The sequence below is a fragment of the Eptatretus burgeri genome, chromosome 6 (genome assembly GCF_056783735.1).
Source record: "Eptatretus burgeri isolate ZD-2024b chromosome 6, Ebu_testis_v1, whole genome shotgun sequence".
In the NCBI taxonomy this organism is placed as follows: domain Eukaryota; kingdom Metazoa; phylum Chordata; class Myxini; order Myxiniformes; family Myxinidae; genus Eptatretus; species Eptatretus burgeri.
The window spans coordinates 102,528,833-102,597,360 of NC_140966.1; the positions used below are offsets into that span (position 1 = coordinate 102,528,833).

A 68,528-nucleotide genomic window follows, 5' to 3' on the forward strand; every position below is an offset into this window, starting at 1 on the left:
TATATTTCATTTTCAAAAATGATATTCACAAAACCTTTAACTCGTATTAGGTTTCTAGATTCTTACAAGTTTATGGGAACACCACTAGCCTACCTCGCATCAAATCTAAGCTCCACGGACTCTTTTCCAAATCTTAATTCATTCTTTCCAAAAGAGGAAATTCTCACTAAAGAGGAAATTCAGATTAAAGAGAGAATTCAAAGTAAAGAGGAAACTCTAATTAATGAAGAAATTCTAACTGAAGATGAAATTCTAATTATAAAGAAAATTCGAACAATGAATGAAATTCTAACTAAAGAGGAAATTCAGATTAAAGATGAAATTCTGATTAAAGAAGGAATTCTTACGAGAGAGGAAATTCAAACAAGGAATGAAATTCAAAGTAAAGAGAAAATTCTTACAAGTAAGGGAATTTATCCTTATGATTATATGGATTCATTTATGAGATTTAAAGAAACACAACTTCCTTCAAAAGAAAGTTTCTATAATAACCTTTATGAAGAAGACATAAGTGATAAGGAATGTAAACACGCACAAGAAATATGGAAAATATTTAAGATAAAGAACCTTGGAGAATATCATGATTTATATCTAAAAACAGATGTTTTATTGTTAGCTGATGTGTTTGAGGCTTTTAGAACACTCTGTCATAATAAAAATTGTTATGGATTAGATCCTGCCCACTATTTCACAGCTCCTGGTTTAGCTTGGAGTGCAATGTTGAAAATGACAAAACAAGATATAGATTTAATCAGTGATGTTGATATGCTTTTGATGATTGAGAAGTCCAAGAGAGGTGGAATATCACAAGTATGTTCAAAAAGATATGCGAAAGCAAATAATAAATATCTCCCAAATTATGATAGTGAAAAAGATAGTAATTATTTGATGTATTTTGATGCTAATAATTTGTATGGATGGGCAATGTCTCAATCTCTGCCTTATGGTAAATTAGAGTGGGTGGAAGAAAAGGATTATGAAAAGGCTTTGATGAATATTGTTATTTCTTCTCAAGAGGAATTGAATGACGAAGAAGAAGGTTATTATTTTGAAGTTGATTTGAGGTACCCGAGTGTTCTTCATAATAAGCATAAAGACCTTCCTTTTGCATGTGAGAAAGAAACCCCAAAGAAAGAATGGTTCAGTGATTATCATAAAAGTTTTAATATTAAAGGCAAATCAACAGAAAAGTTATTAACAACATTCTATGATAAAGAGGGATATGTTTTACATCAGAGAAGCTTAAAACAGTTTTTGAGAGAAGGATTGAGAGTAGCTAAAATTCATAGAGTTTTAAAATTTAAACAAAGTCCTTGGGTGAAAAAGTATATTCAATTCAATACAGATATGAGAGCAAATACAAAAGTAAAATTTGAAGGGGACTTTTATAAATTAATGAATAATGCTGTATTTGGAAAGACTATGGAAAATGTTAGAAACAGGCAAAACATTAGATTCGCAACATCTTGGAAAGAAGCTTCGAGATTGATAAATAAACCAAGTTTTGAGAGAGAAGAGGTTTTTTCAGAGAACTTTTCTGCAATTCATATGAAAAAGGAAAGTATTGTAATGGATAAACCAATTTATATTGGAACAGCAGTTCTTGATTTATCAAAGATATTGATGTATGATTATTTGTATAATGACTTAAAGAAAGAGTATGGTGAAAATGTTTCATTGTTGTATATGGACACTGATAGTTTTATCCTAGATATAAAAACTGATGATGTTTATGAAGATATGAAGAAAAATATTGGAGTATATGATACAAGTAATTTCAGCAAGAAGAGTGAGTTATTTTCCAAAAATAATGAAAAGGTTATTGGTAAGTTTAAGGATGAGTTGGGTGGAAAAGTAATGAGTGAGTTTATTGGATTGAGAGCAAAGGCATATGCTTATAAGTATGGTGAACAGATTGATAAGAGGTTAAAGGGAATAAAGAAATATGTAATAAAGAAATCAATAACTTTTAGAAATTATTATAATTGTTTGATGAATAAGAAAGAAGAATATAGGAAAATGAATACAATAAGAAGTTATAAACATAACATATATAGTGAAGAAGTAAATAAAAAGGCATTAGGAGCCTTTGATGATAAGAGATTTATTTTAGATAATGGAATAGATTGTGTTCCATATGGATATTGTATGATAGAGTAAATAGAATAGATTGTGTTTTAACGATGGGAAGATGGGTTAGGGTTTTTAAGGGCTACCGCCGCGTTTTTTCACAATATATAAATGGTTAAACCAAGTATTAATCAAACTAAAGAGTGGAGAAAATCTCAGTCTTGGTATATAAATGGAAAACATAATGAATGTGAAAAATATCAAATAAGTCTTATTGAAAAAATAACTAAAACAAAGGTAAATAAAACAAATAAGCGAATCAATTTAAAAACTAGTAAGTTAGAGGATGTAAAGAAAAAAATGAATATCCTTGAATGGACTGAAAACTTTGATGGTTATCAATTGAACAATGAAAAAACAATTTACTATAATCTCAAAATGATATGTGGCTCAGGAGGTGGCCAGATGAGAGCATTAAGAGAAGTTTATCATTTCGTTATAGCACAAAAGGGGTATCTTCAAAAATATAAAGATTCAAATGTTTTGTTTGTCAATATTTTATATGGGGATTATTGTGCAAAGAAAATTAAACTATTGAAGGAATTTGAGAATGAACAAATCTTTATAGGTTCAATGAGTGAGCTGTTCAACCCCCAGGTGTTCAATTCAATGAGGTTCAACCTCCAAGTTAAAAGGGGAGACAAATAAATATACCTTGGGATAAAAAGGGGGTTTATTTTTAAGGAAAAAAAAGGGAATCGCTGAAAATCCCCCATTCATTTACATGGGGAAAAGTGAGCCAGAATCAGTATTCTTACCCTACTCACATTCATCTCACCCAGTGGTGTGGTGAGGGTGTGTGGTACCCGGGGCAAAGGGTTTTGAGTGGCAGAGCGACGAGGGACGGGGTGGTGTCAGGGCAGAGTCGGGGGACAGCGAGTCTGGGAGAACTACAAGTGCTCACCAACCTGCCCATCACTTTTCCTCAAGGGAAAGAGAAAACTGTTGGAACCTTTTATTTGTTTAATTCTTGATTGAGTCTCTCAGCTGATCGTCACCTTCGCTATTGATCGAATGACAATGTCGACCTCCAAATCGTTCTCTTTGTCTGTGCATAACCACTTGAAACTTCACAAGACACATAGATGAGAAGAGATTTTTACACACAGCGCCATAATTACCAACTTGCCAATTTCTTCCACTGAAATGATCGAATATCCAGATGGAAGGGATTCGTAAACGATCAACAGCGTTTAAAATATAAAACATTTCTGAAAGTTACGTATTGTGTTTACACCAGGACGTTGTATTGTAATTTGTGTTCTGTTTAGTAAATATTTTTGGGGTTATGATGTAATGCCCCCTTGCTTTCTCACTCGGGGCAGTGGCTCCACCAATCCCCTCATCACTCCGCCTCTGACCTCACCATTCGTTACAGATACCCTTGTAATTTGTGTGAAGGCACACTCAAAACTTCCCAAGTTCTCCAAGTGATATGGAATGAGGAATATTGGAATACCTCTCACCTTTTTCACTTCTCACCTTTTTCACCTCTCACCTTTTTCACCTCTCACCTTCTTCGTCTCTCACCTTTTTCACCTCTCACCTTTTTCGTCTCTCACCTTTTTTGTCTCTCACCTTTTTCGTCTCTCACCTTTTTCGTCTCTCACCTTCTTCATCTCTCACCTTCTTCATCTCTCACCTTCTTCATCTCTCACCTTCTTCATCTCTCACCTTTTTCATCTCTCACCTTCTTCATCTCACCTTCTTCATCTCACCTTTTTCACCTCTCACCTTTTTCGTCTCTCACCTTCTTCATCCCACCTTTTTCATCTCTCACTTTTTTCATCTCTGACTTTTTTCATCTCTCACCTTCTTCATCTATCACCTTTTTCACCTCTCACCTTTTTCATCTCTCACCTTTTTCATCTCTCACCTTTTTCATCTCTCACCTTCTTCATCTCACCTTTTTCACCTCTCACCTTTTTCATCTCTCACTTTTTTCATCTCCATCACATGATAACACACCGGAGTCCCTTTCCCTGAATTATGCGGACGTTAAGGCCCGGTCACACCTTGACGTTTTAGCCAGCGATGGCAACGTATTAAAATGTATGTAAAACGCTGGCTGACGTTGAACTTTTGATGTTTTTTTTTTAAGATTCGGACGTATTCATAACGAGTTGGTCGAATGCATAACATATTAGTAATGGACACAGAACGTTTCGTTGTGTTATAGATAACTTATACCAACGAATGCTGAACCTGTTGTCGGCCTACACAACCTATGCCCAACGATAGTCTAACTTAGGCATAGCGCGTTGCACGCATCGCCGACGATGTCGTGACGTAGCCTATTAAAAGGCTGACGCACAACGATTCGAATCATAACTCCCGTAGAAATGGAAGTGACAACATCGCGGTCACACCTTGGCGATCTTCCCAGCGTATGCCGACCTAAGAAAAATGTGTCTAAAACGTTGGGGGCACGTCAAATACGGTATGAGTAAGTTTGGTATACGTGAGTAGAACGCTAAAGTACGCTATCATACGTCGTAGTAAGTAGAGTATGTCAAGAAATTTTAAACATGTTCAAAATTTTACGACGTACTCGGCGTATGACACACGTTCCGCATGCAATGGGGATAAGTTTTACACACGATATGTGGACGCTTACACACGTCCAAAAACGCTACTTATAAGCTACTCATAAGTCGAAACACGTCGCGGTAATGTCTTTTTTACGCGAAACTTATTTCTAACTTATGTTTGACGTGCTTTGAACCAATTCTTTACGTAGTCCCAACACACATCGACGTATGTAGACGTATTCCAATGACGTCTTCCGGTCGACAAAAAAAAAAAAAATGAACGTGTTTCTAGCTTACAACTGCCATATAAAGACGTGTTCCCAGCGGTTTTGGGAATTGGTATATAAAAATGCTGCTCATAAAAGGGGAACCCAACAGTGTTTTCGAGTCCTTTTTGAGTCGATGTCCATGTCAGCAGTAACAGTATCAGTATTAGTATTAGTATTGGTATTAGTCGTAGTTTGTTCATGTTGGTAGTAGTAGGTGAGTGTGAGGGGGAGGGTGTGGGTTATGATGGATCGTCCTTGCGTCCGCGTGTCCACGGGTAGGTTCATAGGCTGCCACTCAACGATTTAAATGGTTGCATCTCCACGATTGAAAGTAGACGCTTGCGCTCAACAATTGGATTTTTTTTACACTCAACGACTTTTAAACGGTACCACTCAGCCATTTTCATTGTTTACAATGAACGATTTAAATTGCTGTCACTCGCCTTTGTTTTTTGACGCTGGCGCTCGGAAATTTTAATCGTTTCTATTGAACGTGTTAAATCGCTCAAACCCCACTATTGAAAGTAGACGCTTGCGCTCAACAATTCGATTTTTTTTTACACTCAATGACTTTTAAACGGTACTACTCAGCTATTTTCATTGTTTACAATGAACAATTTAAATTGCTGTCACTCGCCTTTGTTTTTTGACGCTGGGGTTTGGAAATTTGAAGCGTTTCTTCTGAACGTGTTAAAACGCTCAAACTCGACTATTTTAAATAGACGCTGCCGATGGACAATTGGAATCATCGCCAAGCTAGACATCGAAGTGTGAACATCCTCGTCATGCCGAAGAAAAGTTTGAAGAATGCTGCAAATAAGTGTCCTGGCCGTGGCCGTGGACGCTGACGCAAGGACGATCCATTATACCGACGTCTTTCAGCCTATGAGTAACTTAAAAGTAACGTCTGTCGATGTGTGGCAACGATCGCGTAACGTGCCAACAACACGTTAATCATAGGTTAGAAATAAGTTTCGGGTACGCTAAACATTACCTCGGCGTGTCTCAACTTATGATTACCTTACAAGTAGCATGTGTTGACGTCTGTCAACGATCGCAGACCATGCATACAACTTGTGGCCAGCGTAGCGGAACGTGTGAGTCATACGCCGGCATACTTCGTGAAATTTCAAGCATGAAAAAATTTGAGGATAACCGAAAAGTACAACGTTTAAAGCCAACGTACATCGACGTATGGCAGTGTTTTTCAGCGTGCTCTCAATGTTATCAAAACTTACCCATAACGTATTCAACGTGTGCCAGCGTTTTAGAAAAAAAATTCTAAAATCGGCATACGTTAGCTAAAACGTCAAGGTGTGACCGGGCCTTTAATCAGACCAGGAACAAACCGACATTGTGTTTGGATTTGATCTGTGTTTCTCACATCTTGAGCCTTGGGTTCAGATGGGAATGCCAAACAGTTTCCTGTTGGGTTCAGATGGGAATGCAAAACAGTTTACTGTTGGTTCAAATGGGAATACCAAACAGTTTACTGTTGGTTCAGATGGGAATACCAAACAGTTTACTGTTGGGTTCAGATGGGAATGCAAAACAGTTTACTGTTGGTTCAGATGGGAATACCAAACAGTTTACTGTTGGTTCAGATGGTAATACCAAGCAGTTTACTGTTGGGTTCAGATGGGAATGCAAAACAGTTTACTGTTGGTTCAGATGGGAATGCCAAACAGTTCACTGTTGGTTATAAGAGAGAAATCTTTCATTTCTCTCCTAAATACATGTTTTAGATATTTACCCTCGCCAAAGGAGAGGGTATGATTGTATTTGTGTCCGTTTGTTTGTATCTGTTTGGTTGTTTGTCCACACAGAACTTTCGTGTTTTTCTCCTCAACCACTTGTCAGATTGAGACGAAATTTTCACCAAAGGTGTGACGACTCACGCAGAATGTTTTATTCATAATTATGATGTCATAGGTCACATGGTTTGGCAGTCATAATGGCTTGAATACATTTTTTCATCATGTTTTCTCTGGACCCGCTTAATCAATCAACGTGAAATTTCACAATTATGATCTAGTCGTGATGGGGAATACGTGTTTTAAATTTCAACTTGATCAGATGCATGGTCTGGCAGCCAGAATTATGAAATTTTTTCAGAGTGGTTGTTATTGTGTTATCTTGCCAAAATGAAGTTTTTGCAAGATATGTTAGTCAACTTGTATGTTTTTTTTTTTTTTTTAATTTGTTTGTTTGTCTGTAATCACGTATAAATCACTCTGCAGAGCACAGTTATCATCGGAAATTTTTGTAACTTCGCATATCAGAGGCCTATAGAGGTCCCTTTCAGTGCACAAAATTTTGAAGGTCAAGGTCAAAGGTCAAGCTCACTTTGTCGCAAATCAGGGAAGTCGACGAAACCCTTATTTTTTGAGTAATTTGGATCGGATCGTCTTCAAACTTCATGGGAATATAGTTCATGGTCTGGCGCTCAGCTGATTAATTTTTGGTGGCTATTGGCCTTGACCTTCATGTGTTTTTTATCTTTTTTATTTTTTTTATTTTTTGGTCTGTAATCACGTATAAATCACTCTGCAGAGCACAGTTATCATTGGAAATTTTTTTAACTTCGCATATCAGAGGCCTATAGAGGTCCCTTTCAGCCCATAACATTTTGAAGGTCAAGGTCAAAGGTCAAGGTCACTTTGTCGCAAATCAGGGGAGTCGACGAAACCCTTATTTTTTGAGTAATTTTGATCGGATCGTCTTCAAACTTCATGGGAATATAGGTCGTGGTCTGGCGCTCAGCTGATTAATTTTTGTTGGTGATTGGCCTTGACCTTCATGGTTCGTGCCTGAGGTCAAACATATTTGACCCCAAGGTCAAATTTTCAAGTTTTAGGAACCATATCGTGTAGTACCTCAAATTGACCACCTCGATGAGTGCTTTCTAGATATGTCAAGCTTGAGACATTATGACGTCATTTGGTGACGTTATGAGGCAAATGCATATTTTTCATGGTTACTCTGTAGAACGATTCTCATCGGAATCTCTCGGAGGCAGATATTCCTCAAGGAGTCGCTCCTGGTGGATAGCAGCTCTGTTCACCTCAGTGTGACCTTAAAGAAGTCACACGTGGTCACCTTTTGGCAAGATACGGGTCACCCTGCGGGTGACATTGTTATCTTGCCAAAACAAAGTTTTTGCAAAATATGTTAGTCAGCTTGTATGTTTTTTTTGTTTTTTTTATCTTGCCAAAACGAAGTTTTTGCAAAATATGTTCGTCAGCTTGTATGTTTTTTTTTGTTTTTTTTATCTTGCCAAAACGAAGTTTTTGCAAGATATGTTAGTCAGCTTGTATGTTTTTTTTTTGTTTTTTTTTATCTTGCCAAAACGAAGTTTTTGCAAAATATGTTCGTCAGCTTGTATGTTTTTTTTTGTTTTTTTTTATCTTGCCAAAACGAAGTTTTTGCAAGATATGTTAGTCAGCTTGTATGTTTTTTTTTGTTTGTTTATTTGTTTGTTTGTCTGCAATCACGTATAAAAAATTCTGCAGAGCACAGTTATCATCGGAAATTTTTGTAACTTCGCATATCAGAGGCCTATAGAGGTCCCTTTCAGTGCACAAAATTTTGAAGGTCAAGGTCAAAGGTCAAGGTCACTTTGGCGCAAATCAGGGGAGTTGACGAAACTCTTATTTTTTGAGTGATTTTGATCAGATCGTCTTCAAACTTCATGGGAATATCGTTCATGGTCTGGCGCTCAGCTGCTTAATTTTTGGTGCCGATTGGCCTTGACCTTCATATGTTTTTTTTTTTTTGGTCTGTAATCACATATAAATCACTCTGCAGAGCACAGTTATCATTGGAAATTTTTGTAACTTCGCATATCAGAGGCCTATAGAGGTCCCTTTCAGCGCATAAAATTTTGAAGGTCAAGGTCAAAGGTCAAGGTCACTTTGTCGCAAATCAGGGGAGTCGACGAAACCCTTATTTTTTGAGTAATTTTGATCGGATCGTCTTCAAACTTCATGGGAATATAGTTCATGGTCTGGCGCTCAGCTGATTAATTTTTGGTGGCGATTGGCCTTGACCTTCATGGTTAGCGCCTCAGGTCAAACATATTTGACCCCAAGGTCAAATTTTAAAGTTTTAGGAACCATATTGTGTAGTACCTCAAATTGAACACCTCAATGAGTGCTTTCTAGATATGTCAAGCTTGAGACATTACGACGTCATTTGGTGACGTTATGAGGCAAAAGCATATTTTTCATGGTTACTCTGTAGAACGATTCTCATCGGAATTTCTTGTCGGCAGATATTCCTCAAGGAGTCGCTCCTGGTGGATAGCAGCTCTGTTCACCTGAGTGTGACCTTAAAGAAGTCACACGTGGTCACCTTTTGGCAAAATACGGGTCACCCTGCGGGTGACATTGGTTTATTTGTTTGTTTGTTTTTAAGGTTCACTTGTTTGTGCCTGTTTGGGTTTGAGGGGAGAGGAGCAGCAACTGAATTGTAAATCCTATCCAGGTTCCTCCTGATGACTCGAATGTCGGACTGCACCTATTTGGTCTTCTATTTGATTTTAATTGAATTTATTTTATTCCCATTCTAAATTAAATTGAATAATATTAAAAAAGTAGATCATGGGTCAGGGTCAGGTGTCCAATCAAAGCGGGACGTCTTTGTATGCGGGCATCACTGCCAGCAGTTATCGTGTGACAGTTCTACTTTTGTCTTTTGTTTATGACGTTACACACCAGAACACAAACACCATACAAAATTACACAAACACCACACAAAACAAGTCCTGGCAAGGGTCTGCAATATGTTATTGCTCTTTTTCTTGTTTGTTTTTGCTTTTCTTTGTAAGTTCAGTTTCAATAAAATAATAATTCCTGGAATCTGATCATGTGCACGAACCAGGAGAGTTCATATTGTACGAAAGCCACTGACAATGCCTTTCACTGATGGTAGAACCGTCTGCTGTGAATGGACATATATATATATATATATATATATATATATATATATATATATATATATATATATATATATATATATATATATATATTGTTGCTGATTTGCGCCTGCCGGCGTGCGAGCGGCCACGTAACTCGAATCGCGGCACGTCGCCCACCGGACGGACAATCCCGTCGTGACCCTCTCGGACTAACGCCGGGAACTAGTCACGGGTGGACCTTTCGGCCTCACCACAATCGTGCCAACCGGCCCCCCGCGTGGGATAGGGTTGCTCGCCAAATTCGACCTACCTAAGTACCACCCACATGGAGGGTAGACCGGGCGATCGCATCTCGCCGCAGGTCGACTTCGGACACGGGCCACTTTAAGCGACCCGTTCCGTACTATCGGGATAACCGAGCGGTGTTATCGTCGGCCTCGACGGTTCGATTAATTATCGGGTGTTTTAGCCCACGACCAACCCTTTACGTGAAGTAAGATGGAGATTCAATAAAGGAAAAGACGAAGCGAAACGGGAAAACAGTTCAACATGAAGCACATTTATTTCGCGATGAACGGAAAGCACACATATACAATTACACCAAAAGCAAATGTAAAAGAAGAAGAAACACAATAATACACAAAAAGCAAATGCAACAATGCAGATCTAACCGACTACCGAGCACACGGCAACACTTATACAGTTTTACTTCACAGACGGCGCCGACAACACATATACCCAAAGCAAAAGAAAAGGACCACCCTCAAGGATGAGGGGGGTAGGCGGGCCTGGGGCCGAGACCGCGTCGGGCCTACCCGTCTGGTGACGAGCCGCAAAATGGCGCTGGCGCCCCGACTCCGCGGGCCTCGCTGGGACTGCCTGGTATGGGGTGGGAACGGGGCCCCCTTCTCACACTATCTCAGCGCGGGGGGGAAACAGGAGGGGGTTGTTGATGCTCGGGGGGGGGGGGTGGATATCTCCCTGTCTCGGGTCCCGCGACGAGCGTCTCCACCACGGCCTCGGTCGCGCCGCCGGCCTCTCCCTCCGCAGCTCCCCGACTCCGACACGAGCACCCCCTCGACCGTCTTCGCCGCCGCCACCTCTCCACAGCTCCGTCCAACCGCCCTCTCCGTCTCCTCTCTTGACTCGTCCCAACTCTTCACTGGCTCCGAACTCTTCACTCTCTCCCCTCCGAACTCTCAACTGCCTTGACTGACGAACGCAGCCCCTTATATGCCCCGTGGCCTCGCTCCTTCACCTTCGACCCTTTACCTCCGACCCTTCACCTCTAACTGGCTCCCCATTGGACCGAGGAAAAGTGGGCGTGAATGCTTTTTGATCCATGAATTTGCATATAGCGACCACACTCCAACGCCCCTGGAGGCGGGGCCAAATCGCCCCACGCTCGCCGATAGGACGGAACAGAAGTGGGCGTGATTCGTTTTTGATCCGTTTTCTTCGGAAAGGCCGGCGCTTTTGTAAAGGTCGTGGCTGTTGTTGTGAAGCGGTGTTGCGGTTGGTGGTTGTTGTGTGATGGCTGTTGAGACGTGGTTGGTGGTGGTAGTAATGGCGGCTGGTCCAAAATAAAGATAGTAAAAGAAAAACGGCTATCTAGAAGGGTCGCAGCCCGCATGAATGACATTTATTCCCTCTAAACAACGGGTTTGGGCCTAACTACACATATACTTACAGAGATATCTCACCTAAGGGACCTGAATGGTGGTTTGCGAATTTCGTCAACCACAACAATATATATATATATATATATATATATATATATATATATATATATATATATATATATATATATATATATATATATATATATATATATATATATATATATATATATATATATATTGTGTGCATAGATATATATTGTTGTGGCCACGGGTACCGAGACACCAGCTTGTCACTCAGGGGGATTAATCCCCGGTTGTCCTCGGAAAAGCTGGACCTGGGGCCACTGCTCATAATTAACGTTGTGGTACGGTGGGTTGTTTTAAAACCACGAACGCCTCCCAGTTTAGCCGAGTTCCAGTGTCCACTGCCTCATTATTCTGTTTAACTCGAGGTTCCATGGTTACCTGAGCGGGGAGCACGTTCTCGGCAAAGCACCAATGTTATCTCGATTCGATTTTAATTTGGGCAGCCGAGTGTTTTAACCGCCGGTGCGTGCCGACTATTTTTGGTCAAATCTGTGGTAATTACCTCCCAGTCTATCTCGATTCGGACAATGCGAGACCAATGGAAGGAAAGGACAAACACGGACGGGTTGGAAGTCAACAAATGATTTATTAATAATATAATAAACAAATAAAGAGAACTTTTTATTTTCTGAGGTAAATAAATGAATAAATTTCAAAGCAACCGAAATGAATAATTACTCAGGCAAAATCAATCAAAATGCCGAGAAAGAGACAGAGAGCAGATGCTTATCGGGGGTTGACTTACAGCTAAACACAGACAAGGGTACCCACCCAGCAGATCATTCGGGGGGTGGGGGGGGGAGAAGAGTCGTCTCGCTCACAAGAAAGTAGTTGTCCGTGAAGTGAAAACGTCCTGAAATGTGTGCGTGAACCACACGGTCTGCCGGTGACTGACCAGCGCCTCACACGTCGGTGACCGACCCGTGCCTCACTCGTTGTCGGCGCTGCTCACACCCACACGCGCACCACACGCTCGCTTGCTCAAACACTGGGAAGGACAAATTGTCTCATTGGCACTGATCAGACACCCACACGCACACCATTTGCACGCTTCCTCACTGGCTTGCTTCTTCCCTCGCGTGCTTCAACTCTCGCTTTCTTTTTGGCTCGCTTGCTCTCTCGCTTTCTTCTCCTCCTCAGAACGGACCTCCAATTCTCTTTATATCTGTGGCCCGTCTCGGCGTGCGCAGAGTCCCCCCAAGCTCACCCCGCCCCACTTGCGTACTGTTACCATGACAACCCGTGCACTCGCGAAAGAAATATGTGCATAAACATTGCTGAGGAAAAATAAGGGTGGGCGCCGGCGCTCGCGACAGAAATGTGTGCAAAAGTTTCTGTCGTAAAGAAAAAAAAACATCCCAAAAGAGAGAGGATCTATTCTTTACCCTTCTCAACGCATCACATTATAAAATCCCATTAGACATGGGGATGGAGCTAATCTGAACATGCATTGAAGGAAATAACTGTCTGAGGACCTGGATGTGTGGATGCATTCATCAGGCCAGATTCTGAAATTCATAATACTAACACACGCACACACACACACACACAAACACACACACACACACACACACACACACACACGCACACACACACACACACACACACACACACACACACACACACACCGGTATATATAAATTCAACCATGAACTGATCATCTCAAACTGATGTTAATCCAAATCGTCCACAACTGTGACTGGTTGAATCAAGCTTCTCCCATCATTTTAATTTGCCATTTTCTCTGCAGACAAACTACCGTGGATACAGAGTGAGGAAACATCTGAAGAAAAGCCATGATGTGAACAACATTGTCAATTTTCAGGACAAACCTGAAGCTAAAGAAGTGAAATCCTCCCAATCAAGTTCGCGGAGCGATCAGGGACATTTTATCAGAGTGAGCTCTCATAGTCCAGGTTTGAGTCCCAAGTATGATCAAGACTCATTGCTTGAACACCAGCGTCGAGTTCAGATGGGTAAAGTTATTCGACCTCGTTTGCATCAGGATGGTGGCACCGCATCATGTGATATGAGATTGAAATCTATCAAAAAACCATCTCCACATTGTGATGTTGCGGGGTATTTCCATGGATATGCGAGAATTCGGACGAAGAGTCATTTCCAGGTTGACGCTGCCAAGGAAGAAGCAGTTGTCGTCATCCAAGCAGGTTACAGAGGATACCTGGTTAGACACGACTTGAAAAAGAAGCACCAAAGTGCAACAACCATCCAGGTAAGAAACCACGTTTTATAAAACATTTCAACAATCTCTCAACTCTGAAATAATGTCCAGTGATGAAGATGTAAATTTTGGATTGACCTCACTGGTGTTCCCTCCTGAATCCATTGATCATGATTCCTCCAGTTAAATCCCATAAAACACATTCACCTCTCCATTATTTATGGATATCCTTGTAATTTACATAAAATTACATTCAACACTTCCAATATTTAGCCCACCCACATGCAGCGCACAGCGGGGTAAAACACTTGGTTTACTTCTGTCCACAAACATCAGTTTATGATTGACGAACAACTTTATTTAAATTTAATGTTTTATTTTGAACATGAAGTGGAAAACAACCCTGAAGTTTACAGTTGTTTGACTCTGAATTTGTCTCGATCACACATGTGCAGAGAGGAGTGACTTTTTTTATTATTTCTGCCTGTCTGGCAGTCAAACAAGATTGAAAATCATTCCAAACAGGAAACTCTGTTTAAGGACATCATAAAGGACACAAACAACAGACACAAATAACTAATGTAACGTGTGAAATACGGTGGTGTGATGGACACCTTCTCAACGTCGGTAAACTTCTGGAATTATTTTTCTTCAACCTGTAAAATCTTTATTTTATTGAAATGAAATTATATTCTTGTTATTTTAACACAAAATAATAGTTTAATTCTTGTTATGTGAGGAACACAAAACTCCTTCTGAGTACTTTCAAAACCCTTCCATTTTATCAGGACTTGGACAAAATATTGCATCATGATGTGTCATCAAGACCAATGAAATTTGCTGCTTGTCTATGCCACCCCTGTCCTTGTTTCTCAAGACAGCGTGGTATCGTGTGTTCTATGAATCTCTCTCTCCCTGGTGCACCTCTCCTGGAGATTATCTCTCTTCCTGGTGGACCTCTCCATTCTCTCAACTCTCCTGCACTCCATCCATCCTCCAACCTATTTCAACGTATCTCTGACCTACAAATTAAAAAACCCATGTTGCAATGCTTGTTTGTTTTCCATCAATCGTTCTTTTTTTCCAACTTCAGTGCAAATTTACCCAATTTCCTTAAATCTACCTCCTCCTAACGCTTCCCCTCTTACACACCCTCCTTACTCCTCCCATCTTGTCCCCCATCATACCTCCTCTTTGCACCTCTCCACTGCCCTCTGCTTTCCGAACAGCCCCCCCTCTGGTATACAAAACTATGTCGTGTTCAAATATCTGGTTTCCTTTCCAACTGAACAAATATCTCACTCTCATTCAGGACACTCCTCAACATCTCAAACGTGCTCTGTCTTTCCTCTCATCGTACCTCCCCCTCTTCCCAACACCTCAAATCTTGTTCCTCCAACCGAGCTGCTCCCATCTTGACCATACCAATACGCAGTCTCATCCTTACCCTCTTCGCACCCCTCCCTTCTCCCTCCTCCCCCATTGCCATGCCTGTTCTCATCGTCTCCCTTGCCTCTGAAAGCTTCCCTCTCAACCCTCCCTCTCAAATCAGCTGCTTCCTCCCTCTTCAAAGCAAACTTCACTTCCCTCCCTCCCCTCACCCTTCTCCCTAAATTCTCTCTCTCCCCTCCTCCGTCCAATTTCACCCCTTGCCTGTCCCCTTCAAATCTTCCTGCACACTCCCCCTTCTCAAAATTGCCCCCCTCACATCCACAAAGCTGCCTCCTTCCCCCACACTCTCTCTCTTCCAATTCATTCCTCCACCTCCTCCAATCGCCGACTTCCATCTGCCCCCCTCTCTTGTTACTTCCCACTGTGCCTCATCCCATCACCACCGAGCCATTCGTCCACCTCCCCTTCCGGCACTCTCCTGCAGCTCTTCTGCAATCTCTAACACACTGTCAACAACTCTCCCTACCCCCCCCCCCCCACCTCCCCTCTCCCGCATCCAAAGCCTCGTCCCTTTACTCTTCCTTAACATCGTGGACCTCAAACATCCAGGGCCTTTGCTCTAACGAGTCTAACCTGACTGATCTCTCCATGCAGGTTCCCACTTACATACCAGACATAATCTGTTGAACAGAAACTTTCCTCCTTCAATATGTCTCTGACTCCTTAATTTCTCTCCCTTGTTACTCCATCCTCCGGTGTGATAGACCCGAGCCTCGCCCTGGTGGAGGAGTTGCACTCTTTATGAGAAACTCTATTCCTCACTTTCCATGCACTGCCCTCACTCGTCCATACCCCCAGGAATACCTCTGGCTACGGTTTCCCCTCCGATCACACCTCTTGTTGAAAGTGTGTTGTACTGTCCACCAAGCAGTGAGGTCACTTCCTCCATTTACATCTCGCTCGCTGAAAACATGGACCAACTTCTATCCATTCATCCAAACTCTCTCTTCCTCATATGTGGTGATGTCAATTGTCATCATGCCAGTTGGCTGGGTGTGGGTATGTCTCGAGCCTGACATGACACTTCAGCAAAGGACTTCTGTGACTCATTGGGACTGAATCATTCTGTAAACTTCCCGACCAAGATCTCAGCCAACAGCACTCCATCTTTCCTGGATTTGATTTTGATCAATTTCACCTGTAATGTCTGCTGTTCTTCTGCTGATCCAATCGGTTCATATGACCATCTGCTTGTTAAAGTGTTTATCTCTGGTTGTTCTTGGAGAACCATCTTAGCAACGACGAGTCTGGAATTTCACTCAAGCCGACTGGCAGAGACTTCAAGCAGCCATCAAACTTCGAGACTGCTCTCCAATTTCTACTATCTCCGACATCAACTCATCCTGGGAATTCTTTCAAAGAAACTTGCTCTCTCTCTCTCTCTCTCTCTCTCTCTCTCTCTCTCTCTCTCTCTCTCTCTCTCTCTCTCTCTCTCTCTCTCTCTCTCTCTCTCTCTCTCTCTCTCTCTCTGTCTCTCTCTCTCATGCACAGATTTATCCCATCTCGTCTTCAGTTGTCCTACCCTTCATCCCGCCCATGGTACATTGAAGCTTGTGGCGAGGCTGTTGTCCTGAAACAACTTGCCTTCGCTTTATGAAAAGCAAATCCAACTAAAGGCAATCTCAGTTCCTTCCACAAAGTTTGGAACAAGTGTGTATCTCCCTTCAGGAGAGCCAGGAATCTTTCTCACCTGAAGTCTGAACTCTCAAACCTGTCTCAACCTCCAAATACTGGGGCATCTGGTTAAGTCTGATTCTGGTGTATGTTTCCCCTCCATCCCCTCCCTTACCTCAAACCATGACTGATTCTGCAACCAGTCAGGATAGCATTAACCGATGTGTCCTAAAAACCTGCACTGCTGTTCTTGCTCACCCTCTCTCTGTTATTTTCACCTTCTGATTTTCTGAAGGTCATCTCCCATCTGCTTGGAAAAATGCAAACATCACCGCCCTTCTTTTAAATGATGTAAAAACTGATCCCAACAACTGCACATCAATCAGCCTGCTCCCAGTCATCAGCAAGGTCATGGAATGCATCATTGTTTCCGACATTAAATCATTCCTCTTCTCCAACGGCTTGATTTTTGATCATCAATTTGGATTCAGACCACGTCACTCTCGCCTGGACATGCTGCTTCTCCTTTCCGAACAATGTATGGAGGTCCTTAATGGCAGACATGAGATCAGAGCCATCTCCATCGACATATCATGTCATCCTACATTGATCAGCGAACCCTCCTCTTATGGAATCCAAGGCAATCCCCACTCATGGCTCGCAGGCTTCTTCTTCTGTTACGGTCGATGCATGGCTCTTCATGGCTCTCTCTCTCACCTCCTCTTCCTGTCCAGGTGTTCTGGGTCCTGTGCTTTTTCTGGTTTTCATCAATGATTTCTCCGATTCTCTGGAAAATCCTCTTTATCTCTTTAATGATGACTACACCCTCTGCCATGGTGTCTCTCATCTCTCTGGTCGGCAGACATCAGCCTCTTCATTCTCTGCAGATCTGGATACAATCACTTGCTGGTCAAACACTTGGAACATGTCTATCTTATACCCTCTCCTCTCTGGTCTTGCCTCCCTCTCCCCTGCTCTGGCTGTGCTCTACCCTCCCCCCGTTGCCCCTATATTTCCACAGTGTGCTAAAGGTCTGCCAAAAAAACCCCTTCTGGTGAAACTGCCAAAATCAAGAATCACTGCTCACCTTCATTCTTTCATTCCTTGTTTTTTCCCCACCTCTGGAACAATCTCCCACACTCTCTTCAATCCCACTCCTCCCTCCAGGTCTTCAAAACAGCTGTTCACCTCCATCTCATATCATTCCCCATCCAAAACCTTGATCTTTTCTACCCCCGTTAATCCACCCCATACGCACCGCTTTCAAATTCCCTGATTTCCTTCCTGAAAGTCCCTGTAGTACCATCTTGTTGACCCCATGTACTGCGCCCCATCCCTCCCCATGTACCGCGCCCCATCCCTCCCCATGTACCGCGCCCCATCTCTCCCCATGTTCCCCGCCCCATCTCTCCACATGTACCTGGCCCCATCTCTCCCCATGTACCCCGCCCCATCTCTCCCCATGTTCCCCGCCCCATCTCTCTCCATGTTCCTCGCCCCATCTCTTTCCATGTTCCTCGCCCCATCTCTCCCCATGTCCCTCGCCCAATCTCTCCCCATGTTCCCCGCCCCATCTCTCTCCATGTTCCTCGCCCCATCTCTCTCCATGTTCCTCGCCCAATCTCTCCCCATGTTCCCCGCCCCGTCTCTCCCCCTGCACCTCGCCCCATCTCTCCCCATGTACCTCGCCCCATCTCTCCCCATGTTCCCCGCCCCATCTCTCCCCATGTACCTCGCCCCATCTCTCCCCTTGGACCTCGCCCCATCTCTCCCCATGTACCTCGCCCCATCTCTCCCCATGTACCTCGCCCCATCTCTCCCATCCACAGATCTCCGAATGTCTCTGTTCCCCACTGTTTTGTAATTCTCCCGCCCGCCCCTCGTCTCCTGCTCCCCTTGTTATGTGTTCTCTGTGTTAACCATTATAAAAACCTCAACAATATTTCCCAAAAATATAAGTTATAAAATCCCTTGGGGTATTTTGGGTAATCATAATGACATCATTGGTGAAGCAGAATTCCAGCCATAATTTGGTGAATCAAAATCCTTATTTGAAAAATCTGAAACTTCATGTATCTGATCTACGACCCTCCTGATGATGAACGTGAAGAAGTAAATTTATGACGTCATCAGTCACGTGGTCTGGCGGCCATATTGCATTGCAAAGTTAAACTTAAAAAAAAATCTTCATCTCCAGAACAGTGCAACAGATAGAAAGTGAAACTTCATACATTTGATCGACTGGACATGGACAATGTAGTTTGAATTGTTTTTCATATTCACCTCCATTGATGCAATTTAGCCTTATTGTGCACAAAAGTGGTTGATGTTAAATATTCCAATAATCAAGAAAGCTTCGGATAATGACAGTTTATGACACAATAGGGTGCATGGATGATTTGGGTATATGGGCCATAATAGTAACGTGTTCAATTAACTATGGGACGAATGCTGTTCCAGTTTCCCATATTCACCTCCACCACCGAAGCCGAAGGAGGTTATATTTTCACCCCTTTCTGTCTGTGTGCATGAAATCTCAAAAAGTTGTTGACGGATCCGGATGAAATTTGATGAGAACGTTGGGTGTGTGACAAGGCCGAATTCATTAGATTTTGCTGAAGATCCAGATCCGGATCCGACTTCTAGAATTTTTAAAGTGATTTTTCACCGTCGAGGGACGGGGCCAAAACGATATAGAGCATGATATGTCAAAAAGTTGTTTTGTATTCAAACGAAATTTGGTGGACAGGTTGGATGTGTGACCATGACGAGTTGATTCGATTTTGGTGAAGATCATATCTGGATCTGGATGTGAGAATTATTTAATTATTAAATTATTTCTTCACCCTTGAGAGATTAGGCCAAAATGACATATAGCATGATGTCAGAAAAATGTGTTGGGCCAGATACGTTCTCGTGGATCAGGCATTACATGGAGGACGTATGCTGTCCAGCAAGTGCCCTTCTAGTTTTGTTTGTGCTCTTCTTTAGCATCGCTCAACTTTTATAAATGAAAACAACTCCTGTAATGAGTTCACGTGTATGAAGTTTAGATTTGTGAGGAATAGATCCACAATGCCTGTCACCTGATTCTTCAACTATCTACTGTGAATGGCTGCAAAATATATTAATTTAACAATTAACTGATGTTAATCCAAATCCTTATCCAATGTGATTGGTTGAATGAAACTTCTCCCATCATTTTAATCTGCCCTTTTCTCTGCAGACAAACTACCGTGGATACAGAACGAGGAACCATCTGAAGAAAACCCACGATGAGAAAAATATCGTTACTTTTCAGGTGAATTCCTCTCGATCAGGTTCTCGAAGCTACCAGGTACATTCCAGCAAGCCGAGCTCTCGCAGTCCAAGTTTAAGTCCCAAGTATCATCAAGACTCAGCTCTTGAGGACCAGCGCCGAGTGCAGATGGGGAAAGTCATTCGACCTCGATTGGGTCATGATGGTGGCACCGGATCATGTGATACGAGATTGGAATCCATCAAGAAACCATCTCCACATTGTGATGTTGTCGTGTCTTCCCACGGACATAAGAGAAGTGGGATGAAGAGTAATTTCCAGGTTGATCCTGCCACGGAAGAAGCAGTCGTCATCATCCAAGCAGGGTACAGAGGATACCTGGTTAGAAAAAACTTGAAAAAGAAGCACCAAAGTGCAACAACCATTCAGGTAAGAAACCACATTTTACAAACATTTTAACAATCTCTAAACTCTGAAATAATCTCCAGTGATGAAGATGTAAATTTTGGATTTACCTTGCTGGTGTTCCCTCCTGACTCCATTGTTCATGATTCCTCTAGTTCAATCCCATAAAACACGTTCACATCTCCATTATTTACAGATATACTTGAAATTTGTCGAAAATTACACTCAACACTTCCAATATTTACCCCACACACATGTGGAGCGAACTTAAGTTTAAACAATTGGATTACTTCTGTCTGCAAACATCAGTTTATGATTGAGGAACAACTTGATTTAAATTTTATGTTTTATTTTGAACATGAAGTGGAAAACAAACCTGTAGTTTACAGTAGTTTGGCTCTGAATTTGTCTCGATCACACATGTGCAGAGAGGAGTGACATTTCTTTATTATTTCTGACTGTCTGACAGTCAAACAAGATCGAAAATCATTCCAAACAGGAAACTGTTTTTAAGAACGTCATAAAGGACACAAATAACGAATGGAATGTGTAAAATAGAGAGGTGTGATAGACACCTTCTCAAGGGCGGTAAAATTCTGGAATTTTTTTCTTTAACCTTTAAAATCTTTCTTTTATTTCAATGAAATTATATTCTTGTTATTGTAACACAAAATAAGTTACATTCTGGTGATGTGAGGAATACAAAACGCCTTCTGAGTACTTTCAAAACTCTTCCATTTGGCAGGACTTGGATAAAATATTACATCATTTTGTGTCATCAGGACCAATCAAATTTGCTGCTTGAAGACGCTGCCTGTGTCCTTGTTTCTCAAGACAGCGTGGTATCGTGTTCAATGAATGTCTCTCTCTCGCTCTTGCTCTCGCTGTCGCTCTCGCTCTCGCTCTCGCTCTCGCTCTCTCTCTCTCTTTCTCCCTCTTTCTCTCACTTTCTCCCATTCTCTCCCCCTGGTGCACCTCTCCATTCTCTCACCTCTCCTGCACTCCATCCATCCTCCAACATATTTCAACGTTTCTCTAACCTCCAAATTTTTTAAATCCCATTTTGCAATGCTTGTTCGTTTTCCATCTTTTTTTTCCAACTTCAGTGCAAATTCACCCCACTTCCTTAAATCTACCCCCTCCAAACAACCTCCATCCTGTCCCCCATCCCACGTCCTCTCTTTCTACTGCCTTCTGCTTTAGTAACAGTCCCCCCCCCCTCTGGTATCCAAAACTGTGTTGTGTTCAAACATCTGTGGGCTCCTTTCCAACCGAACAACCATCTCACTCTCTCATTCAGTACACTCCTCAACATCTCAAACATGCTCTCTATTTTCTCTCATCATACCTCCCCCTCTTCCCACCCCCACAAATCTTTTTCCCCCCCCCAGCTGCTCCCATCTTTACCATACCAATACCCAGTCTCATCCTTCCCCTCTCCCCACCCCTACATTCTCCCTCTTCCCCCACGGCTGCGCCTGCTCTCATCGTCTCCCCTCCTTCTAAAAGCTTCCCTCTGAAATCAGCTGCTTCCTTCCTCTTCAAAGCAAACTTCACTCCCCCCCCCCCAGCCCCCCCCCTCACCTTTCTCAAAAGCTCCCCCCTCACCCTACTCCCAAAATTCTCCACTGTCACCCTCCTCCTTCCAATTTTCCCCATTTCCGCTCCCCTTGAAATCTCCCTGCTCACTCCCCCTTCTCAAAACTATCTCTCCTCCCCTTCACATCCACAAAGCTGCCTCCTTCCCCCACTCTCTCTCTCCAACTCATTCTTCCACCTCCTACAATCACCTACTTCCCTCTGACCCCTCTCTTTTTACTTCCCACTGTTTCCATTATCCCATCAACACCGAGCCCGTTCGTCTTCCTCCCCATCCGGCCCTCTCCCCTCGCTCTTCTGCAATCTCCAACATACTGTGAACAACTCTCCCTCCCTCCTCCTCCCCTCCCTCTTCTTTAACATTGTGGACCTCAAACATCCAGGGCCTTTGCTCTGACCTGACTGATCTCTCCATGCAGGTTTCCACTGACAAACCAGACATAATCTGCTGAACAGAAACTTTCTTCCTTCAATATGTCTCTGACCCCGTAGTTTATCTCTGTGGTTACTCCCTCCTCCGGTATGATGGACCCGAGTTCCGCTCGTGCTGGAGATGCTCTCTTTATCAAAAACTCTTTTCCTCACTCTCCATGCACTGCCCTCACTCCTCCACATCCCCAGGGATACCTCTGACTTTGGCTTCCCCTCCACTCACACCTCTTGTTTGTATGTGTGTTGAACTGTCCAGTGAACAGTCAGGATAGCATCATCCGATGTGTCCCAAAAACCTGCTCTGCTGCTCTTGCTCACGCTCTCTCTGTCCTATTCACCTTCTCATTTGCTCAAGGTCATCTAACATCTGCTTGGAAATAAGCAAACATTACCGCTCTGCATAAAAAGGTGCAAAAACTGATCCCTCCAACTGCACATCAATCAGCCTGCTCCCAATCACCAGCAAGGTCATGGAATGCGTCATTGTTTCCGACATTAAATCCTTTCTCTTCTCCAATGGCTTGATTTTCGATCATCAATTTGGATTCAGACCAGGTCATGCTACCCTGGATATGCTGCTTCTGCTTTCCTAACAATGGATGGAGGAACTTAAGGCCCGGTCACACCTTGACGTTTTAGCCAACGTATGCCGATTTTTGAATTTTTTTTCTAAAACGCTGGCACACGTTGAATACGTTATGGGTAAGTTTTGATAACATTGAGAGCACGCCGAAAAACACTGCCATACGTCGTTGTACGCTGGCTTTAAACGTTGTACTTTTTGGTTGTCCTCAAATTTTTTAATGCTTGAAATTTCATGACGTATGCCGGCGTATGACTCACATGTTCCGCTACGCTGGCCACAAGTTGTATGCACGGTCTGCGATCGTTGACAGACGTCAACACATGCTACTTGTAAGTTAATCATAAGTTGAGACATGCCGAGGTAATGTTTAACGTACCCGAAACTTATTTCTAACCTATGATTAACGTGTTGTTGGCACGTTACGCGATCGTTGCCACACATCGACAGACGTTACTCATAGGCTGAAAGACGTCGGTATAATGGATTGTCCTTGTGTCAGCGTCCACGGCCACAGCCAGGACACTTATTTGCAGCATTCTTCAAACTTTTCTTCGGCATGACGAGGATGTTCACACTTCGATGTCTAGCTTGGCGATGATTCCAATTGTCCATCGGCAGCGTCTATTTAAAATAGTCGAGTTTGAGCGTTTTAACACGTTCAGAAGAAACGCTTCATATTTCAAAACCCCAGCGTCAAAAAACAAAGGCGAGTGACAGCAATTTAATTCGTTCATTGTAAACAATGAAAATAGCTGAGTGGTACCGTTTAAAAGTCGTTGAGTGTAAAAAAAATCCAATTGTTGAGCGCAAGCGTCTACTTTCAATAGTGGAGATGCAGCCATTTAAATCGTTGAGTGGCAGCCTATGAATAGAAAACCCTACATCACCGGCAAAGATAAACTGCCGCACGATATGGATAAGTTAGGCTATCGTTGGGCATAGTTTGTGAACGCCGGCTTCACGATAATTATTCGTTGTTATATCGTATCTATAAGTAATCAAAGCGCTCTATGCACTTTATTAGTTCATTGTGCATTTGTCCAACCCGTTATGAATAGACCTAAATCGTAAAAACAAGCTATAGCTCATTGTTGAAAAAGCCCCATAAAAAATTAGCCGCGAAGAACTTTGAACAATGGTGAAAAGATGTCTCCTACCCGTGGACACGCGGACGCAAGGAGGATTCATCAAAACCCACACCCTCCCCCTCACACTCACCTACTACTGCCAACATGAACAAACTACTACTAATACTAATACTAATACTAATACTGATACTGATACTGTTACTGCTGACATGGACATCGACTCAAAAAGAACTCGAAAACACTGTTGGGTTCCCCTTTTATGAGCAGCATTTTTATATACCAATTCCCAAATCCGCTGGGAACACGTCTTTACATGGCAGTTGTAAGCTAGAAACACGTTCATTAATTTTTTTTGTCGACCGGAAGACGTCATTGGAATACGTCTACATACGTCGATGTGTGTTGGGACTACGTAAAGAATTGGTTCAAAGCATGTCAAACATAAGTTAGAAATAAGTTTCGCGTAAAAAAGACATCACCGCGACGTGTTTCGACTTATGAGTAGCTTATAAGTAGCCTTTGTGGACGTGTGTAAGCGTCCACATATCGTGTGTAAAACTTATCCCCATCGCATGCGGAACGTGTGTCATACGCCGAGTACGTCGTAAAATTTTGAACATGTTTAAAATTTCTTGACGTACTCTACTTACTACGACGTATGATAGCGTACTTTAGCGTTCTACTCACGTATACCAAACTTACTCATACCGTATTTGACGCGCCCCAACGTTTTAGACACATTTTTCTTAGGTTGGCATACGCTGGCAAGATCGCCAAGGTGTGACCGCGATGTTGTCACTTCCATTTCTACAGCAGTTATGATTCGAATCGTTGTGCGTCAGCCTTTTAATAGGCTACGTCACGACATCGTCGGCGATGCGTGCAACGCGCTATGCCTAAGTTAGACTATCGTTGGGCATCGGTTGTGTAGGCCGACAACAGGTTCAGCATTCGTTGGTATAAGTTATCTATAACACAACGAAACGTTCTGTGCCCGTTACCAATGCGTTATACATAAGACCAAGTCGCTATGAATACGTCCGAATCTTTCAAAAAAAACATCAAAAGTTCAACGTAAGCCAGCGTTTTACATACATTTTAATACGTTGCCATCGCTGGATAAAACGTCAAGGTGTGACCGGGCCTTTAATGGCAGACATGAGATCAGAATCATCTCCAGAGACATATCACGAGCTTTCAATACAGCCTGTCATCCTGCACTGCTCACCAAACTCTCCTCTTATGGTATCCAAGGCAATCTCCACTCAAGGCTCACAGACTTCCCCTTCTGTTGCAGTCGATACATGGCTCTTAATGGTTCTCTCTCATGTCCTCTTCCTCTCCAGGCTGCAATTCCTCAAGGCAGTGTTCTGGGCCCTGTGCTTTTTCTGGTTTTCATCAATGATCTCTCCAATTCACTGGAAAATCTTTTTAGCTCTTTGCTGATGAATCCACCCTCTGCCATGGCCTCTCTCATCCCTCTGGTCAGAAGTCAGCAGCCTCTTCACTCTCTGCAGATCTGGATAAAATCACAAGCTGGTCAAACACTTGGAACATGTCTTTCATTCATGACAATCTCACACTCTCACTTCGTCTCTCCGAAAGGATCGTCTGGAACACCCACCCATCTACTTTCTCAACTATCCCCTTGAAGAAGTCCTTTCATTCAAGCGTTTGGGCCTCACTATCTATCATGATCTTTCCTGGGAAAGCCACATTTCCAACCTGGCCTCCAAAGCCAGTCACTGACTGGGCATCCTCCATCATGCAAAGTCCTCCTTTGGCAAACCTGAGCTGCTGACCACAAACAAAGCTTTCATCCACAGCTTGATGGAGTACAGCTCTCCCATTTGGGGTGGTCTTCCTGCCACACAGCTCATTCTGCTTCACGCTGTGGAAACCAAGGCATTTCGGATCTTTGGTATCCACCGTGATGAAGCTGTTAGGGTCTTTGGGTCTGTCGTTCTCTCACCACAGGCAGTTCAGTGGTCCTTCTGTCTTCTACCGTCTCCTCTCCTGTCCTGCTCCCCCCCTCCCACTCCGCCCTATATTTGCACAGTGTGTCGAAGGTCCACCAAGAACCCCATTCTGGTGAAGCTGCCAAAATCAAGAATTACTGCTCACCTTCATTCTTTCATTCCTCTGTTTTTCCCCACATCTGGAACAATGTCCCGCACGCTCTTCAATCCCACTCTTCCCTCCAAGTCTTCAAAACAGCTGTTCACCTTCATCTCATATCATTCCCCATCCAAAACCTTGATCTTTTCTATCCCCGCTTTTGTGTACCCCCACCCCATACCCACTGCTTTCAAATTCCCTGCTTTCCTTCCTGAAAATCCCTGTAGTACCATCTTGTTGACCCCATGCACCTCGCCCCATCTCTCCCCATGCACCGCGCCCCATCTCTCCCCATGTACCTCGCCCTATCTCTCCCCATGTTCCTCGCCCTATCTCTCCCCATGTTCCTCGCCGCATCTCTCCCCATGTTCCTCGCCGCATCTCTCCCCATGTTCCTCGCCCCATCTCTCCCCATGCACCGCGCCCCATCTCTCCCCATGTACCCCGCCCCATCTCTCCCCATGTACCTCGCCGCATCTCTCCCCATGTTCCTCGCCCCATCTCTCCTCATGTACCTCGCCGCATTTCTCCTCATGTTCCTCGCCCCATCTCTCCCCATGCACCTCGCCCTATCTCTCCCCATGTTCCTCGCCCCATCTCTCCCCATGTTCCTCGCCGCATCTCTCCCCATGTTCCTCGCCGCATCTCTCCCTATGTTCCTCGCCCCATCTCTCCCCATGCACCGCGCCCCATCTCTCCCCATGTACCCCGCCCCATCTCTCCCCATGTACCTCGCCGCATCTCTCCCCATGTTCCTCGCCCCATCTCTCCTCATGTACCTCGCCGCATCTCTCCCCCTGTTCCTCGCCCGATCTCACCTCATGTCCCTCGCCGCATTTCTCCTCATGTTCCTCGCCCCATCTCTCCCCATGCACCACACCCCATCTCTCCCCATGTACCGCACCCCATCTCTCCCCATGTTCCCCGCCCCATCTCTCCCCATGTTCCCCGCCCCATCTCTCCCCATGTACCTCGCCCCATCTCTCCCCATGTACCTCGCCTCATCTCTCCCCATGTACCTTGCCCCATCTCTCCCCATGTACCCTGCCCCATCTCTCCCCATGTACCTCGCCCCATCTCTCCCCCTGTAGCTCGCCCCATCTCTCCCCATGTGCCTCGCCCCCTCTCACCCCATGTACCTCGCCCCATCTCTCCCCCTGTAGCTCGCCCCATCTCTCCCCATGTACCTCGCCCCATCTCACCCCATGTACCTCGCCCCATCTCTCCCCCTGTAGCTCGCCCCTTCTCTCCCCATGTACCTCGCCCCATCTCTCCCCATGTTCCCCGCCCCTTCTCTCTCCATCCACAGATCTCCGAATGTCTCTGTTCCCCACTGTTTTGTAATTCTCTTGCCCACCCCTCGTCTTCTGCTCCCCTTGTTATGTGTTCTCTGTGTTAACCATTATAAAACCTCAACAATATTTACCAAAATATAAAAGTTATAAAATCCCTTGGGGTATTTTGGGTAATAATAATGACATCATTGGTGACGTGGAATTCCAGCTATCATTTGGTGAATCAAAATCCTTATTCGAAAAATCTGAAACTTCATGTATCTGATCTACGACCCTCCTGATGATGAACGTGAAGAAGTAAATTTATGACGTCATCAGTCACGTGGTCTGGCGGCCATATTGCATTGTAATTAAAAGGTTTTAAAAAAACCTTCTTCTCCATAACAGTGTAACAGATCGAAAATGAAACTTCATACATTTGATCGACTGGACATGGACAATGTAGTTTGAATTGTTTTTCATATTCACCTCCATTGACGCAATTTAGCCTTATTGTGCACAAAAGTGGTTAATGTTAAATATTCTAATAATCAATAAAGTTACGGATAATGACAATGTATGTGACATAATCGGGTGCATGGATGATACGGGTATATTGGCCCTAATAGTAACATGTTCAATTAACTATGGTACGAATGCTGTTCCAGTTTCCCATATTCACCTCCGCCACCAAAGCTGAAGGAGGTTATGTTTTCACCCCTTTTTGACTGTGTGCATGAAATCTCAAAAAGTTGTAGATGTACTTAGACGAAATTTGATGGACAGGTTGGGTGTGTGACCACGACGAGTTGATTCGATTTTGGTGAAGATCATATCTGGATCTGGATGTGAGAATTGTTTAATTTTTGATGTATTTCTTCACCCTTGAGAGATTAGGCCAAAATGACATATAGCATGATGTCAGAAAAATGTGTTGAGCCAGAGACGTTCTCGTGGATCAGGCATGACATGGTGGAGGTATGCTGTCTAGCGAGTGCCCTTCTAGTTTTGTTTGTGCTCTTCTTTATCATTGATCAACTTTTATAAATGAAAACAACTCCTGTAATCAGATCACATGTATGAAGTTTAGATTTGTGAGGAATAGATCCGCAATGCCTGTCACCTGATTCTTCAACTCTGCTATGAATGGCTGCAAAATACATTAATTTAACAATTAACTGATGTTAATCCAAATTCTTATCCAATGTGATTGGTTGAATGAAGCTTCTCCCATCATTTTAATCTGCCCTTTTCTCTGCAGACAAACTCTCATGGATACAGAACGAGGAACCATCTGAAGAAAACCCACGATGAGAACAAAATCGTTAATTTTCAGGTGAATTCCTGTCAATCAAGTTCTCGGAACTATCAGGGACATTCCAGCAGTCCGAGCTCTCGTAGTCCATGTTTAAGTCCCGAATATGATCGAGACACAGCTCTTGAAAACTTCAGCCGAGTGCAGAAAGTTATTCGACGAATGCGGAATGTTATTCGACATTGATTGGGTCATGGTGGTGACACCACATCATGTGATATGAGTTTGAAATCAACCAGGAAAACATCTCCATGTTGTGATGTTGTGTGGACCTTCCCATGGTCTTGAGAGAAGTGGAGTGAAGAGTAATTTCCTGGTGGATCCTGCCAAGGAAGGGGCAATCATCATCATCCAACCAGGTTACAGAGGACACCGAGGGAGAAACGATTTGAAAAAGAAGCGCCAAAGTGCAACAACCATCCACAAGTGCAACAACCATCCAGGTAAGAAACCACATTTTACAAACATTTTAACAATCTATAAACTATGAAATAATCTCCAGTGATGAAGACGTAAATTTTGGATTGACCTCACTGGTGTTCCCTCCTGAATCCTTGTTCATGATTCCTCCAGTTCAATCCCATAAAACACATTCACCTCACCATTATTTACAGATATCCTTGTAATCTATCTATAATTCCAGCAGTGTGTGTGTGTGTGTGTGTGTGTGTGTGTGTGTGTGTGTGTGTGTGTGTGTGTGTGTGTGTGTGTGTGTGTGTGTGTGTGTGTGTGTGTGTGTGTGTGTGTGTGTGTGTGTCTGTGTGTCTGTGACCGCTGTTTCTCGACAACCACTGGTCCGATCTAATTGAAACTTGCCAGGTATATTGCTGGGGACCTGTGTATGTCTTTTCAAGGTTTGATATTAATCGGACAAGTGTTTCCCAAGTTATAGCCATTTATTTACCAAACCAATGACAGGACTCGTTGCTTGGTGTTTTGCCCCCACAGGATCTATCTTCTATCTATAATTCCAGCAATCTCTGTTTGTTTGCCTTTCAAAAGGTTGGAAATTAATCGGACAAGTGGTTCCCAAGTTATGGCCAAGTTAGAGCGTGTTCCCCATTACGGGTTACAACATACCGACTTCCGGATAGTGATGACTCACTGTATTCGAATAATTTCTCGATTTCTTATGCGCATTTATAGAAAAACACAATGCCCCAATCCAGTCGTCGTTTACGAGAGCGAAGGAACGGCCTGTGTATTTGTTTGAAAGGTTTTTTTTTTGTACGTATGGCTACGCACGTACGACCATGCGAGAGCGAAGGAACGGCCTGTGTGGTTGTTGTTTCTGGCACGTGGTTTGAAAGTATTATTTTGCCACGCATGCACGGCCACGCACGTACGGGCACACGAGAGCGAAAGAACGGCCTGTGTGGTTGTTGTTTCTGGGACACGGTTTGAAAGTTTTTTTTCCACGTATGGCCACGTAGGTACGGGCACGCGAGAGCGAAGGAACGGCCTGTGTGTTTGTTGTTTCTGGCACGTGGTTTAAAAGTTTGTTTTTTTTTGCACGTACGGCCACGCACCTACGGGCATGCGAGAGCGAAGGAACGGCCTGTGTGGTTGTTGTTTCTGGCATGCGGTTTGAAAGTTTTTTTTTTTTTTGCATGTGCGGCCACGTATGTACGGCCATGCAGTACGGGTATGCCAGAGTGAAGGAACGGCCTGTGTGGTTGTTGTTTCTGGCACGCGGTTTGAAAGTTTTTTTATTTATTTACTTATTTTTGCACGTACGGGCACGCGAGAGCCCGTACGTGCAAAGGTTATTATAGAAACTTTCTTTTGAAGGAAGTTGTGTTTCTTTAAATCTCATAAATAAATCGATATAATCATAAGGATAAATTCCCTTACTTGTAAGAATTTTCTCTTTACTTTGAATTTCATTCCTTGTTTGAATTTCCTCTCTCGTAAGAATTCCTTCTTTAATCAGAATTTCATCTTTAATCTGAATTTCCTCTTTAGTTAGAATTTCATTCATTGTTCGAATTTTCTTTATAATTAGAATTTCATCTTCAGTTAGAATTTCTTCATTAATTTCCTCATTAATTGGAGTTTCCTCTTTACTTTGAATTCTCTCTTTAATCTGAATTTCCTCTTTAGTGAGAATTTCCTCTTTTGGAAAGAATGAATTAAGATTTGGAAAAGAGTCCGTGGAGCTTAGATTTGATGCGAGGTATGCTATTGGTGTTCCCATAAACTTGTAAGAATCTAGAAACCTAATACGAGTTAAAGGTTTTGTGAATATCATTTTTGTAAATGAAATATACTTTTGACTTGTGTTTGTTATGGCAGAAATATTCCCTGGTGTTTTTGAAAGTTCATTTATAAATAGATGTGTATCATAGTTGGCGCTGTTGTGAAGAAAGACTGGAATAAAAGAAGGTAATTTATAATTAAGATTACAACAGGAATGAGCGGGACCTCTATATTTACCAGTAAGATGACAATGATCCCTAACTTTAGACTCCTTAATTTCCCCCTCACAAATATGACAGATATTGTTCTTTCTAAATTCTAATTTTTCTTCTTTGGTTAATTTCATCGGTTCATTTGTTTCTTTCATTAATTTAGTGAGTCTTATACAATCCTTTTCTAATTGTTTTACAAACTCTTGTGAAGCTTTTTTTCCACTATAATGTTCCAGTTTGTTATACTTTTCTCCAACAGATGATTTGATATAATAACAGAAACCACAAGGAATATGTTTTTGATATTTATTTGTATATGATTCTTTTGGATTAGGAGAAGCAGTATTTATCTTTTTAAGGATACATTCAAAATCAGCGAATATCACAAATGGGTGCATGATAGATTTATTATAATCTTCAAAAGAATTCTTTTCACCAGGTTTAGGCATTGTAATTACAGCTGATTTATGATTACTACAATATTTTGAATGGTGTTCTAATCGTTCTTTTGTATGAAATGAATTAAGACATCGCTTACAAGTATATATTTTGTTTGCTGTTCTGAATACCTGAGAAGAGATTAATCTTGATAAATTATTGATGTATGTGTAATGTGAATTATTTCCAACACTAAAATATAAAAGATCAATGTGTGTTTCTTCATTTTTATAGTTGTTTGAAATTTTTAATATTTGAACTTTGTTTGTATCCGTTAATCCATATACATTAATAGAAAGATTGTTCTTTTTCTCAAATTTAGGAATATCTGTTAGTGGCATTGGGAATTTAAAATCTTTAATGTCCAAGGTATTCTCATATTTCATATATTGGTTTACTCTTTCTGAATTACATTTTGTTGGATGAAAGTGAGCAAGAACAGACCAGAGAAAACATTTATTATCATTGTTCTTAAAATTAACAACTGCCTTCTTTAGTTTTATTTCTTTTGGTAATTCAATATAAGAAGAAGCTTTAAGAGGGTTTGATTTTAGAATGTGTATATCTAAAAAGATGACTTTTTAAATATTGAATCCACTTCCTACCACTGTATTATCAACATCCTCCTCTTGTTTTGATAGCTCTTCATAAACCCCACTATTCAAAAAATCTTGAAATGATGTTATAAAATGAAGATCTGTTCTCATATAAGGAGTTTGTTCTTCATCTTGTCTTTTCATATTCATTTTCACTCCCATATAAAACTTTAAAGTTTTCATTTCTTTTAATGTCTTTTTAATAACTTTTTCAACATCAGGTTTCACTATTTCAATTGATTCAGCTATTGATGATGGACCGGGTTCTCCAAATTGAAAAATCCTTATTTTTATATGCCCTTTAAATGCCCCATCAGTGTTTTCAATATAATAGTCTCCCTTTACTTTAAACTCATTTTTCTTGTGTATTTGTGATTGAAGATGTCTATTATAACTACTCTTCAAAACATCCTTTGAGCAGATATCACAATGTTTTCTTTCCAACTCAAGAGGAGATATTTTATGAAACAGATTAAATGTGTGTTTGTTGGTTCGGAGGTGTTTTCTATAATGTTTATATTTGTGATTACAGACATCGCAGTATGTTGTATTCACCATATTTATATTATAAATCTTTGCTTAAACTAAAATTTTCTTGATGAAAATTTCGTTTATTTTACAGGTGAATCTGTGCTTAAAACAATTTTATCCTCCAACTTTTTCACTTAATAAATACAATGTTTCAAGACACAAAAGACAAGTTTCAATCAATCTCTTCATTTGTTAAAGATACTGAGAAATATGTCAAGGATGTAAAATTGAACAAAGATAAATATAACAACTATTGGATAAAAACAATTATGGTAAATAATATGAGTTATTCAATTTCCTTCAGTGGAAGGGCTTTTAGTATACCTGGTAGAACATCAATTAAAGTATCTCTAACAAAAGTTTCTCCTCTCCTTCTGGTAATATATTCAAAACTAGAAAAAGCAATGAAACAAGAAAAAGTATCAAAAAACAAAAACCTTATGGATGAAGCTTTAGAAAGAAAAGATAAGACCATCTGTAATATGCAAGGAGAAATTTGTATTTTTTTTCAACAACCCTAAAGATGTAAATCCTGATGAAATAAAGGATGTTAATATATCAGGTGAAATGACATTTCGTTCAATAGTAGTTAACGATCATTTTAAAATTACCTTTAATATAAAAAATGTTGTCGTTGAAACTGGTAATGAAAAAAAGTATATTGATATCGATGGTAATATTATTAAATATGAGTCAATATACAACTGAAAGTATAGATGAATTTCAGTTTAAGTAAAGTTTTACTTTATAAATATGCGAGACTTTCCTGATTCTCCATATGACAAATTTGAGAATTGTCCTGCGTGTGAAAGACGGGGATTAAACACAGAGTCAAAAGCCTATAAACAATGTATATTCTGTGATTATCTTCTAATTAATGATAATAAAAAATATAAAAAGGAAAATAATTCTTTTAGATTTACAACAAAAATGAATTACTTTACAAGATTGATTAGAGAAATGAATGTAAAGTATGAGGGTGATAACACACCTTTCCTTACAAGGGAAGAAACTGAACGTATAAGAGAAATGTTCAAAGGATTGTTGTTATATATTATTCATGGATGTAATTTTCAGGGAAATATCAACACAAGATATTGTATAAATAAAATAATGGATTATCTTGAAATTAAACCTGAACTTAGGATAAAATATAGAGTTTCTAAAAAAGCCAACAATAAATTAAATAACCTGTTTTCCAAATATATAAATGAATGATTTTTTACCCATTTGGGAAAATAAGATAAAATTTAACAACCATAAAAATCTCCCAAATCCATTAAGATGTCTCATAGTTGGTTCAAGTGGATGTGGAAAAACCTGCTTACTTTTAAAGATGCTCCTCACTCCCAACTTTTTAGATTATGATAATTTAATAATTTTCACAAAGTCGAGTTTTCAACCAGAGTATCAACTACTCTCACAAGGTTTTAATGCTGGTCTTCAAAAAGAAGATATAATCGGTTTATTTAAACGTCAAAAAAACCGAAATGATTATAACATTGAAGATATAATTCAACTATTTTGTGATACACAGAGATGTAAAAAGAAATCAAATCCTATAAGTTGTATTCTTAGTGATAATACGGATGATATACCGTCTCCCCAAGATTTGGATAAATCAAAAAAGAACCTCGTTATCTTTGATGATTGTGTTAATGAGAGAAACCAAACGGTAATGGACAGCTACTACACAAGAGGGAGACATTCTTCTTGTAATTGTATTTATCTTAGTCAATCGTACTTTCAACTTCCTCGTCGTTCCATCAGAAACAATGCTAATACTTTTATTTTATTCAAGTTAAATTCAATAGATATCAATAATTTTTGGAGAGATAATTGTTCTACATTATGTAGTAAAAAGAAATTTGAGGATTACATGAAGCACACGACTGAAAAATATAAATATATTGTTGTGAAACAAGATGAGATATTAAGGGATATATTTTTTGTTTTATAAACAATTACATATATAAATGACAACTATTATTGTAAATCTTGTGGGTAAATCTGCTTCTGGAAAAAACTTTCATAAATCAAGGTTCTTGTGTATAGTAGTACAAATGAGAATATTGTAAATTTACTTAAAAAACACCCCGTGATACGCATTGTATCAACAACAACTAGAGCAATAAGACCTGGAGAAGTAAAAGGTGAAGATTATCACTATATTTCAGTGGAGGAACATATGCGATTGAGGAATGAAGGTCAAATATTTGAGGAGGTTTCTCTTGGTACAACAAAATATTCACATTGCAAGAGTGAGTTAAGGAAACTAAAATCTGGTGGTCTTGGGATATTAGAAACTAATCCAGAAGGAACGAGACAAATTATTAAACATCTGAGCGGAGTGAAGATTTTATCATTCGGTTTTGATGTTGATGAAGAAACTCAACGCAAACGTATGAAAAGCAGAGATGCAAGTATTAGTGAAGAAGAAATTACAACTCGCATTAATGTTAATAAAGAATTTGATGAAATATTTAAAGAAAAGGATTTATTTGAACACATCTACTTGAATGATGAAGAAAATGGAAAATTTCCCTGTTGATCTTTACAATTCATTCAATGATATTTTACAATAAATAAATGGATGCAAAAGAAAGAACAAGAAGATTTAAGGAACATCAAGAGTTGGTTTCAAAAGTTGTAAAACAGCAGGAAGACATAAAGAAGAAACGCAGACAGAAACTAACGGGCGAAGAAGCATTTGAAAGAAAACAAGAGAAATTTTTTAAACCACTTTTAAAAACTTCCCAAGAAAAAATGAAAGATGTTTCCACAGTTCCCACAGTAGAATATACGCCTAAAAAACTTCAAATGTTAAAAGATTTTGATCAAATGACGGAGGAAGAATTAGAGCATTTCGGAGAATTAAAGGTATATGATGATGAAGGTTTATTTCAACAACTGGAAGAGATTAATCAACCCCCTGATTATATTGTGAATGCTCTTTAAAACAATGAATATTCAGCGGATTCAAAAACCAAAGCAGGACTCATTCCAACAGAACAACCAGCAATATTTCATCTTGTTCAAGAAAAGGTATTGATATTTAATGATGAATTAAGGTTCTTAGGTTCTGCTCAACCCCCTGCTAAACTAACTCCGAGATTAATGTTTCTTCTCACAAAAGATGGAAGACAAGGTTCAACTGTGAGGGATGAATCAAAGTATATTGATAAACCATTGGATATGAAAAATAATGATGATAGAGTATATATTGATCTGCTGAACACTCTAAATTATAAGGTTAGTATTTCTAGTAAAAGTAGGAAAAATGAGAAGGAGAAACACATTATTCAGGCTTTAAGTATCCTTGGTTCAGGTATTAGTTTTCTTCCAAATGACCCATCGCAATTAGTTAATAGACTTATTGTTGTTAGGTAGTAAGAAGGCTGGAAATAACAATTGTTTTAATGAAGCATCAGCCATTTTAGACCAGTTGATGAACATGAAAATAATTAATAAATATCAATATAAAGACATTTTATCTCATGTTAAATAAGATGAGAAGCACAATCCTTAGTTTCAATTTCACAACAAGCGACCACACATCTTCATTCCCATACCCACTACAACTTGACCCAACAAAAGAATATGAGGCATCTTTATTGTCCATGGAAACTTATAATACCTTATTTAATATAACTGATAAAAATGACAAGTTTAGTTATAATCCCGGAAGTGGATACAAAACGATAACAGTCTCACCCGGAGCATATGAGATTTCTCAAATATCTTCCGAAATTGCTCGACTTATGAAAGAACAGGGTGATGAACCAAAAAATATTGTTATAGACATTCAAGAACATACTTCAAAATCAACGATTAAAGTTAAAAATAACTACAAGGTTGATTTCACAATTGATAATTCATTTAGAGAGTTATTGGGTTTCTCCTCAAAAAAGATTGAAACTAATGGGACGTTTTACAGTGATAATGTCATTCAAATATCCTCAGGAATAAATTTGGTGTTAATTCACTGTGATTTGATTGATGGTGCTTATAATGATGGAAAAAAAACAAATGCAATATTTTCATTCAGCGCATACTCAACCCCAATTGGTTATAAATTCAATATGGAACCCAAAAATTTGGTTTATCTCCCTGTGTCAGGAAAAACCATACACAGAGTAAATTTTAGGATAACCGACCAAGATAATCAAATGATTTCTTTTAATGGAGAAGTTATATCCATCAGAATTCACCTACGTGAAGTTTTCCAATAAATAAATACGATGGTTATTGTGAGGAAACACGAGTTGGGAAAATATAAAATAATCACAGGGGATGGGATGTTCCTTTCCCCATACTACAAGGGTGAAGGTATGTATCTTGGTAGAGCATACTATAAACCTAAGAGACAAAGGGGTGTTGGACATCAATTTAGAGGAGATGGGATAATTGATACTCTCATGGGTATTGGTTCAACTATTCTAAAACATAAAGATCTAATTGGTTCAACTGCTTCTGCTGTGGGAAATGGAGCAGGTGCTGTAAAGAGCATAAAAGATGCCCCAGGTTGATTATGTCTCTGCTGTATCTGAAATGATGAAATTTACACTCTATACATTCAGTGATAGAATGGGAAAGGGGTCTATCGAAGGTTTTATTCTTGATATGTCAACGGGAACAAACACAGACCCTGGATATACTCAAAGGAAAGGAATGTATAATGATGATACAAAAGCAGAAGATAGTTTTACTGTGGCAGTTCCTCTTAAAGGTATATTTGGATTTTGTGATCATGATAAAGTTCTGTATGGTCTTAAAATTAGATTTCAACTACAAAGGAATGATAATGAAAATCGATTGCTTTTTGGTGTTGGTAATGCTTTTGGTGATCAGAATGAATTTGTAATTGAGGAGATGAGTTGGTATATCAGTGAATATACTCCTAATCTTAAAACAGAAGAGATGTTGAATCGAAGACTTAACTCAAAGAAACCACTCAGTGTATCATACCTCAAAAGAAGATGTCAACACGTTAAACTCAACCAAACTACTTACACGTGGAATTTGGGTGTTCTGGAAGGAAAGCCACGATATCTGTGGATCATTTTTAAAAAGCCAGATGGTGATACTGCGACTGATAAGAATAATGCATTGAGTGATAATGCTAAGGTGAAACAACTTCGCGTTTCTCTAGATGGAACATTTTATCCACGAGATAGATTGGAAATTAATTGGGAAAAAATGATTTTGCTGAAGCATACAAGTCTTACCAAAAGGTGTGTGAAAGTAATGGAAATAAAGAACCTATTTTGGATATGACAGCATTTAAAAGTTTGTATACAATCTATGCGTTTGACCTGAGCGCTCAAAAGGAAACTATAAAGTCTAATCGAGTGGATACTTCCCTTTACATTGAAAGAGGATAGAGTGAAGAAGTTGATACATATTGTTTGCTTTTGGAAGAAACAGAATTACAGATTAATACAGATAATGGTGTGATGATTAGTCTCACATAATTTTTTGTTAAATAAATGAGTGGAAAAGTACCAACTGGGGTATATGTTAATCAAATCAATCTTCATAAACTATCATCTTGTGTTCAAAATCAAAAGCCTTGTACGATTAACGTGAATACAATTCAGAGAAAAGGAGCAGTAAGAATTGATGTTTTGCTCACAAGAGAACAGGTTAAAATCTTGAATGACACTGGCTCACTTAAAATTAAAATGACAATACCAATGTTGAAAAAATATTCAATAAGAGAGACGAGTGGAGGATTTCTCCCATTTCTAATTCCTTTATTTGCTGGTTTAAGTGCGGTTGGAGCATTGACAGGTGGTATTTCAACAGCGGTGAAAACTGCTAACGAAAGGAAGGCTCAACTCAAGGCTCAAAAAGAATTGGAAAGACATAACAAAGAGTTGGAGAAACAAATTAGTGGAAGTGGTGTAATTGTAGATTTTGCTGAAAAACTTGAAGGTCTGCCTGATAAAGCGAGATTGTTAGTTGGAGATATGCTTTCTTCTATTGCACAAGCAGGTGTAAAATTAACGAAAAGAGGTAATGGATTATATCTTTCTAATAAATAAATGAGCATTGATGAGTGGTTTAAAGAATTTGGAAAGAATACAACATCAAATTTACAACTTGTCAAATATTGTAAGAAATTAAAAATTCATAATGTGGTTATTTGTATGAGAGATGAATTAACAAATGTGCCGAAACATACAAAGAATATTATTATGAACTTAGAAGATAATAATGGGAACGGTTCTCATTGGGTTTGTATTTTTAATAGTCAAGACAAATATTATTTTGATAGTTTTGGTCTTCCACCACCTGTTGAAGTCATAAAATTCTTACAGAATGGTGTTTATCAAACATTTCAAGTCCAAGAATTAAATTCCAAGTGTTGTGGTCAATTATGTCTATATGTGTTATTTCAACTCAACAAAAATAAAAAATTTATGATATTATTTTTAATCTAATAAAAATGACTTATGTTGGTAAAGATGGTTCTATCTTTGGTGTATCTCAAGAACTGGATATTGATTTATCAAATTATTACACAAAGGCACAGGCTGAACGACATAAATATAATATAACCAAAAATATTAACATGAAAAATGCTTATAAATTAAAAAATTATCCAAGCCCGACTGACGCGAATGACTTTGTGAGATTAAGCGATTTATCACAACATATATATATATATATATATATATATATATATATATATATATATATATATATATATATATATATATATATATATATATATATATATATATATATATATATATCCTTAAATAAAACGGCCGTGTATTCCAAAGATACAGAAGTGTTGATATTATCCCCAGGTCATACAGAATTCACAGTTCGAATTAAAATAAATTTTTATAAAGAAGGGCGTATCATTTGTATGAGAATAGAACAATGGGGGTATGATATGAATGATTTAGGGTATAATTGGTCATTTAAAATTAACCTCGAAGACCTGGAACAATTAAATCAGTCTCGTAAGGAAGAATATTATCCACTTGGTATCGAGAATGAGTTTTGTGGGGCCACGATTAGTAAACAACAAATAAAAGAATTTAATAAGGGTAAATATAATAATGGTTTTGCCCTTGTTTATCTCATGAAAACAGAAAAAACAGGATTATATATAATAAGTAAGGAAATACAAAATGATTTAACTTTGGGAAGATGGGGAGGTGTTTCGTGCCATAATATTATTCTAACATATATTTCTAATACATAAATGCTCAAAAGAATGCTTCAAGAAAATTATCATTTCTGTGTCCAAGCATACCTTCAAGAAAAGGGTATTCGGTATTTTAATAAATATGTTCTACAACATAAGAATGAGGTATTTTCAATAAAAGATTGGCATTATGCTGAAGTTGATAAACCGACAACTTTAGATTTAATGAAAATGTTAAATAATGAAAAAATTATAAAGTTAAGAAAAGGTAAGGCTCTTTTAAAAGTCAAACGAAATTTTATTGGTTTCCTGTTGTAAAAAAATTATTTTGGATACAGGAATAACAAGAAATCCTGATGAATATATGTATGATATTCTATGGGGTGTAAGCGATTCAAGGATAATAAGGGATGAGGAAGGAGTTGAAGAAGAGAGGGAAGAGGAGGAAAAGGAGAAGAGAGAGAAGGAGGAGAGGGAGAAGAAAGAGAAGGAGGAAAAGGAGAAGAGAGAGAAGGAGGAGAGGGAGAAGAAAGAGAAGGAGGAAAAAGAGAAGAGAGAGAAGGAGGAGAGAGAGAGGAAAGAGCGAGATGAAATAAATATGAAAATATGGAAACCAGTGAGATTAAAAAAAGATTGGTGGTATTACAGAAAATAACTCAACCCACCGAGGAGGAAAACAAAGAATTGACAAGTCTATTTGCAATACTTTTGACAAGAATATTGACATCGACAAGCTATTCATTTTAATTCAAGTTTTTCATTTTTTTTTTTTTTCTTAAATAAATGGAGGAGAGAGTGAAGGCAAAAATTAAGATTCAAATGTGCATGTTGGAAACTAAAAAGGTTTTGCACTCTGCAGGAATTTTTCACATAAATAAATGAGTTATTGTCTCAAATGTAAAAAGAAAACTAATACTAAAAATATTTCATATTTAAAAGTAAAAATAACAGGGTTATACAAAAAGGTATATGTTCGGTGTGTGGTTCAAAAAAAAATCAATTTATCTCCAAACACAAACGAGGAGGAGATATACAAAAGTTTTTATCAGGAAGTAAATTTACAACTACTGGAATACCAGGGGAATTACATCTTCCAGGGTATTCTTTCTGTGGTCCAGGCACAAACTTGGATAAAAGATTAGATGAGGCAGACAATCCTAAATCCTGGAGTGAACCCATCAATAGAGTTGATGAAGTGTGCATGAGACACGATATTGATTATGGGAATACCACAACGTTGGAAGAAAAGCATGAAGCCGATAGAGAAATGTTGTATAATTTGCCTCTGATACAAAATCCAACCTTGAGAGAAAAAGTTGATCGGTTCATTGTGAAGAAGATGATCAGTGCTGAATTGAAACATGGACTTGGAAATTCAAAAAACTTATAGGCTCTAATGATGTCATTAAGACTGAAGAGCAATTAGCTGATGAATTACATAAACCAATATTCACAAAGTTTCAGAGAAGGAAAGTTTATTCCAAGGAAGTAGATTATATCTGGTCTGCTGATTTGATTGAACTCAATAATGATAAGGGGTACAAGTATGCTATAACCGTTATTGATTTGAGGAGTAGATACGCATGGGTTGTACCATTAAAAAACAAAACAGGTAATACTCTTATGTTAGCCTTTCAACAGATATTTAATAAAAGTAAGAGAAAACCTAAAAAATTGTGGACTGATGAGGGTAGAGAGTTTTATAACAAGACATTTATGAATTTTCTAAAAAATAACAGTATTACATTATACAGTACCTTTAATGAAGGGAAGGCAGTTGTTGTTGAACGTTTTAATCGTACCTTAAAAGAGAGACTATATAAAAAATTCACACAACTCGGTTCACAACAATGGTCATCTTTTATTCAGGATATTGTGGATAAGTATAATGACACGATTCACACGTCAACAAATATGAAACCATCAGAAACATTTACAAAATTAAAATATGAAAAAGAGATTAATGTCAGAAAACCTAAGTTCAAAGTTGGTGATATCGTAAGAATATATAGGTGGAAATCTCATTTTGAAAAGGGTTTTACTAAACGATGGACGAAAGAACTTTTTTAAATTGTTGATGTAATAGATACGGTTCCTTGGACTTATAAGATATATGATTTGGAAGGGGAAGAGATTTTATGTTCATTTTATTCACAGGAATTACAAAAGACAAAGATAAATTGAAATTTTTTGACTCCGCCCATACAAACCCCACACACACAAAAACTCCACCCCACACAAGCTCCACACACACAAACCCCACACAAGCTCCACACAAGCTCCACACACACAAACCCCACACAAGCTCCACCCATATTCATCATATTCACATAATTAGTGATTAGTTAATTAGTTCCCCACACACAACATGTTTATTTAATTAAAAAATTATCCACCCATCCACACAAGCTCCACCCATCCACCCATCTCTCCACCCATCCATTTATCCACACAAACCTCATCCACATTCACCCCTCCCACATAAGCCCCACCGAAGCCCCGCCCACATAAACCCTGCCCACATAAACCCTGCCCACATAAACCCCTCCCACACAAGCTCCACCCACATAAACCCTGCCCACACAAACCCCACACAAACCCCCCACAAACTCCACACAAAAACTCCACACACATAAACCCTGTCCACATAAACCCCTCCCACACAAGCTCCACCCACATAAACCCCTCCCACCGAAGCCCCGCCCACACAAGCCCCGCCCACACAAGCCCCACCCACACAAGCCCCACCCACACAAGCCCCGCCCACACCGAAGCCCCACCCACACAAGCCCCTCCCACACAAGCCCCACCCCCTCATCCCCCCTGTGCGCCCCCCACCTTTGACCCACCACCTCCCTCATCCCACCCCCACCCTTCCCCACACACACACACATGGGGAGGGGAGGGGTCGGATGAGGGGGTGATGGGTCATTGGGGGAGCGCACCTACCCCCCCTTCATGTCTTAATCCTTTTTTTGAAATTTAAAATCAAGTAATTGCAAACAAAACAAATATAATTAATCAAAATTGTAAATATTAAATATTCATTTGCGAGAATGTATAATCTTTCCCAGCAATCTTCTTCAGATGTCTTGTGATTTCGAAACTCAGACACCATATTCTGTTTTGAAACAAAAAGTGGATAATAATTAGGTTTTATAAAGATAATTACATGGTAATATGAGTAAGCCTGGTGTTGGTTCTAAGTTCAAACCTCGTTGACCACTGAATTAACACACCAGGAGGCCGACTCAGCCTGTCATCCTTTCAAGGCCAATAAAATGAATTCCAGTGTACTGGCAAAACGGCGTCCAAACTAATGATGCAACCTCCATAAGACGACATTCCAAAGAGAGAGTGATATTAATAAAAGAATAACCAAATAATAATTCAGAAACATTTACCTCCAGAAAATCATGTGTTGTACCAGATTGCTTCAACAGCTGATGTTGTGTGATAGCACTGAAAAAAAAAAATAATGAGTCAAGGGTATAGATGGAGAGACAGACAGAGAGAGGTAGGTAGAAAGACAGACAGAGAGAGATACAAAGAGACAGACAGGGAGAGATAGAGAGAGACAAACAGACAGGGAAAGAGACACACACACACGCACACACACAGACACACACATATACACACACACAGACACATATATATATATATATATATATATATATATATATATATATATATATATATATATATATATATATATATATATATATATATTGTTGCGGATTCGCGCCCGCCGGTGTGCGAACGGCCACGTAACTCGAATCGCGGCACGTCGCCCACCGGACGGACAATCCAGTCGTGACCCTCTCGGACTAACGCCGGGAACTAGTCACGGGTGGACCTTTCGGCCTCACCACGATCGTGCCAATCGGCCCCCCGCGTGGGATAGGGTTGCTCGCCAAATTCGATCTACCTAAGTACCCACACGGAGGGTAGACCGGGCGATCGCACCTCGCCACAGGTCGACTTCGGACACGGGCCACTTTAAGCGACCCGTTCCGTACTATCGGGATAACCGAGCGGTGTTATCGTTGGCCTCGACGGTTCGATTAATTATCGGGCGTTTTAGCCCACGACCAACCCTTTACGTGAAGTAAGATGGAGATTCAATAGAGGAAAAGACGAAGCGAAACAGGAAAACAGTTCAACATGAAGCACATTTATTTCGCGATGAACGGAAAGCACACATATTCAATTACACCAAAAGCAAATGTAAAAGAAGAAGAAACACAATAATACACAAAAAGCAAATGCAACAATGCACATATAACCGACTACCGAGCACACGGCAACACTTATACAGTTTTACTTCACAGACGGCGCCGACAACACATACACTCAAAGCAAAAGAAAAGGACCACCCTCAAGGATGAGGGGGGTAGGCGGGCCTGGGGCCGAGACCGCGTCGGGCCTACCCGTCTGATGATGAGCCGCAAGATGGCGGTGGCGCCCCGACTCCGCGGGCCTCGCGGACAGTGTCTGGTAGGGGGTGGGAACGGGGCCCCCTTCTCGCACTATCTCAGCGCGGGGGGAAACAGGAGGGGGTTGTTGATGCTCGGGGGGGAAGGTGGATATCTCCCTGTCTCGGGTCCCGCGACGAGCGTCCCCACCACGACCTCGGTCGCGCCGCCGGCCTCTCCCTCCGCAGCTCCCCGACTCCGACACGAGCACCCCCTCGACCGCCTTCGCCGCCGCCACCTCTCCACAGCTCCGTCCAACCGCCCTCTCCGTCTCCTCTCTTGACTCGTCCCAACTCTTCACTGACTCCGAACTCTTCACTCTCTCCCCTCCGAACTCTTGACTTTCTCTCCCCTCCGAACTCTTGACTGTTTGGCGAGCGCGGCCCCTTATATGCCCCGTGGCCTCGCTCCTTCACCTTCGACCCTTTACCTCCGACCCTTCACCTCTAACTGGCTCCCCATTGGACCGAGGAAAAGTGGGCGTGAATGCTTTCTGATCCATGAATTTGCATATAGCGACCACACTCCAACGCCCCTGGAGGCGGGGCCAAATCGCCCCACGCTCGCCGATAGGACGGAACAGAAGTGGGCGTGAGTCGTTTTTGATCCGTTTTCTTCGGAAAGGCCGGCGCTTTTGCACCCCTGCTCGGTGCTCGCCCTGCACGAGTCCAGTATCGGTGCCCACAAGCGGCGTGGGAATGACGGTGATGCGATGGTTGCGAGGGCGAGTTGTGACGGTAAAGGTCGTGGCTGTTGTTGTGAAGCGGTGTTGCGGTTGGTGGTTGTTGTGTGATGGCTGTTGAGACGTGGTTGGTGGTGGTAGTAATGGCGGCTGGTCCAAAATAAAGATAGTAAAAGAAAAACGGCTATCTAGAAGGGTCGCAGCCCGCATGAATGACATTTATTCCCTCTAAACAACGGGTTTGGGCCTAACTACACATATACTTACTGAGATATCTCACCTAAGGGACCTGAATGGTGGTTTGCGAATTTCGTCAACCACAACACTACCCCCTCCCCTTTTTACAGACTCGTCCCGAGTCGTCAAATTTTCGTGTGCCATCATGTGTAGTTTTCCCCCAGTACATTTTACCTACGGATCCCTGAGTGCGACATTCATGGTATTCGTGTCCCCAAAATAAATAACCTGAGGGCTGAGTAACTACCTAAACAAACTCACTCACACGGACGACTTAAATAAAATTGCCGGCGCTAGGACAGACATGCCGGGGGCGCACTCATATGTACAGTACATCTTAACCTTAACTTACAAATTTTACACTAAACCATGGCCCAGGATCAATGAACTCTGCAAAAAGAAAGCAGTTAGCAGGGAGCCAGGCTGCTCGCATGCAGTCTCTGGCTCAAACAATCCAGGTGACAGGGAACGTGGCCGGCTGCTCACACGCAGTCCAAGGCCTTCCCTTTTGAACTGAACGCAGTGAACCACAACGGTGCATGGGCTGCACAAACGTAGTCTCCGTGCCAGCTCAAGTGGCACACGCAATGAGCACAACGAATGGATGGATGAATGGATGCACGCAAGCACGGTGCACGGGCCGCCACTGCAGGCCCGTGTTGTAGCTGCCAACAGGGCAGTTCTTGCAGCTTGCAAACTGTTGCTTTCTGGTCCTGGCCCACATGGCAATGAACAGGGGGGGGGGCAAAGCAAAAATTGAACGTGCTGGTGAACAGGGGCAGTGGGCATGGCATGGCAAAGGTAGCAGGCATACACAGCCCGCAGAAGAAGGCCGCTGCAGGCAAACACAGCCGGCAGATGAACTGGCCGGCACAGGCCTTGAAGCACAGCAGCTGCAGACAATCCGACCGGCACAGGCCTTGCAGCACAGCAGCTGCAGACGATCCAGCCGGCACAGGCCTTGCAGCAAAACAACAGCTGCCGATGAAGTGGGCCGGCCTTTGCCTTGCAGCAACGCAGCCAGCAGATGAAGCTGGCCAGCCTTTGCAGTTCAGTGGAGGTTGGTGGAGGGAGTGCGGTGGTGCTGGCCACTCGGAAGGCGGGCTCGGACCTACCCTACGGTCTCCCTCCCAACCTATCGCCTTTGCCTGTCACTGTCCATACCCACTCCCTTAATTTGTCCAAACCCCAATTTAGCCCCAACTTATTTTTTTATTTTTACTTCCCCACTATAAATCGTCCCCTAACCCCCTTTATCGTCCTTGTTCGGCTAACCTATCCTGTCACCTAGCCTACTCCCAACCCCTACGTTCCCTTCCCGGAGGGGAATAAGGGAGAGCTAACGTCCTGTGTCGAGGCCCAACAAAGCCTCAGAATGGCCTCCCCAGACTTGAGCGATCTATAACACAAAGTGGGTCCAGCGGCCCACAACGAGAGCAAGGGGATGGATGGTGCGGAGGGGTACACTTCCTAATCTACCCTAACCATTTAACTGTTAAACTACCCCGGGGCTTTCAACAAGCGCCTCTCGCTTAAACTATTGGTTCTAACAACCCAGATTCCCGTCGCCTATGTTGGTGTCCTCACAATTTCGGGCCTCGCCCCCAATTTTCTCTCCGTGCCCTCACACGGTCTCATGGCTGGGACACGTGCTCCCTTTGGCAGGCACGACCCTCTGCCGAATCTCCCGCTATGGCACCCCCGGGCACTACACTGCCTCCGAGCCTACCAGCTCTCTAACACCGGGGAGTGCCCCCCATGGCACCTCCCCTAAAATGCACACGTGGCAGGCTGGCTTCCCAGGCCCCTTTCCGAGGGTCACCCGTGCCCACAACACTGCCCACGCGGCTAATGGCGCCCCGGGCCCCCGCACCAAGCAGGCGCACCCGTGCCCACTACGCTATCCCGGCCCCCCATGGGCCCTTGGCCTACCACGGCCGACTAGCCTGGTGCCCGGGGTACCCACTCAGCGATACTCAACTTTCGCCACCACGCTCCCAGCCTGTCAACAGGGCTCCTGCACCCCTCCAAACGGGTTTCGAGCCTACACACCCACCAACAACAAAACAACCTCCATTTTTGTTAATTTGACTAACTCAGCTGACTCACTCTACACTGACCACGGGGTCCCTTGGGCGGGAGTCACTCCTCCCCCCAATCACTCATCGCACCATGCATTCCCCATTCGCTCCACTCACACAGACCCGCTGGCCTCACTCACTCACCAAGCACATGCTTCCACTTCACTCACCAACTCTTCAACACACTCACCACTGAACTCTGCCATCCTTCTAACTACTTCCCCTAACTAACTCGTGCTCCCACGTCGTCCCTTAAAATATAGCACGTTCCATTTAACACTACGTAGCTAAACTACGTCCCCTCTACACATTCACAAGTCTGTCACTGTCTCCAAAATAATCCCATAAGTCCATTTACCCAACCTAAATCTCGCTATCATCCCTCTAACTAATCCATTCCACGGGCCCCATGAGGACTTACCCCTGCCCCATGGAGCCGGTCTAGCTAAGCTAACCCTTCCCCCTAACTAGTTTCCATCCTGTGCCCTGGTCAAGGGGGTCTTCCACCCCTTGCCCAGGAATCCTGTGCACCCGAAAGTGAGGCTTGCTTTTTTTTTGTTTTTCTTCACATGCGCAGCACCAGCGCGGCAACTCACAGCTAGCGCACTTTGCACCTGCCCATGACGTCATGCAGCTGCACGTGTACCTCGTCCCTCCTTGGACGGTACCATCCGGCAGGGATACCCCTCCTGCCGGATTCCAACCCCACGTGCAGCCATGGCGTCACCGTGCGCATAAAAAAAAAACAAGCCCCACGTCTCGAGGGGTTCCCCACGCGAACACATGTGCTTTGCCCGTTGGAGCTTAACACACGCGATCGCGTGGAGAACCCGTCCGGTCCAAATCCGTAATCCTGCCTAAACTTTGTCCGTCCGCGGGATCGGCAAATCCACCGCGTGCGTTTCCGGACCGGGACTTCACTCTCGCAAGCGAGCACGTGGGGGCCTCGTGCGTTGCACAGCACGGACCTTGTGCTCAATGCTGGGTGAACCCGGCACGGTCCCTGAAACAACTACAGCCGCTACCCGGCTTTCTTTCCTCACATGTCGCCGTCGTCGCCATTCAACACACGCACTCCCGCGTGTTACGACGCTAACACACCTCACCATTAAACTCACACCGGGAGACGCGGCTGCATGTTCACACATGCCCACCGACATCTCCCTTACATACCGCTTTCACACACACGGTCTCCCTTGCACTCGGCCGTTCACTCACGCATGCCATCTCCCTCGCACACGTGGCTCCACTCACTCGCGGCCTTCCACTCACTCGTGCCATTTCCCTCACACAAACCATACCACTCACACATGCGGGGGCACTCACCCGCGGTGCCTCATCCACACACCGTGCCTCACTCACACACGCGGGGGCACTCACCCGCGGTGCCTCATCCACACACCGTTCCTCACTCACACACGCGGGGGCACTCACCCGCGGTGCCTCACTCATACACCGTGCCTCACTCACACACGCGGGGGCACTCAACTGCGGTGTTTCATCCATACTGGACGTTTCACTCACACACACGGCCTCTTCCACTTGCGGTGCCCCTTTTACACACGGCGTGCTGGGAAGCACGTACTCCGGCACAATCGCCACCACACCACTCACACACGGGGTCGCTTCCACACACGGGGACGCACTCACACCTTGCACCACACACACAGGGACAACTAGACTGGGGATTCGTGTCCCCACAAGGGTCTCCGGGGCCTCTATACCCCCCAAGCTCTCCGTGCACCTGTCCACAGCACTCCTCCCCTCGACCTCGCAAAGCACGACCGAACTCACCTGGTCGTGACTCGCCTCAAGGGGGCATACTCCCTCCCCTCGTTCCTGGAGGAGGCTATCCCGCTGCTCGCACCGGGTCCCTGCATGGTCCGCCAGCTCACCCCCATTATCCTCCACTACCTCCGTGTGTGTGTGTACGTCTCTAGCCTTGTCATTATCATGCAGTCTCTCCTCTATTTTTTCTGTCTCCCGTGTCTCTATACATTTATAAGTTTCTGTTGTCCCCTCCTGTCTATTAGTGTCCGCTTCTTTCTGGCGTCTTTCCCTTATCTTTATGTAGGTCAACCTTGCTTTTTCTTTAAGTCGCTCCCGTCCTTCCCTGTTTTTCACTCCTTGCTCTTTCACGATCTCCGCGTACCTCATCCTTGCTTTCCGTATTAATTGTTCTTTTCTCTCCCTCCCAATTACTTTCACCTCGTCTCTTGTCTCCCGAATTATTTTTTCCTTACCCGCCTCCACCGCGGGCCCGACAGCCGTTGCACTCCCTCCCAGCTCGTTCGCTCCCACACGTGGAGTTGCCATTTTGAGCTCCCTGGCCACTGCCTTCATGCCCGCCTGCAGGCTTTGGCCCATGTTCTGCGTCTCACCCCGCAGCTTTTTCATTTCGAGTGCGTTTGTTTCCATTTTCGTTTTCATTTCGTTCATTTGTTTGTTCATGCCTTTTATTTCGTTTTTCATTTCATTTGTGTTTGTATCCATCCTCGCTGTCATTGCCGCCAGCATGGCGAATAGCTGGGCCATGTCGGGTGCGCTTAGCTGAGCCGATTCGGCCAGGATCGGGAGGTTTTGGTGGAGAGGGGGAGGGGAGGTGTCATACACCGCGGCCGCCGCCGCACCTATTTCGGGCTCTGGGTTCAGTTGGACGAGTTCGTGTTCCTGCACAACCAACATTTCCTGCACGGGGATTTCATCCTGGACCATGGATCCTACATTACTACACATATACATTTCTAATACCCCCGGCTCACGCTCGCCTTGAGACGCCATCTTATTTCTCGTAAAGGGTTAATTTATCTCGCTCGTAATTTGGAGGGAATCGGGGGTCGCTCCTCTCACCCCTGGACCGATTCCCGTGAATTTAGCTGGAGACAGGAGAGCCCGTTTTCCCGTTCTCCGATACCAGTGCCGCGAGGAGGGCGATGAGTTTATATCGCACGACCTGACACCAGTGTTGCGGATTCGCACCCGCCGGCGTGCGAACGGCCACGTAACTCGAATCGCGGCACGTCGCCCACCGGACGGACAATCCAGTCGTGACCCTCTCGGACTAACGCCGGGAACTAGTCACGGGTGGACCTTTCGGCCTCACCACGATCGTGCCAATCGGCCCCCCGCGTGGGATAGGGTTGCTCGCCAAATTCGACCTACCTAAGTACCCACACGGAGGGTAGACCGGGCGATCGCACCTCGCCGCAGGTCGACTTCGGACACGGGCCACTTTAAGTGACCCGTTCCGTACTATCGGGATAACCGAGTGGTGTTATCGTCGGCCTCGACGGTTCGATTAATTATCGGGCGTTTTAGCCCACGACCAACCCTTTACGTGAAGTAAGATGGAGATTCAATAGAGGAAGACGAAGCGAAACGGGAAAACAGTTCAACATGAAGCACATTTATTTCGCGATGAACGGAAAGCACACATATACAATTACACCAAAAGCAAATGTAAAAGAAGAAGAAACACAATAATACACAAAAAGCAAATGCAACAATGCAGATCTAACCGACTACCGAGCACACGGCAACACTTATACAGTTTTACTTCACAGACGGCGCCGACAACACATACACTCAAAGCAAAAGAAAAGGACCACCCTCAAGGATGAGGGGGGTAGGCGGGCCTGGGGCCGAGACCGCGTCGGGCCTACCCGTCTGATGATGAGCCGCAAGATGGCGGTGGCGCCCCGACTCCGCGGGCCTCGCGGACAGTGTCTGGTAGGGGGTGGGAACGGGGCCCCCTTCTCGCACTATCTCAGCGTGGGGGGAAACAGGAGGGGGTTGTTGATGCTCGGGGGAAGGAGGATATCTCCCTGTCTCGGGTCCCGCGACGAGCGTCTCCACCACGACCTCGGTCGCGCCGCCGGCCTCTCCCTCCGCAGCTCCCCGACTCCGACACGAGCACCCCCTCGACCGCCTTCGCCGCCGCCACCTCTCCACAGCTCCGTCCAGCTGCCCTCTCCGTCTCCTCTCTTGACTCATCCCAACTCTTCACTGGCTCCGAACTCTTCACTCTCTCCCCTCCGAACTCTTGACTTTCTCTCCCCTCCGAACTCTTGACTTTCTCTCCCCTCCGAACTCTTGACTGTTTGGCGAGCGCGGCCCCTTATATGCCCCATGGCCTCGCTCCTTCACCTTCGACCCTTTACCTCCGACCCTTCACCTCTAACTGGCTCCCCATTGGACCGAGGAAAAGTGGGCGTGAATGCTTTCTGATCCATGAATTTGCATATAGCGACCACACTCCAACGCCCCTGGAGGCGGGGCCAAATCGCCCCACGCTCGCCGATAGGACGGAACAGAAGTGGGCGTGAGTCGTTTTTGATCTGTTTTCTTCGGAAAGGCCGGCGCTTTTGCACCCCTGCTCGGTGCGCGCCCTGCACGAGTCCAGTATCGGTGCCCACAAGCGGCGTGGGAATGACGGTGATGCGATGGTTGCGAGGGCGAGTTGTGACGGTAAAGGTCGTGGCTGTTGTTGTGAAGCGGCGTTGCGGTTGGTGGTTGTTGTGTGATGGCTGTTGAGACGTGGTTGGTGGTGGTAGTAATGGCGGCTGGTCCAAAATAAAGATAGTAAAAGAAAAACGGCTATCTCGAAGGGTCGCAGCCCGCATGAATGACATTTATTCCCTGACCTGAATGGTGGTTTGCGAATTTCGTCAACCACAACAACATATATATATATATATATATATATATATATATATATATATATATATATATATATATATATATATATATATATATATATATATATTTATATATATATATATATACTGTATATATATATATATATATATATATATACTGTATATATATATATATATATACATATATACTGTATATATATATATATATATATACATATATATATATATATATATATATATCCAGTATATATATCCATCCATCCATTAGGACCATACTCTGTGCAGAGCGTTGGTGCCGCCGAAGCAGTCTCCTTGGCTATTGGGAACAATCCTGGACGGGTCGCCACTCCGACACAGTATACCAGCATGCTGGCACTCATTTTGCCGACCTCGGAAGGATGACAGGCAGAGTCAACCCCACCTGGTGTTAATTCAACAGCTGAGCGGGATTTGAACTCAGGACCCTAGGATCCCAAGCCCACTACCTTAACCATTAAGCCAACACCAGGCATAGTATATATATATATATATATATATATATATATATATATATATATATATATATATATATATATATATATATATATATATATATCCAGTATATATATATATATGTATATATATATATATATATATATATATCCAGTATATATATATCCAGTATGTGTATATATATATCCAGTATGTATATATATATATATATATATCCAGTATGTATATATATATATATATATATATATATATATATATATATATATATATATATATATATATATATATATATATATATATATATATATATATATATATATATATATATATATATATCCAGTATATATATATATATATATATATATATATATATATATATATATATATATATATATATATATGTGTATATTTGCAGGCCAGGGTGTCGGGTGAGAAGACCATTGGGTGGGGAAGCTATGTCGATTCCCACCAGACTCCCCGGAATTGTAGGCTGTCGCACACGGATAATTCTGTGACGGGTCGCTTAACCGACCGTGAAAGCTAATAACTCAACCGCGTGACCTCGGGTCCTCCCGTCTATGGGTTAATTGGGTTACCTAATTAATCACGTGATTTAATTACCAGGGAACACGCCCTCGGTACGCCTTGTCCGAACTGGATCACTCTACCGGATGGGATGCAGCCGAGCGACACTGCCAAGGACGTATCGGCTAAAGGAACGGATCGTTGGGAACAAAGTCACGGCTAAAGTAGGGTTCAGACCATGCTGGATCAATGGAAGATACGACAAAAACGAACAGGGAGCATTCCTAATAATAATAATTTATTTACAAGCAGGCAAGAAAAGATATGTGGCACAATGATGATTTATTGGGGTGTATTGTGCAGAGATAGTAAGAAGCTTGTGGTGCAACAATAAACAGGCAACTTACAAAAGGGGACACAGAGCAGACTGAACGTGAAATTAATAACAATAATAATAACAAGGATTTTCTGCGGTCTTACTTCGGCAAACGGGCGTCAGGACACATACATACCCACACACACAGACACAGAAAACCTGATGAAAAGGGAGTTTAGAGCCGGGAATTGGGCACCGTAAAGGAGGAGCTTGAGTCGAGAAAGGGCTGAGTCCAGAGGGCGAGAGTGGAGTAGTAGGTGGGACCAGGTAGGCGGGTGGTGTCGTCGTCGTGTGAGTGGAGACGAGGAGCAGGAGGTGGGTCGTCGTGGTGTCGACGAGGCGAGGCAAGAGGAACTCAAAAAGCAAGAGGCAAGAGAGAGGGCAAGAGGGACTGCCCTGACCTTTATAGGGCCCGCAGCTCGGGGGGAGGAGCCATGCCGAATCCAAACGTCATCAACCGAATCGGGTGCTCCGATTGGCCCCGACCCCTCACGTGGCCCACCAGCTTGGGCCGGCAACCACCTCACTTCGTTTCCGGCAAGGCCATCTCAAACAGCGGCAATATTGCGCTCCGACCCTCCGAGATGACATGAATCGTCCACACCGAAATTGGCACGCGAATCATCCTCCAAAAAGCCCCGTGCGACCGGTCAAGGGTCCCACATGCCCGCTCGGGCGTTCGACCAGCGTCAATCAACGTGCTCGTTCCTCGCGCGCCAACGTGGCCCCACTGTACATTCGCTGGCCGTATAGACGAGAAGACGTTCACCACCCATGGAGAATCCACTGCTGCCAGCGAGGACCGAAGGTACATCATGGATAAATCCGTGCACGTCTCACGAGCGGCATATGTGTCTGCTTTCGAGAACACTCCATACAGTGCGCGCGGTTCCGCCATTACGCACGTGGCCAGCGCTCGCGTTCACACGACTCGACTAGCGCGTGCGCGGGGCGAACACCAATATGTGTCGGATATTGAGGTTACAAAAGGAACAAGCCGCTTCTACTCGCACACTCGTATCCTGCCCAACATGGCGTGGAGTCGGCTTTATTGGCCTCCGTACGCGTCTCATGCAGCGTGGGCGTCATGCTGGCCGTGTTTCCCGTGCCGTAATAAACACCATTCGTGCAGCCTCTTAAGAGGTATTTATTTGCATGCCTTTCTCATGCAATCGACAATTCTCCCCAGGCCATCGGAAGCTCAAGCCGACAATCCTGCACCAACAAGCACACCACATGACTCGGTGCTGCAGTTTTCCCACCATGGCGCCGCACGCGCTGGCCTCCACGAGGCCCCACCCGACAGTGAAGGCGCACGTGGCTGATCCACCGAATAATCAGAAAAGAAGAAGAGTAGGGATGAAATGAAGGAGAAAATGATTTAAGCAACCCTTGCTATTAGATCATCGCAACGCACTCCCTTCTTGTCCCGCTAAACAAAAGGAAGGGGACTATCTACACGTATAATAATGGAATAACTGTCTTGGGACACCTATCTGTTGTATGCATTCGGTTCCTAGAACCGCAACTATATCTTCTTCTTCTTTCGGCTGCTCCCGTTAGGGGTCGCCACAGCGGATCATCAATATGATCCGCATAGTGATTTGGCACATGTTTTACACCGGATGCCCTTCCTGACGCAACCCTGGTCACCTCTTGCGACACAGGGATCTGGTACACCTATTTTAACCAGGGTATACACCGGCCCAGTACACTGGTACTCATTTCGCCGACCTCGGAAGGATGACAGGCTGAGTCAACCCCTGGTGTATTAATTCAGTGGCCCAACGGGGCTTGAACTCAGGACCTTTTGGATCCCAAGCCACTGCCCTTACCACTGTGCCAACACCAACCGCAACTATATATATATATATATATATATATAGATGACAGACATATATATATCACGATATCTCAAAACGTGGACAGATTCGGCCGAAACATGGTGGACAGGTTGGGTGTGAGACAAGGGCAAATTGATTCGATTTTGGTGAAGATACAAATCCAGATCTGGATGTGAGAATTTTTGAATTTTTAAAGTGATTCTTCACTTTTGGCAATGGAGCCAAAAACAACATATAACAATAATAATAATAATAATAATAATAATAATAATAATAATAATATTAATAGTATAAAACCATTTCTTTTGTGGTACAAAGCATAAATGGCTGCTGAGGAACTTTCATTGTCAAGGAGTACAGTCCTGGACGGGTCACCACTTAAACGCAGGTTACCCTGAATGGTCATTACCCCAGTTAGTTGATACTCATTTTGCCGGCCTTGGAAGGATGACAGACTGAGTCAACCCCCTGGTGAATTAATTCAGCGGGCAACGAGGCTTGAACTCAGGATCCTGAGGTCCCAAGCCAGGCACCATGAACCAGTCAGCCAACACCAAGCTTCAAAAACTCTTTCTCTTTCTCTCTCCCTCTCTACATATATATGTATATAATATTTAAAAAATGCATTGGGCCCAACCTGTTTGACGGGATCAGGCATTGCGTGACGGATGTACCCACTCCACCGAGTGCCCTTCTAGTTTCTCATAGTTTTTGTGCTTTTCTTTGTGACTGCTTGAATGAGTCCGTTTCTCTGATAACAATCTCTAATTCTTGTCTTTGCTCAACTTCTACAATGAAAATAACTCCTGGAATCACATCACGTGTTGCGAAATAGACCCACAATACCTGTAACCTGATTCTTTAACCATTTGCCGTGAATGACTGCAAAATATATTCATTCAACGATTAACTAATAACTATCTCTAACTGATGTTAATCCAAACCTTTATCTTATCTTGTTGAATATTGCTTCTCCCATCATTTTAATTTGCCCTTTTCTCTGCAGACAAACTACCGTGGATACCGAATGAGGAACCATCTGAAGAAAACCCTCGATGAAAACGACAACTTTACTTTTCAAGATGAATCTGCAGATTACAACGTTACAAATCATGTGGATTCCTCGTGATCAAGATCTCGGAGCGATCAGGTACATTCCAGCAGACCGAGCTCTTGCAGTCCGTGTTTCAGTCCCAAATACGATCGAGACTCAGCTCTGAAGTTCCACCGATACAGGTGGGTAGAGTTATTTGAATCTGAGTGAATTATGATGAGGGCAGTGCCCCCACATGGTTTGAGGTCGAAAACCACCAAGAATACATTTCCACGTTATGATGATGTGGTGTCTTCCCACAGGCTTGAGAGAAGTGGGGTGAAGAGTAACTTTCTGTTTTTCCCTGCCAAGGAAGAAGCACTCGTCATCATTGAAGCAGGTTCGAGGATACCGAGCCGTGAATGATCTGGAAAAGAAACGTGAAAGTGCAACAACTATCCAGGTAAGAAACCACATTTTAGAAACATTTTAAACAATCTGTAAACTATCAAATAATCTTCAGTGGTGGAGATTTCTCTCTTGGATTGTCCTTGCTGGTGTTACCACCTGAGTCATTGTTCGTGATTCCTCCAGTTCAGTTCCATAAAACAGATTTATCTGACTATTATTTACAGATATCCTCTTAATTTCACTCGTGCTTTCTAATGTCCATAATTCTACAACTGATATCAGGTGAAGTGTCGTCCGATACCCCTCCCTGAATGTCGATCCTTCTCGGTCCTTTTGGTCTTCCTTTTAACATTTCCATTTGAAACATATTTTCCCTGGGATCAGAGTCAATGCTGGGCACTGTCCCATGGGGCACGTGCTGCAAATCTGTTTAACCCCTTGGCTACGATAGTTCACTTCATGATTGATATCTGACTTGATTCATCGTCAGACACATGAACATGGAACAAGCATTACTTACAGACAGCAATGACGTGTCGGAGAATGCCATCATTGATCACTTTGCGAAGATGTACAACAGATGGATGCACACCCACACTCTCCCCCCCTCCTTCCCCCTCAAAGAAAAGGTATACTTTTTTGTGTTTATAAAAAATATTTCAACAAGTACATCCTTCGACCTCGTGTTCGAAGATCCATGACGTTGGTTCAAGCTGTGATAAGCATAGATTGACATTTTGTGTTCTCTCTGGCTTGATATATTTTTGAATTGTATTTTGCTCATTTTTCACTTTAATTCCACATTTAAGGATATTCAAAGGTTCTCACCATGAGCCTGGTGTGGCTTAGTGGTGAAGTCGGTGGCTTGGGATCTTTGGGGTCCTGAGTTCGAGCCCCGCTGGCTGCTGAGTTAGCATCAGGGGGGTTGACTCCGCCTGTCATCCCTCTGAAGGTCGGCAAAATGAGCACCAGTATACTGCTAATTATCCCTGCAGGGTCGAAGGCGACTTAAGGGTTGGTGTCAGGAAGGGCATCCGGCCGAAAAACATTGCCACAAGAAAAGGTACCATGATTGGAGCCAGCAAAAAGCTGACCCCTACTCAGGGATAAAGGCTTTCAAATGCTGTGATGATGATTTAAAGGTTCTCACCCTTCTCCCTCCAATCAAACCCTCACTCCCCCTTCTCAATCTTTCCCGCACCCTCACATGCATTGGGCTGCCTCCTTCCTCTGCCCTCTCTCCTCCATTCCATCACTCCACCTCCTCACATCCTTAACTGCCTTCTTCCCCCTCTCTTTACTCCCCACTGTACCTCAACCCAGCACCACAGCACCTTTTCTCCTCGTCATCTGGTCCTCTCTCCAAGATCTTCTACCATCTCCCACATTCTTTCAACAACTCTCCTTACCTCCCCCCCAAAGCCTCGTCCCTCCCTCTTCCTTAACAGTGTGAACCGGGGCCTTCGCTCAAACCTGACATCTTTCCATACAGGTTGCCATTGGCAGATTAGGTCTGGTTTGTCAAACAAAAACGTTCATCCTTCAAGACGTCTCTGACTCCCTCGTATCTCTCCATGGTTACTCCCTCCTCCGGTGTGACAGACCTGAGCCTCGTCCTGGTGGAGGAGTTGCTCTCTTCATCAAAGACTCCATTCCTCACTCTCCATGCACTGCCCTCACTCCCCCACGCCCGCAGGAATACCTCTGCCTGCAGCTTTTCCTCCACTCCCACCTCATGTTTATGTGTGTGTTGTACCGTCCTCCAAACAGTGATGACTCCATTTGCACCTCACTTTCCGAAAACATGGACCAACTTCTATCCTCTCATCCAAACTCTCCCTCATATATGGTGATTTCAATTGTCATCATGCCAGGTGGCTGGGCATGGGTACCTCTCTCACCTACCATGGCACTTCAGCAAAAGACTTCTGTGACTCATTGGGATTGACTCAATTGGTCAACTTCCCAACCCGGATCTCAACCAACGGTACTCCATCTCTTCTGCATATGATTTTGACAAATTTCCCTGAAAATATCTGCTGTTCTTCCTTAGCTCCAATCGGTTCTTCTGACCACATGCTTGTCAATGTAGATGTCTCTCTGGCTGTTGTTGGAGAACGACCTCATTGCCGTCGTGTCTGGCATTTCACTCAGGCCGACTGGCAGGGTCTTCAATCAGCCATCAAACTTCGACACTGATCTCCATCGCTACTTTCTCCAACATCAACTCATCCTGGGAATTCTTTCAAAGAAACTTGCTCTCTCTCTCTCTATCACAGATTTATTCCCTCTCGTCGACAGTGGTCCTATCCTTCGTCCCTCCTATGGTTCACTGAAGCTTGTGGTGAGGCAGTTGTCTGGAAACAACTTGCCCTTGCCTCGTGGAAAGGAAATGCAACTGAGGGTAATCCCAGTTCCTTCCTTAAAGCTTGGAACATGTCTGTATCTACCCTCAGGAGAGCCAGAAAACAACATCTTTCTTCTCTCAAGTCTGGAATCAACCTCTCTCCCTCCTCCAAATCCTGGTAGCGTCTCATCAAATCTGTTTCTGGTGTATGTTACCCCTACATTCACTCCCTTACCTTAAATGGCCACACTGTTGACACTGCAAGTGAAAAGGCTGAATGCCTAAACTCTGTATTTGCATCTATATATTGTCTCCAAAACTCATCGCTTTCTGCACCCACCATACCCAGTTGTAACCAGCTGTCCCTGGACTCTGTGCCCTTTTCTTCTGACAAAGTGGAGAGCTTGCTGTCAAACCTCAATTCAGATTCTGCAACCGCTCAAGACAGCATCAGCCCACCTGTCCGAAAACCCACCCCTCTGCTCTTGCTCACCCTCTCTCTGTTATATTCACCCTCTCATTTGCTCAAGGTCACCTGCCATCTGACTGGAAATCAGGAAACGTAACCGCTCTGCATAAAAAAGGTCCAAAAACAGATCCCTGTCACTGCAGACCAATCAGCCTTCTCCCAATCATCAGCAAGGTTATGGAATCCATCATTGCTTCAGATATGAACTCTTTGCTCTTCTCCAATGGCTTGATTTCCGAATATCAATTTGGTTTCAGACCAGGTCTCTCCATCCTGGATATGCTGCTTCTGCTCTCCCAACAATGGATGGAAGTCCTCAATGCTCGACATTAAATCAGAGCCAAATCCAAATATATATCGTGTGCTTTTGACACAGTCTCGCACCCCTGCCCTGCTCAACAACCTCTCTTCCTATGGTATCCAAGGCCATCTCGACTCATGGCTCGCAGACTTCCTCTCCTGTCACAGCCAACGGCTGGCCTTAAATGGAGTTCTATCATCCCATCTTCCTGTCCAGGCTGGAGTTCCTCAAGGCAGCATTCTGGGCCCTGTTCTTTTTCTAGTTTTCATCAGTGATCTCTCTGACTCTCTGGAAAAACCTCTTTATCTCTTTGATGATGACTCCACCGTCTGCCATACCATCTGTTCCCCATTGTTTTGTCCTTCCCCCTCCCACCCCTCTTGTCTCCTGCCCCCCTTGTTGTGTGTTCAGTGCTAGCTCTTATTGGAGCCTTGGCACTGCACACAAAAAAAAGGTTAGCCTTTATGGGTCTCCTTTTCGTTTGTGTTATCAATGCGGAACTTCGTACGGAACTTGGGACAGGCCGCATTTGCCACGCAGGAGTGGAGGCGACTCACCGGGTGATTTACCAATGTTCGCAGGAAACAAACCATGAACTTTAAATGTGAATAAGCAAATATAACTGATGCTTTAATGGAGTCAAGTACGCCTGGAATGTATGACGTCAAGAATTACTGCTCGGGTAACACATTACTTTGGAATGGCGAGGATGGTGGTCCAGGTTTACGGTTCAGTACGTTTTAACTTTTATCCTCAGCAGCGCTCCAAGCACTTGATCACGTTTTCCTTTGTCCTCGCAGCAGTTTCCAAAGCAATTGGTGATTTCATATGAATCGGATGTGCTTTGGAAAGGTTATCTGGTTTCTGCAGGAGTTTCAAAGCTAAATATATTTGATAATACCCGATTTCCTTGCCATTTCTCACCTCAACCTGTTTTCTAAATTCCAGATCCAAATTTTGTTACCCATCACAACAGTTGGCAGATATTTGACAAGAATAATGTCTGTACACATTTCCTTGAAATGTCTACAATGCAATGTTGTTTTTGAAAATTTGTTTATTGAAATTCGCCAAAAACAAGGGTTAGAGCGACTGGAGGTTTTGAGGTTGTATACAGTATTAACTGCAGTCGGTCATCACACTGACTCCAATCAGCACAGATGCTTATTACCGAAATGTTGCCGATATCGGAAAAATGTGTGTGCGTGCGTTTGTGTGTTATTCACAAAGTATTACATGTTCTCTTTGCGAACTCGCCTCCCCCCATCTCTCTCTCTCCCTCTCTCTCGCTCTCTCTCGTCCCCACCTCCCTTCTCCTATCCCTCCGTCCAGGAGTGCACAGTGACGTGTGGTGAGGCGTCGCTCTCCTCCCCCCTTTGTCGTTTTCCCTTCCCCTCCCCCATTTGTTGCTCCCCCCCTCCTCCCCTCTCCCTCTCTCTCTCACTCCATCTCCCTCCTCCTTCCCCTCCCTCCCATAGTGTATGGCGACGTGTGGTAAGGCGTCGCTTTCCACCCCCTTCTCGCTCTCCCCCACCCCTTCTCGACCTCTCTGCCCCCCTCCTCCCTCTCCACCCCCCTTCCTCGCTCTCCCCTCCCCCTTTCTCGCTCTCCCCTCCCCCACCCTCTCTTGCTCCTTTATTTTGCAGGAAGATGGCTCATACCAAAAGAATAAAATGTTCAAGAAGCAAACTTGACGAAAAAACACGTCTTGCAAAAGCTGCATCCAGAGCAGCCTTCACTCCTCAACAGCAATAAGAAAGACAAGCAACAAATGCAGCAGCAATGGCTGCACCCAAAGCAGCTAAAACTCTTCAAGAGCAAGAATGAAGATGAGAGGAAAACACTGCAACAAAAGATGCATCCAGAGCAGCTGAAACTCGATAGCAAGAAAGATGACATGAGGCAAACGTAACAGGAATGGCTGCATCCAGGAACTAGCCCTGCAGAGAAAAAAGAAAGGTCTGCATTCTCCTCCAATCCAGACTTGGATTATGTTGCTGATTCAGTCGTTGCAATTGGCTCAATGTCAATTACTTCCAGGCATTTTGAGCAATGAAATGGATTGGAGAAGCTCCAGGCATCTGCTGCAAAAGTGGCATGGTTTTTTCTGCCCCAAATAAATTCTCCTCCTGAACCTTGTCAAATGCAATGGTCATTGTTGACAGTCAACAATCCAAATTGTGATGTGAAATCTTCAGTGCTGAAGAAGGCAGAAAGAGGAAGAAGAAAAGAAGAAAAGGGAAAGAGAAATAATTGGAATAAAAGGAAGAAGACAGTAGATAGAAGAACAATTAAAAATATAACAGAGAACAGGAAGAAGGAGAAGAATAAGAAAGGCAGGACAGGAATCGAGAAGTTGACAGCCGACAAAAAAAAAAAAACAACAAGAACAGTCATTGTGTTGTACTTCAGTCAGTTGTCCATAATATCTGGTTCAGGAGGACACAATACAAGCCAATGATACCGTTGTCGCCCCTGTGTGAAGCGGGGCCATCGCCGTAACATACAAAACACACAGGAAATGGCGCTCCGTGTTGAGGCGCGGCGGTGATGGTCACATTTAACCCTCGACCAGTCAAAGATCCCCGGGGGGTTAAAGATCATGGCAAGGTCAGTTTTTGTCTTATTTGCTCTCTCCCACCTGTCTTTCTCTTTCCTCCTGCTGTGACCTCTTCCCCTTTCATCCTTTCTCTCTTCTTCCCTCTCTCCCACATCCTCTCTCCCACTACTCTGTCTGTCTCTTCTCTCTTCTCTCTTCTCTCTTCTCTCTTCTCTCTTCTTTCTTCTCTCTTCTCTCTTCTCTCTTCTCTCTTCTCTCTCTCTCTCTCTCTCTCTCTCTCTCTCTCTCTCTCTCTCTCTCTCTCTCTCTCTCTCTCTCTCTCTCTCTCTCTCTCTCACTCTCTCTCCCTGCTGGTTGTTGGTGAATTGTGCATGGGTGTGGCATCATGGCGGATCTGTGATTGTAGCTGTGAGTGCTGTGTCGTGTTGGTGTTTTTCCTCTCCCCTTTACGCTCCCCTTGTATCCTTGTTTGTGTGTGTGAAGTTTTCCCCTGTGTTTCCTTTCTTTGTTGAGACAGGAGAGAGACAGAGAGAGAGAGAGAGAGAGAGAGAGAGAGAGAGAGAGAGAGAGAGAGAGAGAGAGAGAGAGCGCACACAGTAAGTGTTTCGCAGGCCTGTTCAGGACTTCCTGGTTTTTGGGCCTGCTTTACTACTTGCTGTGTTTCTCCGTTTCGCCTTTTTCTTCACTAAACACGTCGTTTATCTTAATCTTTTGTTTCCCTCCACTCGTTAGTTTTGCTTGTGGCAGGTTTGCTTTTGGTTTCTTGATCCTTCAATTTACTTTGTATTATGGCAAATGTACGTTTGCATCAGAGTGTGTATGAGTCAGTGTTGATGTCATTGTGGGTTTCGGAGAGCTCATTGGGCTCGAGAACATTCTCGCAGCGTCGTTGAGGATGAATCAACGTGTTGTGCTATTTTTATCTTAAGAGCGATACGTTGCTCAGACGGTTGAAACCGGCTTGCCTCTCCCGCCGGATCTTTTTGTTTCCGTAAGTCCTTTGGACACACCTGCTGTTGAAATTATTATATCAAATATTCCACCTTTCTTTAAAAGTGAGGAGATTATCTCTGTTTAAAGTTATTTTGGGACGGTTGTATCACGGATTTCCACGATCCCATTACGTTTGCGTTCTGGCGTTTCGGTTTGACACATTATCTCGTTCTGACGCCACTGTTATATTGTTTTGAAGAATGGTGCACGGTCACTTAGTACTGCTGTGACTCGAAAATATCAAGATCACAGCTACCGAGTTTATATTACCACTGAAGTGATGACATGCTTTGTGGCGAGCATGGACATTTAAAGATTGCGTGTCCGATACCTAACACTCCTCATGGTGAGTCTCAACGTGTGGAACCGAATGAGGACTCTCAATGCCAGGAGCCCAGAACAAGCACTTATGATATACCTGGAGTTGCAGAACCCAAGCCAAGCACCAGTGGTACATCAAGAGTGGTGGAACCTGCAGACATCTCCCATAATCAGACCTGGAAAACAAATACAGAAGTTAAAGGATTTCAAGTAGATGACGAGGGTTTTGTCACCGTTCACTCCAGAAGAAACAAGCGTCCCAACATCAACGGTCATGATGTAATGGTGAGCATTCCTAAAAAGCTAGCGCCATCGAGCAACCTCACGGCTCTCATGTAGATACAGCCAGCTCGCTCTCTGTTTTGGAAACGGAAAACAAATTTGCTGTTCTAGCTCCGGTGGATGTTGACAGTGCTCCTGATCATGTTCAGGATGAGCACGAGCATGTTGTGCCCCAAGAGGTAGATGTGGCCACCTCATTGGTTGCTGCATCGACATTGAAAGTGAGCCTATGTTGGTCCCTCTCTCTACCAAAAGCATAGTGGCTGAGACATCTGCGTTCCAGACAACTCTGGACGTTACAGATGTGGAGCGTGCGTGTTCTGCTTCGGTCACGGCTTTCTCCCTCCCAGCAGAAATGGAAATGCCTGCTCCGCCTATGGTGCATGGTTCAAGTGTGCACCACCAATCAGACTATGATTCTGACGGAGCCTCGTCGATTGCCTCTGGTGATAGTACTGAAGTCTGGAACAATCCAGGCTTATTTCAGGAACCAGAGGGTGTTCCAACTGTGCTCCCCCAGGAGATCATAAATTTTTCCAGCACACCTTCCATAAGAGACATGTTCAAATTCAAGAGTCCTTTCCAGACATGCACAGTATTATTACCTCTGCAAAGTGGCTGCTCCTTCAGTCCGAGCAGTTTGGCATGACTGAACCACAAATGTTTCGTCTGAAGAAGTGGGTTTTGAAAGCAAGGAAAGTACTGCTCCATCAGCCGGCCAATTGACTGATGTCTTTTTCAAAATTCCACACTATGGCTTTCTCGATTGCTTCTTTAAACATTAATGGAGGACGCTCGAACTTACGCAAAGCTGAAGTTAAGGAACTTGTATTGAAGAACCACATTGAATTTTTACTCTTTCAGGAAACCAGATGTAGCTCCTCCTGTATGAGCGAATGGGAGAGAATGATGAAACCAAGCTGTTAGGTGGTTCTTCAGCAGCTTAGAGTGTCCCAGAGCAGGGGTAGCTATCTTTGTACATCCCTCTCTCTGTAATCTCATTGTTATTTTTAAAGAAATTATTCTTGGATTTTTAATCTCACTCACCTTTACTCTCAATGGTTTTAAACACAATACTCAATGTCAATGCACCGAGTGAAAGTACGGAGCGAACTTGTTTTTTTACGCAGTTAGAAACATCCCTCACACACTTAGATTTTAATGGATTTGTTTGTTTAGGAGGGGATTTTAACTGCACGATGGATTCGTCTATTGATCGCAATGGGAAAGAGCCTCACCCAGCGAGCAATAAGCCCCTGACTAGGACATTGACAACCTTCTCCCTTATTGACATTTGGAGGACTTGTAATCCATCAACACGACAATATATGTGGTGTCGGTGTTTCGATGGCTGTTTGTCCCTCGCAAGGTTAGACCGTTTTTATATTAATAATGATTTCTTAAATATTGTGACTCACACTGGTATCATCCCCAGTGGTTTCTCAGACCATCATATGGTCATACTGTTGCGGAAATGGCCCTTGGTGTGTTATTAAAGAAAGGATTAGCCCAGATCCCCCCTTAAATGCATGTTTAGCCAGGTTGTTAGGTAATTGGACATTACATGTGTGTCGGGAGGTGTAGCAGGCTGTCCAGTGTTCATACAGTGGTGGTGTACCGAGAGGCGGGTTCTTCTTCTTCCTGCCTCCCTCTCAGCTCGCCCCCACCCGGCGCTCTGACAGTCAGTCAAGACGTGCCGGCGACCCATTGGCGGAGGAACGCTGCAATCTTGAGCGATGGACCAATCACAGGTCCCCGGAGGGGGTCCATAAGGCCTGCCCCAAAAGGCAAAAGGAACTGGCTGCTTTGTGAGTCTGGGGTCTGCTTTTCGTGAGAAGAGCGAGCCCCAAGAAGGCAAGGGAGAAACGGCTAGTGTCAGTCTGCGATCACCTTCGAGAGGAACTGCTGTGTCAGTCTGCGATCTGCTATAAAAGGAACTGGCTGCTTTGTGAGTCTGGGATCTGCTTTTCATGAAAAGAGCGAGCCCCAAGAAGGCAAGGGAGAAGCGGCTAGTGTCCATCTGCGATCATCTTTGAGAAGAACTGCTGTGAAAGTCTGCGATCTGCTGTAAAAGGAAGTGGCTCCTTTGTCGGTCTGGGAACGGCTTGTGTGAGTCGGCGATCGACTTTATGAGGAGTGACTCGACCGCTGTTCCTCCTCGGTTATGGATCCAGCCTGAGGTCATCCACAGGTTGATCCTGAGTCCAGTCACGGAGCCTCGGACTGTCCATACTCACAGCACGGCTCGACACGTCTTGTGATCCCATCGATCTACCTGAGGAGCCCAACACCCCGATTTGGCCTCGTCTGGTGAACAGGCCAAGCCTGGATTCGCATACTGGACCTTGGAGAAACCAGCTGGAACCCACCATAGAACTGACTGTCTTGTGCCGTCGACCTTACTGGGGCTGAACGCGCCGAGGCTGGTGCGTGAGTGGTGCGACAAAAGGACGACACTGCCATCTTGCCACGTGGCGTGCTCGAGCTTGGGCGCTCGAATCCGTTGACATCGGCTTCTCACGAGCCGCATTTGTGCCTTTGACACTTCCCCTCGTCCATGAGGCATCACCAAGCACTCTGTGTCTTGTCTGCATGTTGTCTCAGGTTTATCTCACTAGGGTTCCCTTCGAAACCTATATCCGAAACGTCCTAGTTTAGGGCGGGTTGTAGATTATTTATAACATTGTCGTGAATGCTTTGCTCGGGTCATGTTCCCCGATGTGTCCCCAATAAATCTGGCTGATTCAAATGAAAGTAGCCGCCTTGAGTTTAATTGTGCCATGCTGAGGAACAATCCGCTCGATTTGTATTTAAAACCAAACGGGCTACGGACTGGCAGACTTCACTCGGTCTCTGACAAACCCAGTCTGTAGCCGGGGTCTATTTCCCCAACTGGTACGGCCCAGGTGTACGTTGGTATCGTGATCTGAGGCACGTAACCCGAGGCCTGTGCCGAACTAGCCGGCGTTATAACCCCTGAGACGGCGGTGCTGTTAAGGGACGCCGAGTCTTCAACATTTGGCTGTTAAGTGTAGGGTGCGAATCACCCTACACTATCAGAATCAATAACAATACTTCGCATTCACCTACCAATTCGTAACCGAGATGCTGCCTCCTGGACTTTTAATGTAAGCCTCCTCGAGGATCATTTGTTCCTTGATGCCTTTCGTGTTTTTTGGAGAACTTTACTCCAACGTAAATCCTCCTTTCCCCATCTTGTGCAATGGTGGGGCAATGCCAAAGCACAGATATGATCCTTCTGCCAGCAATACGGAACTTACCAAACTCGACATGATTCTGTCCTTCAATCCCTGGTTGCCAGAGAAATATTATCTTTGCAATCCAACCTCTCAGCCTCTAATACCAAAACGACCAACTTTTTGCTCGCAAAGAAAAAAGCTCTTCTTGCTGGACTCTGTGCAAAGCAGGCCAGGGGAGCACTGGTCCGTGTCCGAATGGAAAATCTGTATCACTTGGATACTTCCTCCAAGTTCTTCTTCGGACTGGAAGTTCGGAAAAAAACAAGTCAGCAGATAGCCTCACTAAAGACGAAGGAAGGAAGAATAACACACTGCCAAAAAGACATCTGGGTTTCACTCAAGGATTATTTCTCTGAACTCTATCAAGCCAAGAGCACTGATAATGAGATTGTGGAATCCCTGACTTCTTCCCTACCCACCTTACCAAAATCTGCACGTCTACAACTAGACAAGGAAATAACTTTGGAGGAACTTCAGGCTGCCTGACATACTCCACCAACAGGCAAAGCCTCTGGACTAGATGTAATGCCTGTAGAACTTTATAAAACCTTTTGGGACCTTCTGGGACCAGAGTTACATGAAGTTATGATTGACACTCTACGATTGAATCTGTTGCCATTTAGCTGTCGCGGGGCTGTACTTGCCCTTGTCCCCCAAAAAGGTGACCTTCAGCAACCGTGCAACTGGCGTCCTATATCATTGCTTTGCACGGATTATAAAATTTTCTCAAAGGCTCTTACCAACCGGCTCAGACCCGTGATTGGAGAAATTATACACCCTGATCAATCCTATTGTGTTCCAAAAAGAACAATACACGACAGTATTTTTATTGTGAGAGACATGATTGATATCTGCACTCTTGAGGAAAAAAATGTTGGTTTGGTTTTTCTAGAGCAGGAAAAAGACTTTGACACTGTTGATCACTTGTATCTTTTTTCTGTTTTACGAGGGTTTGGTTTTGTGGCAACTTTTATATCTCATACAGCTCCTGCATAGCAACATTTTTAGTTCACTCAAAGTTAAGAATATTTTTTGTCAGTGTGGAAGAAAATAATTATATGAATGTACTCTAAATTGTAATCATTGCTGGTGTTTTATAAGTTTAATTTTTATGCTATAAGTCGAATTGGCTGTCAGTGATGCTTCCCTTTAGCCAAGA

General features: G+C 43.3%; 1 protein-coding gene across 1 annotated transcript; it reads left to right on the top strand.

The window, feature by feature from the left end:
* Positions 1-9,531: 9,531 nt before the first annotated feature.
* Positions 9,532-57,270, top strand: LOC147025485 (uncharacterized). Its single transcript, XM_085887086.1, has 6 exons — positions 9,532-9,546; positions 13,308-13,790; positions 20,032-20,493; positions 28,828-29,324; positions 56,399-56,628; positions 56,798-57,270. The coding sequence occupies exons 1-4, from the start codon at positions 9,532-9,534 to the stop codon at positions 29,065-29,067; spliced, it is 1,200 nt and encodes a 399-aa protein (XP_085743212.1). The 3' UTR covers positions 29,068-29,324; positions 56,399-56,628; positions 56,798-57,270.
* Positions 57,271-68,528: the final 11,258 nt, after the last annotated feature.

What these genes read in the sequence shown, in the direction of transcription:
- LOC147025485 (XM_085887086.1), top strand. An exon ending in AAAGTGCAACAACCATCCAG is followed by an intron (nt 13,791 to 20,031) that starts GTAAGAAACCAC and finishes TTTTCTCTGCAG; the next exon opens with ACAAACTACCGTGGATACAG. An exon ending in AAAGTGCAACAACCATTCAG is followed by an intron (nt 20,494 to 28,827) that starts GTAAGAAACCAC and finishes TTTTCTCTGCAG; the next exon opens with ACAAACTCTCATGGATACAG.